Source organism: Lotus japonicus, chromosome 2 (assembly GCF_012489685.1).
Source record: "Lotus japonicus ecotype B-129 chromosome 2, LjGifu_v1.2".
In the NCBI taxonomy this organism is placed as follows: Eukaryota; Viridiplantae; Streptophyta; class Magnoliopsida; order Fabales; family Fabaceae; genus Lotus; species Lotus japonicus.
In genome coordinates this window covers 79,704,438-79,776,526 of record NC_080042.1, presented here as the reverse complement: position 1 = coordinate 79,776,526, position 72,089 = coordinate 79,704,438, and the positions used below count along the sequence as shown (strand labels likewise).

The following is a 72,089-nucleotide window of genomic DNA, read 5'->3' as shown; positions in this document are numbered from 1 at the left end:
CTCTTTCTTTGCTATCTTCATCTTCTTGAGCCAACATGCTTCCGATGGTTCCATCCGTGACAGAGATGTACAGCTTCATTGGCTTTCCTCTTATAGGTGGTGCCATTATAGGTGGGCTAGACAAGTACGCTTTGAGTTCATCGAACGCTTTTTGATGCTCTGCTTCCCAGCGGAACGCATCTTCCTTTTTAAGTCGAAGAAGTGGGGAAAATGACTTGGTCTTCTCACTGAGGTTAGCAATGAATCTCCTTAGGAAGTTAATCTTTCCCAATAGTGATTGCAGTTGTTTCTTGCTGGTTGGTGGACTAGTGTCGAGAATGGCTTTAGCTTTGTTCTTGTTGATCTCGATGCCCTTTTTATGCACCACAAAACCCAAAAAATCACCTGCAATAACACCAAAGGCACATTTAAGGGGATTCATCTTCAAGCCATATTTTCTCATCCTCTCAAAGGATTTCCTTAGATGCAACAAATGGTCATCCCTTGATGGGGATTTCACCACAATGTCATCAATATAAACCTGCATGAAGGTTTCTATAAAATCATGAAAAATGGTATTCATTACCCTTTGGTAGGTCGCGCCAGCGTTTTTCAACCCAAATGGCATGACCACCCACTCGTATGTCCCCAAGGCACCAGGACATCGAAAAGCTGTTTTCGACACGTCCTCTTCTGCTATGAAGATTTGGTTGTAGCCTGAGTAACCGTCCAACAAGCTTAAGTATTCGTGACCAGCAGCTGAATCCACCATCATCTCAGCAATAGGCATGTGATACTCGTCTTTTGGAGTGGCAGCGTTAAGATCTCGGAAATCTATGCAAACTCTCATCTTTCCATTCTTCTTGATTACTGGAACCACGTTGGCTAACCAGTCCACATATCGAGCTGTTCTGATAAATTTACACCTGAGGAGTCTTTCGATTTCTTCCTTGATTTTCACCAACACATCTGGATGGAACCTCCTGGGCAATTGCTTGACTGGTTTCTTGTCTTCTTTGATGGGTAACTTCAATTCCACCACTTCTCGACTGAGGCCAGGCATTTCATCGTAATCCCAAGCGAAACAGTCTTTGAATTCCTTGAGTAATTTCACCATCCTGTCTTTTAGCTCCGGGTCAATGAGAGCACTGATGTACGTTGGCCTCTTTTCTAAGCCATCACCTAGGTCCACTTCTTCTAAAGGGTCTTGCGCTTCCATTTTCTTGGAAACATCGACCACTGGCTTCTCGAAGCCCAATGGGCCGTCATCATAGATGCAATCTAGCCTCAGATTGCAAAGGTCCTCGAATCCGCATTCCTCGGCACTCTGCTCGTTTTCTTCTATGCACGTGTCATCCTTATTTGTTGTTGCCTCCTCCTGGGGTGTCAATTCGACGGGCAGGATTGAGACACTAGCTTCATCTATAGCCATTTCTTTGGCCATCCTCTCGGCCTCCAAGGTTGTTCTTATTTTGTTTTCGGCTGCGTAAGCCGAAATTCGAGCCATGCTCGAATTAATCATCTTTATCATTGGCTTGCCACCCAACAGTGGCATCTTTCTCTTCATCACTGTGCCATCCACTCATGGCATCAGGTTTGCATGCTTCATTGAGGTTTAGGCCCCGGATGGGATCCAACGTTACTGAGTACTCTGAGTAGGGGTTGAAGTATTGGCTAGCCACTGTGTCTAAAGGAGCAATTGTGGCTAAACTCTTCTCGAAATTCTTCTTACCAACGTAGCTTGTTTCTGCTAAATAGTAGCTTTGATCTGCTTGTACATTTTCGACAACTCCATCAGCTTTCCAAATGGATATACGTTGGTGTAAGGTCGAAGGCACTGCCCCCACGCCATGAATCCATTCTCTTCCCAGCAGCAAATTGTAATTGGCCTTTGAAGGGACCACAATGAACAATGTGGAACGGGCTACTGTTCCTACGGTTATGTTCAACATAATTGCCCCTAGGGAAGAACCTGTCTTTCCTTCATAATCAGAAAGCACCATGTCATGTGAGATTAGATCCGCTTCAGTTTTACCTAACTTCTTGAGCATAAATCCGGGCATGAGGTTGATTGCAGCTCCCCCGTCGACAAGGACTTTGTTAACACCCTTCTCCTCGACTCTGGCCCAAACAAATAGCGGTTTCAAATGGCTCTTCATTTGCTCGGTTGGCCTTTGGAAGATAGCTCTTTCATCTTCGACAGATCCTCTCTGCATCACATAATAACACAAAGGATTGTCATCTGGTTCGTCGTCGACATAGTAGTCTTCCTCGCTTTCAGTGACCTCTGAGATTCTATCGAATTCTGCAGGTAGGATGGACACGATGCAGATGATGTTAAGCTCTTCTCCATCACTGTCGTCGAAATCTTCGAGCATGTCTTCATCCTCATCTTCGACAACATCCTTCCCTTTTTCCTTAGCTGGATTTGGTGGTACGGTTGTTCCTTGTTTGATGGCGTGGTCCAGCTGGTTGATAATCGACGCCACACTAGGTTCATTGCGAGAGTTGTCTTCTGGCTTTATGTCCCATAGTGAACGGAACTTGCCACCTCTTTCCCTCTCAGCTTTCCTTTTCCTCAAAAAACGCCTGAACTGAGTCCTGGTCATTTGTTCAGGAGCATAGTAGTTCCCAGAGCCATAGGAGTAGCTTCGTGACACACGGGAATTGTTGATGTAAGAGGATCCCTGGCCTAAGTCGATTTTCTGCCACTTAGGGTATGGTTTTGGCCTTGGAGGCGCTGGCCCGAACCATTGGTTTCTTGGCAATCCAGCATTGGGGAGGTAAGTTTTGTCTTTATTGCTTGCTTTCTGGCCTTTATGGCCATCGAGTTCCTGGTCTCTCTCGACCCACTCCTCGTGAGGGTACTTCAGTCTCCTGGATACAGGAGCCTTCCTCTGATAATGCCTTTTCATTTCTGAATCTTGATAGGCCTTGGCTGCGGATTTGTCGAAAACAGCGCTGCATCGAGGGCACAGCATAACTTCTTTCTCGCCATTTTTGCTGCGGGATAGAAACTCGACAAGGGTTTCTCCAGCCTTGGGGTAAACCTCTTCCAAGTTCACTTCTTTCTCAACCTCTGGTTCTTCGACAGCTATGTTTTCTTCTCTTACTTCTCCCAGCGTCAAACCCAGACTCAGCTTTTCGGAAATGTCGACCATGCCAATGTAGAAGGGCTCTACATAGTTGGCCTCAGCTATCTGCAGTGGATCAGAGTCGATCTTCATTTGACCTTTGGCTTTTTCATCATACTTGAGTCTTCCTGAGTCCAATGCTCCCTGCACAAGGTCCCTGAAACGAACACATTGTGAGGTCCAATGACCAAAAAAGTTGTGATATTTGCAATATTTCTTCCCTTTCCTTTGTTCAGGAGAAGGAAGTTTTTGGTCTTTAGGGACCACAAGCAAACCATCAGACACAAGTATATCATAGATTGCATCGCATTTGGCCACATCAAAAGTATAAGTTTTCACAGCAGGAATCGTGTTCTTGGGGTTTTCCTCCCCAAGTTTGTTTTCACGTGGTTTCAATGCTTTACAAACATAAGGATCCCCTGGCTGAAGTTCAGCCAGATTGACGTCATTCAAATCGACGTCCGCCGGGACTTCTCGATAGACACATGGACTCTGACCTACTGAATCCGCATCTATGTACGCTACCTTCTCCTTCTTTGGCCACTTAGTAGTCTTGGCCCTTTCCTCTGACTTTTCGGCCTTTAGCAATTCGATGTGCCTCACTCTATCTGCGAGTAAAGACATATCTCGAATATACTGAGTGTCGATTTTCTTTCTAATGGAATATTCTAGACCACCAGCGGCTAAGACAACTAGCTCGTGTTCAGGGACATGGGTGAAACATCGGGATTTAAGCATCCTAAACCTGTTTAGGTAATCATCAATAGACTCTGCTGGCTTTCTTTTAACACTAGCCAGATCCTTCAAACTTAGTTTGCACTCTCCCCTAAAGAACTGTTCATGGAAAATTCTTTCCAACTGAGCTCATGTATGGACTGACCTAGGAGCGAGGGTGGTGAACCAGGTAAATGCATTTTTGGTTAAAGAACTCGGGAAGTACTTCATTTTTAAATTTTCATTGATGGCTAAGTCTCCTGCTTCGATTTGGTACCTGGCTATGTGTTCTACCGTGGACTCTCCTGAATCCCCCGAGAACTTAGTGAATTTGGGGACCTTCCAGCCTCGAGGAAGTTCTGATTCGAGAACCTCCTCTGTAAAGGCTGACACAAAATGGGGTCTATTCGCGAAACCCACGTTGAAACCATGTTGGTTCAACAATTGCTCCACCACAGCAGCAACATTTTGTTGCCCCCCAGCGTTCTGGTGTCGAATTCTTTCTAGCACACCATCAGCGTGTTCTTCCCTGTTTACCATATACACATTTTGCAATGGTGGCTGCACTGCCTCGTACAAAGGGTTTGCCCTCATCTCTTGGTGTTGCGGCGCCTGATAGCGCACCGGGGCAGGGACATGGTTAGGCAACGGGATTTGGTTAATCCCTGGTGCCGGTTGGATTTCGACTGGTGCCCCCAGGGCTGTCGCCAAACGATCCATCTGTCGTGCCAAATGCTGATTATTGGCATTATTATTTTGGAGCACAGGGTTGATTAGCTCACCTATCTGTCGAGATAGCATGTTAACCATTTCATGGTTACTATCATCTACTTGCTGCCTAATGGCTTGAAGTGAACCATTATTCATACCTGTAGACAAATAAATTTGTGAACTAGATCCAGGAATAAGGGGACTAACTCGACTTCCCAAGTTTAACATTGTTCCATTTGCCCCAAAAGGGGGTATGCTGAATGGGGGAACATTTTCAGGGAACGTCGAATACGTGCCTTGTATGCCTTGCATCATAGATGTAGGCATACCATAAGGCATGTCCCTCGTAATCGTTGGAACAATTTGTGCCTGTACTGATGTAGATACAGGCATTTCTGCAACTGCAGAAATTGCCACGTTCTGGGTTGGCATACTGGTGCCATGCCCCATTCCAGTAGAAACTTCTTCATTATTGTTACCGCTACTTCCCCCAGGGCTACTCTGATTACCCACGTTAGATCCTTGAGGAGAGGTTCTTCCTCGATTACTTGCCATACTCAAAGTCTTACCACTTCTCAGGTGCATATAAATCACAATCAAGACAAGTAGCAAATACCAAATAGCATGCAATAAACCCAAACACACAAAATGCTTCTGTAAAACTTAGTTTTCACAAAAACGGTCCCACTGGGCGTGCCAATTTGTTTACACGGATTTTTGGTAAACAAATATCCTCTTAGTTCGACTAAAGGAAGTTTAGATTCGGGGTCCTTTTGAGAAAACGCTTTGCCAAAGTGTAGTGTGTGAACGAGTGTATTCTCGACAACAATAAACAACTCAAACGAAACTGGACTTTATTGAATATGAGTCGATTACAAAACAGTCAAGCAAACTAAAATAGCATGAAAGCAAATTTCGACAAAACAAGCTACACACAAGAACTGGAAATCAACAAACTGAAATGCAGGGAAACTAAAGCGTTGGTTCTGCAACATACTCCTCCATCATCACGTTCTGCTCTCGAAGTCTCATTGATGCGGACGTTTAGAGCTTTTGGTGAATTTTCAGAGTTTTTAGTTGGGAACCCCTTCTTCTGCTGCTGCTTCCTCTATTTATATTGTTCTTTCTGCCCATGTTCTTGGCGGTTTTCCTTGGATGCACGATGGCTTCGTGGGTTTTGAATTTTGGCGCCATACCCCACGTTTAGCCGATGGTCTTCGCGCACGTGACTCTATTGCCACGTGGATGGTTCTGAGTCGTGGGCAACCGTTGCTATTCGTGGCATCGTGGGTGTACGCACGTGCTTGTAGTTGCTTGTTATTCGGTAACTGCCTCTTCCATTAAGATGATCGAGATTTCTTCATCTTCTGAGTGTGTCGAGTTATGGCTTTTACTAACTTGTCTTTGAGGGACATCGTGTGCTGAGTTGCCGGCTTCGCCCAACCCTTTCTGTCGAGAAACCACTTTTGCACCATGGTGTCGAGAATTATAGTACTTGTAATTTTGGCTTAACACTTAGACCATGTGCAATGGTGATGTTGAGAGGGTAGTTGAGAGTTGAATGAGTGGTGTAGTGGTGTTGAGTGTTGTGTTGAAGTTGATGAGAGATGAGAGAGGTGTTGAGTTTTCTCAACATAGTTGAATCTGAAAAGGGAGGAGAGAGAAAGTGGCAGCAAATGATGGTGAGAACGCGTGACACGTTTTGATTGGTCGCTAGGATAGAGAGAAAGTGACTTGGAATAAAAATATGTAATAAAAAAGTGGTGGGGTAGGGTGTTGATGGAAAAACCATTGGAGTAGGTAAAAGTTGAATGAGTGTTGAATTGGAGAGAGAAGATGATGTTGAGTGTTAGGAAAAGAAAAAGTGGTGTTGAGTGTTGAAAACCATTGTAAATGGTCTTAGATTCCTTACTAGTGAGGGTTTGATGATAGTCATACACTGGACATGATTAACTGGAAGAAATATTAAGAATGTTTTTTTTTTTGTCAATGGATCAGCATTCTCACGGTTGCTAGAAAAAGAAAGATCCTTTCGGCCTTTCAAAAAAAAAGATCGAACCTATTGAATGCCCTCATGTGCTTTGGGCTTCGACCCAAAAACAAATAAAATGAAAGACGCGTGACATCTTTTGATTTCATATCTATCTCTGTAAAAAAAAAAAGCAAATATAATTACTAGAATATTTTATTCTGTGTACATAAAATTTTACTTCTTGTGCATTTACAATGTCAAATGGTTTTGTAATGTCATTTAATATTATGTCATCATCTTCTTTAATAACATAGTTTATAATGAAAATATAATGCAAAAAAAAAAAAAAAGAAATTTATATCTCTTGCTCGGATGTTCATCCACCCTATTAGATAGTTTACCTTCTCATCATACTATGTTTTCAGGCTTTATATTTGCTTACTTCCTAATGTAAGAACTTTGCAATACAAATCGTACTTATATCTTGACATTCCATTGTAATCCATTTGGATGCTTGCTTTAAGACTCTTTGTCTCAAATACTTCAGATAAACACGGTCAGGGTCAGTGACGGATCTAGGACCCGGAGTCAGGGGGTTCAAATTTTTTAAATCAACACATCGGTAAAAATATAATTAAAAAAACTTTAACATGTTTTATACATCAGAAATTATACAAGTCATAGTTGTGCAAATAGGTGAATTTTTTATGCAAATAGGTGCAAAACTTGGTTTACTAGTATAATTTAAAATTTTCAGGGGGTTCAAAAAAATATTATATAGGGTAAATAATTATTATAGCTAGGGGGGTTATGTGCAATTTTTTTTTTCCAGGGGGTTCAATTGAACCCCCTCACTCTAAGCTACATCCGCCACTGGTCAGGGTGATATAACAACAATTCGTCAATCATGAAAAATCTATTGAGTCTTAGAAATGAACTCCTTCCTTAGAGGTATTCTTCTTCACTTTCTTTCCTTTAATCTCGTCAGAGCTAGCTTCAACTTTTTAAATCATCATTCTTTCGGTTCCCTCGACCTTTTCTTTTCCTTTTTGGATTGACCAACTTGGGAAAAGATCCTATGCCAGGTTCCAAGATGTTGAAATTAAACATGATTGATTTTAGAATTAACCTTGATGTTGTTAGCTACTATGGACGTAGGCGAATTGGGTTCATCATCCCCAACAGGGACAAGAGGTTAAATGCAGAGATTCTGGAGGCGATTTTGAATGATTAAATTGGTACCCTCGGATCGATCCTCATCAATGTCGATGATCATCTTGGTTTGATCCGCAGTGTGTTGCTCTCCTTGAAGGTCTCACCAGTTTTGAACATAGAGAATTTTACTCTTTAGATTTTGAACGTCCAAACCAATTTGATCTGATTAGAAAGAAAGAATAACCAAACGCGAAGAAAAGACATACTCAATGTAAAACACAAAGCCTTTAGAAAAGAGAGAGATGTGATAAACACTTACTAAGCATATGACCTAACTTACCAAAAGGTGTTTGAATGAGATTTTGACAAGGGAAGTTCAAATTCTTTTCCGCACTAAGTCGATAATCAAATTGAAATACTTGTGCTCTTTAGGGCTAACGGGCTAAGGGCATCATCCAAGATAATTAGATCGTCTACCACCAAGTTGAAATGTTCGGCGTTCCACCCCAACGAGAAGATGTTAAAACCATTGTATTGTTTCCAAAATGACAACATAAGGTTTAAGAACTCATAACCAAGTGAGCGTCGTGTTGGCCAACTAGGACGACCAAAGCAAGATTTATCTCGTGTAACATCCAACTGAGTGAACGAAGTCGGTATGATCATTAAACATTCAAAGGCTGCCCAAATATAGTCATCATCTCAGAAGTCTTCTACGAAGGTTTCATTAAGACCAATCGCTTCAGTTACATGTCACACTGTGCTCTATAACTACATGTCTGATTATTTAGTTGCAAAAACACATTGTTCTTCTAAAACCTGAGTTTTTTTCTTCTCTATTTGCTTATACACTGACTTGAACGTCAAAGTGCCTTTACAAATACCTCTTTCCGTTGGGTATCACAACTTTACCATGCATGAAGTTCAATCCGAACCGTGCACCATCACCAAAAATGGAGGGAATCTTCTTGCTCATATTCAAGAAGAACACAAACATATACGTCTAGGTATTGTTACCTTAACTTACCTTCTTAAAATTGACTCAGAGACCTACTTGCAACTTTAATTAAACTATTCCGAATCCTCTTAGACCCAACTCATCAGTACAGTGCGCAGCATTACAAAGTCGCCAGCCGGCAACTGCACTCAAAAGCAAAAGGAAAGGCTATCAATCTTAGCATAAGCGACCTTCAGAAATTTTGGGCACTTTAGTACTTATAATATACTTATATGACAAGGGGCAAGGGTCACTTAAGAAACAAAATATAATTATATAGCGGCAACTCAGAATTAGCCAATATATATTGCACTGTTGGGATCGCATTAAAGCCAAGAAGCTAATGTGAACCATGTTGAAGGCCTCCTCTAGCAACCTCCTGCAAATTGCAATGGCTAATTTTGACCCTGGAGTGGTGGGTATGCTGGCCATATGAAAATCATAGAAAATAGCTAACTGGGACTTTTTTGTTTGTTAAGAGTAGTGAATGAATTTATACTATAAAGGCAGCCAAAGTATAGTCGCTGGCTAATTTCCTAATATAGAATCCTTCATATATTTTTCCGTTTTCTCTATAAATTTTGCCGACTCTGCTTGAGTGTTAGATGAAGACGAATTAAGAGTAAGCGGCTCAACCCAACCAAACCAATGAAACAGCGGAAAAAGTGGTATTGATCTTGGGCCTAAATTGATGAGAAAAAGGGGGCCATAAAGTTTCAATCCAATTGAAACCACATCATGAAAAATTCAGTAGTTATAGGGCTTCCCATGGCACGTGGAAAGTGGTAGAGAGCATTTATAAGCACTGCGATGATGATTACTAGGAAATCCTCCAAGTTTAAACATAAATTAACTTGAACTCACAGTACAACTTGGAAATTATGGATTACAAGGGACCCAAAACTTGATTGCAAATCAAATCCAACTTAGACACTTGAGCATTTTCCGTTGAATGTCCATTGTCCAATTGAAAGTGGTGGACAGTAATGATAGTTTTTTATTATGATTTATGAAGGCAATAACAAGAATCAAACTTGGTTTTTAGCAAAACTAGAGTTCACTTTTCCAATTTTTCTTAATGTAGGTCTTCTGTTCATCTTAGACTCTAATTTTAATTTTTTTTGCCACCCCCTTGACTAGGTTAATTAAACAGTTTAGTTGTATCATAACAATGGCCATAAAGAAAAGTTCAAAAAGAAAAAAAAATTAGGTGGTTACAACTTACAGCAGTAGTAAATAAACAGTAATTTAAGATTCTAATTAAAAGGGGGGAAATGGAGAGCTATTTTGTTTTCTTGCTTAAAGAAGAGGCAAACCAAAGCTTGAATGGATAGCTGGTATGAATGCCATCATGTTTGTATTAGCATTCAAATATTCCGAAAACACTTATCCTACCACAAAAACTACTAGCAATAGTTTCTTACAAAATGAATTCTTATTCCAACGTGAAAATCTACCGTATCACAAAAATGCATCTATACACGAGAAAATGACGCGAAATAACATTAAACAAAATGTAAGAAAAGTTGCTTTTAACCACTGTAATTTTAGCTCACTGTAATTTTTTACCTTGTATTTAAACGTGTATGCACTATGTGAATATATGAGAAGGAGATCACCACCAAAATTCATCAACGGTAGTCTTGTAGGAGCCGGCTAGAGAAAGAGAAATGACTCTTGAATGTTAGTTCAAGCTATTGACTGCTACTTTTTCTAACTATATAAAATACAGAGCTTCAACTCTTGGTGATGAGGGGATAACTTTCAAAACAAAAAGTTGAAATGACTCCTTGAAATATGAAAGGAGGGGGCATGGTAGGGATTAATTAACAGCTAAGTTAAACCTTTATGGCTACATACAGGGGCTAAGGTTTGTTGTTTTTTATATCTCAAATCAAAATCATGGCTTTGAAAGAGGAATAATGTCATATAATTTTCACAATTTCTCTACACATCTTATGTTTAAAACAGAAAGTGTAAATGTGCCTACAATGTTGGAAATCAAAGCTGGTGTTTAGTATTTCTTTTATTTAATAAGGGGAGTATTAATTATTAAACAGATTCATTAAGAGGATATAAAATTGTTGTTGAGAGAAAGGTGGGGATAGAGTCTCAGTAAGTGGATCCATTGAGGCAATGAAAGCCTCCAATTATCAAAAGTAATGCATAAATGGAAAAAGCTAAGGGTGGGAACCCATGTTTTAAAGTTAATGTTGACAATTTGACATTCATGTCCTTTGATGAATCATGAAACAAAACTTCAATTAGATATCTTTTCTATGGCAAATTGGCATGATTCACTACTCCATTTTCAATTGCGTAAAATGTCTTTATGAGCAAATATAATATTTAGTCCGGTGTCTGTATCCGGTCGAAAACTGAAGTAAGCAAGGACAAGATAGAAATCTCAAATTGAATATAAAGTATAAACATATAAACTGAGTACATATTAAGGGGTAGAAAAATAGTTGATCTCATCAAATTAGGTCAGGGGTCTTATTCCCATGCAAACCAGTAGAAGGAAAAAAAGGTAAAAAAAATCAGTTAGCTAGGTTAGGTATGTCCTGTTACTGTTAAATTCGGATTCCTGCAGTCAGGGATACCTTGCTTTCGTTCAATCACGTAATCTGAACAGTCCAGTCAAGATCGGTCGATTCATATACTTTCTTAAGATCTAACGGTAGATATAAATCTAAAATCAGAGCCAAATGATCTTTGATCGAACAACTAAATTGCCACATGACATGAATGTAGGAACTCGCTGATGGTAGCCAATCGATTTCCAAGGCAATTAGGTTAAGGTAAACATAGAGCAAATCAAATAAATGTTTTCATCTGTTTAATTATTTTAATGGACACTTTGCTGTCTTCTTTCATGAGTTCCTACATTGCAACTTTTGATGACTTTTTAAATGAAAAGTAAGAAGCATTTGGATCATGAAAAAGATTAAACCACTTTCTTAGTTCTCATCCAACAACTATTTAAAACAATGGTCAGAGACTAACTTCCCCACTAGTTTTCTTTCTTTTCATCCCCTTTGGAATCTCCTCTGAACCAATCCATCAAATCCAGAATCTGGTAACCATGAAGCTCTGCTGGCAGATTTCCATCCATGGTTCTTAAATAAGCATGAAGAGAAGTGTGAAAGTGTGCTGTCACCTCTCACACTCCTCCACTTCCAACAGTTTGTTTGGGCTTTAGCTTTTGGCTTCTGTGATCACCATGGAGGTATGCTCAAACATTCTCTCTGAGTAGCAGAAGAAGCAGATGAGCATTCTCCAAAAGGAGCAGAGACTTTGGCTACAGCCTGGCAAGCCGGCAAGTCACAAAAAGGCAATGGACTCCATTAGGGGTTCGAATGGCTAAATCTCACTCTAAACTATAGTTCTTTATTTTAGAATGTAATAAACATAAAGATGGTCTTCTCTTGAGAAGTTACCAACTTGTGCTGTTCCAAATCACTCAATTTGCAGCTTACTAGAATCTGTTTCTGGCTTCAGTTTCTGCAGATGAGTAGGTAAGTAGACTCTTATCATTCCTGTCCCTTCTCTTCTTGTGTCTGTTATCTTGTTTGTGTTTTGTGTTATGACCTTATGAATAAGAAAAGAATAGTATGATTCTAGTTTCTCAAAGCTTAGGATTGTATTGTTTAGAAAAGCTTCAGAATTCTTATTTGAATGTTGATTGAGCAATTAATTTTCATGCCTCTTGACCCTTCACCAATTCATCCCTCTCCTAAAGCATGAATTCTCTTTTGAATGTTGATTGAGCATTCAAAGTTGTTCAGGGGACTCAATGTTAAACTAGTTTATGCTCTTCATACAAAACGCATTCCAAAAACCGAATGTTTCATGTCAGCAAAAGTAAAATGGAATTATAAAACTAGGAATTACCTACCATTAATGCTTAGTAATTTTCAAGGTTTGTGTTGTTCATGTTAAAAGTACATTTACAGATATCAACTGTTGGATCTGAGTGTTCATAATGGATCATGTCTCCTTAAGAATTAATTACTCAGACTGAGGTCTATAACCAAGGCCACTTTTCTGGTTTCTTCTCCTTTGAATTCAGTGTTGAATCTAACAACCAAATAGTTTGTGTGTAATCGCCATAGCAAGCATGTTAATTTTGTGTATGTCTAGATTTTCATTAAACTCAACATTGCCTTATGTTTGAGATAAAATGACAGTCTTAGTTCTCCGTTGATGCGTTGGTGTTGACGCAATGGGATGTGTGTTTTCACGTCTGCATTATGCAAATGCAAACCAAACAGTCATTTTCAGAGGCTTCATATGTAATGGGGATGTTAGGGTACTGAACTTAGTAGCAGCTCTATTTTAATTGTGTTTCTACTCATTTATTGGCTTAGCAAGGAATATCAACCATTGATAAAAAAAAAGGTGTCAACCACTCAATCTCGTGTTAACACCCTAATCTGCACGTTTCCAATGCCCATTGCAATGGCAAGAAAATGCAGACTCAAAAGTTAAAACAGAAAATAGCCACTTTATAAAGTTAGCCAATTAGAGAGCCCTTTTGCTTTAAAAGAGCATATTCTGTTTTCTATCATCTATCTTCCCATCACAAGAAATCACTAATTGCCAAGTTTGATCCTTCACTTTCTGTAACTAATCCAAGGCTAAGAACTAAATTATGCTCATGATAAACAAATTCTACAGCTTTCGTGGTATTCATTGTGACAACTGTACTTAGAAGTAGATAATAAATACACACAATACACAATACTAACAACACCCTTTGTGATGGACCCCCAAACTGGGAAACAAAGGAATATACATGTATATAAAGAATTGGAAAAGGGGGTATGGAACCATTTTCAGGAGTCTTGCTCAGCTTTTCCAATTGCCTTTACCATGTTTTAACAGAGAAGCATAGAGTAGTTGATTCCAAGTGTCAGGTACTCCAGGCAAGCACCAATGACTACAATCTTGGTGTAGCTCTGCAGAAGCGCGTTCTGCAGCAGTCTTGTATTCCATTCTGTATATAGAAGGATGTCCATCTTTCCTGTAATCTGTCATCCTACTTATGTTCATATATATTACAGGGGTTTTCATCTTTGGGATGACATGGTCTAAAGCCCTCATTTTCGAGGGGTATTTCCTTAAGTGAGTTCCATTCATTATTGGCTCGGTTTCTTTGTGGCACTGTCCTCCTGAATTCCATTGCCCACCCCTGAAAGCAAGTTAGACAGTATTAAAATCTATTTATAATATATTAACAGTACATTTGGTTTCAAGTTTGATACTACTAGAACTGAGACGTGAGTTTAGGCGCTGCCACTTTATCTCTATTTTAGCCATATATATCAATTTTTATCATCTGAACAATATGAGTTGTTACTATTCAACTCTTGCAGTCCATCTAGACCCATACTCAACATTCTAATCCAATATTTATTCCATATTACACCATTACTCTATCTCTGATTCAGACCCACTCATCTACAGGAACTAACCCTTCTAACTCCAAAGACAACTTTTAATATAGAATTAAATTAGTTAAAAACAATTTTTAATCTTCAATAATACTCCAGTTACATCTTTTTTTCCTATTTTCCCTTTAAATCTTGGACTCGGACATTTATCACTTACATTATAAGTGACCTCATGGTCAATAATATTCTACAAAATTTGGTTTTTATTGAGCACAATGGCATGATCCATATAGCCGACCTCACTTAGGGGGGGGATAAAGCTTTCGTTATTGTTGTTGTTTATTATTTAACAAAACAAAACTTCTGTCATAGACTAAATTTATTAAAGCAATGCTTATTCTTCAATAATACTCCAATTACATTTTTTGCACTTTTCCTTTTAAGTCTTGAATAGCATCATTTTGTAGTTTTTATTATATAAGAACGGCAACCATAGCAAAAGGAGCAGTTGAAGCAAAATGGTGAAATGAGTTCATGAATTTTAGTTTTGTATTCCCCCACTGTTATGCTTTGCTGGGCTTTCTTTTTAGATTGGCTAACAAATAATTATATGATAGGGTAGTAAAATTAAAACTCATTTTGGCTTATCAAACTTCTGGAAGAAAATTATGCTATTTAAAAACCAAATGAAGATGAAGGAAAATTGGTCTTCTAATTGTCATGTTTAAGACAAGCGCACAACAAGTTTAAGTCTACTTTATAAAGGCATGCCAAATTGATAGGAATCAGCACATCACTAATGTATACAATTGATACGTTCAAAAAAATATGTATACAATTGATATCCCCACTTAGGAAAATTTAAATAACCATTATGGGGTTTGCATTGACCACTGCTTGTGGCTGAGTCAAATTGTAACTGGTTAATTTTATTGATAGCTGATAATACTAATTACGTAGATAATTTGATTGGTAAGAGGTTAACATGTACGGGTACCTACTATTCTGTGAATATGAATCAGTGTATTGCTATTTGCTAATAGATAATCTGGACAACGGTATAAAAAGTTAAAAACTACAAATACAGTCTCCACATTTAATGTTGTTATAGAATAAACATGGATTAAGTTGGTAGACTCCTAAAAATGGTATAATTTTTCTGAAAGAATCTGGTAGAATATTAAACAAATCATCACAATAACATATATAAAGCAGTTAAAGAAGTTTCATGCAGGACTAAATGTAAAAGTAACTAAAGACTAAAGAGGCTTATAAAAAAAACTAAAGACTAAAGAGGATTGCTGTGACTAGGTTTTCAACCTTTGAGATTACATAAATTATCCACCTCTTGTATACTGTGTAAGTGTAAACTACTAAGGTCTTTCTAATTAAATTTCTTTATACTAGAAGTATAAACTGATCTCGTGCAAGTTCAAATTTAAAAGTATATTATCATCTGGTTCTACAATCTCAAGCTTCAAACAGAAGACATTTTAATTGATATATACATAAATATATTTCCAATAGGGTGAGTGATGTGAGTGAATTTGGGAAAGAGAGTGGTGGTCAATAGCAGAGAGATAGGGATTTGGGCAGTTTGCATGTCTAGTTTTAACTGTTACATAAATTTTCAGCCATAAAGTTAATTCAACATATTTTAGAGTCAATGTAAAGGAAGAAATGAGTAGCAAGTCCAGACTATCAAACTTTGGAAGCTATGTAAAAGACTAATACCTGAAATGGGTAACTGAGTATCCTCTGAAGAAAACCTGAGTTCGATTGGCATTGATATTGTCGTCAATCCACTTAGCCCAAGTGGTCAATGCCCTAGTAAATGCATCCAGAACTTTGAGTCTTGGGTAGACATGGTTGCCTTCTTGATAATAGTCTTCTCTGTAACAGTACCAGATGACAGCAAAATAAAAAACTTACTTCCAAATGCTTATAACTTATTAAGGATAAAAAACATTAAAAAGCAGAACCATTCTGACAAATATCGTGAAAATTTAAGAAGAACCATTCTGACAATGGATTTCAAGAACACTTTGAAGCACCATTCTGACAATGGATTTCAAGAACACTTTGAAGCACGGAACCATAGATAATTTAAAAGCAGTGTTTATATATTAGACAGACTGAACTTACCCCTTCGATGTTTTCTCATGGGTCCACCAGTGGCCTGTATTGAAGACTATTATATCAGCATCATGATACATGGAAGTTGTCTGATCCATCAAATCCAACCTTAAGGTCTCAAATGACCCATTTTTGCCTTTGAAAGTTGACTCTCGAACAATAAACGGTGAGCTAACAAAATCCACAGAACAATTATAATCCTACAAATATAACCCAAAACAAAACATCAATGAGTAACATTACAAGGTTTATACTAGGCAAAATCTCACAGATGTACCAGAAACTTGCCTCAAACATAAAAGCATAGACACCTTTCTTCTTAAATTCTGTTCTCCCTGAAATTTCATAGACACGTTTTTTGTCCCTAATGCTTTGCCATAGAATACACACCATGGACTCCCACATGTTCCTGTTCAGTGAATCCCCCACAAAAACCAGCTTCTGTCCTCGCAACTTTTCCAGAAAATCAGTTGCATTCAAACTGAGGTCACATCAATATTAATCAACCATTCAACATACAAGGAATGCGTTTATTTATTCAATGGTTTAAAATAACTGACATGACTGTAAACCAAAACTACATTGTGGTTCTTCCAAATGCACCCCACTCACATTTTAGCCCCATAATTAACATAATGTATGACTCAGTTCTTAAATTAATCAAACTTGGATAACTTAATCAATCCTTTTGCTATCTTTAATAGGGAGTAATGTGAAGTGAGTTCGTAGTTTAAGGGCTGAATCACACACATCATTTCAATGAAGTACATTTCAAGGGATCAAACTACCATTATACTCAATTTGACACCTAAAATTGTTCACCTGTCCTTTCTTCCCTTTATAAAAACCCCAATATAGGAAATGAATCTCCTTTTCCCTTCTACCCCTTCTTCACTATACCTTTTCTTTTGGTGCGGTGAAAAATTTAAGGGAAGGAAGGTAGCCTACAGTGATATCCTATTCCCTTCCCTTTCCACTCTATCCCTTTGTCTCTGAAACTTACAAGCATTTACAATAAGGAGGACCAAGCAATAATTTACTCTTATATTCTGCAGAAATTTAGTTCACCAGCAAGATTCCCTTTGAATTTATTGTCACAACTCACACCAATCAAACTGAAACTCCATGAAAATTAGCAATCCTACTGATTCATTGTAATTCCTTACTCACATAAAAACATAGAAAACTTGCTTTGACTTTTTTACTTTGTCCTATTCTGAATTAAAAATATTTCTCAGTTCATAGTGTAAACTAGTAATCAATAATCATACCTTGGAATGTCACACCCATTTGGCTTCCATTTCCAATTCACATATTCACTGTCAGGCCTCCCATTAAGATGACAATCAAAATCCCTATCCACATAAGGACAAGAACCCAATGGGTAGTATGGCTTTGAATCATCATCTCTAACCCAACTTCCATCAAATATGTCACAATTTCCGAGGAAACCATCCTGCATTTTCTTCATCAACTCCCCTTCATTCTTTCCCTCCACAGCATTTCCATCCAACGACGAATTTCCCATATTGTTGTTTTCCTTCTGTAACCCTCCTTCCATAGTTTTCTGCATCACCGTGTCGGTGTTCACTTCAACCGACACGCTTAAATTCGCAGCAATTTCTCTTTTCCCACCGAGCAAGGCTCCTCCATCTTTAGCCACCCCATTAGGATCCGAGAAATTCTCTTTTCCAGCGACCAATGCACCTGTTTCCGGTGGAAACCCTTGTTCTTCAGCATGCAAGCTTGCATTTCCACGATGGTTATTCAGATTCCCGAGATGGGTTTTCTCCAAAGCCTCCACTGACACATTCACTTCACTTTTTCTCTGCAGAGAACTCACGGAAGCGTTGCTCGAAGGGGAGGTGGAAAAGGGGAAATGCCAGGAAGAAGAGGAAGAGTTTTGATCAGATCCTTGGAGAAGGACTTGGACATTGGGAACCTTGAAGGAAGGATTGAGGAAGAGAAGAGTGAGGAAGAGGAGAGAAGCACCAATGCCTAAACTGAAACCGGACAAGACCTTTCTCCTCTGAGAGAGAAATGGCTCTGAGAATGGTAGTTTCTTGTTGGAGTCCATGGAGAAGAAATGGAACAAAGCCAATGCATAGAAGAAGAACCGTGTTTGGAAGAAGAGAAAGAAACACAAGAACGTGGTTTCAGAGATGAGTGGCAGTGGCAGTGGCAATGGCAGAGAGTGAGTGGAGAGTGGGAACAAGAACAATGCACCTGTGTATTGTAGGGTTGTGACACTGCATAATTGATAATACTATGAGTCGGTTTTTTTTTTCCTAGGACGAATCTTAAAGTGATCGAAAGTAAATGGTAAAAATGGTCAAGATCTAGTTCTAGCTTTTAGGATAATCTTTCAAATTACAAAATTGAAACGAACCACCTTATTAAAATTGTAACTGATTAGCATTTCCATACGTTAAACTCAACAGTGAACAGCCATTAACTTAGCATTCTTTCTAAAATTTAAATATCAATGGTATGTATTCATATTCAATTCTCATTAAACTCAAGGTGTCAAAATATTACTTCATCAACAAGTCGTATATTCAAACTTTCATACCCCTTGAAATGAAATAAATGCAAGTTTTTTGCAACCAGTACTTTTTTAGTTCGACAGTTTTCCAGCCACAACTTTCTTTACCTGTGCATATCTCACCCTAAATTTATAAGTAAAAAATATATATATGCGATTCAGAAAGAAATTATAGTACATATTTATCTTTATGGATGAGTGCACATATGAAATCACGTTATTCAAAAATTACACATGATTATGGGTTAAGATCATAGATCTGTGTTTTTAATAGTGAGATCAAACACCCATTACGGCTAAGATTGTACATATTTAGTATCCTTGTCGGTTTATAGTATTAATCAAATGATCAGTTACTAACAAACTATATTTTTTTGAACTCACTAACAAACTATATTTAAATGTATAACATCTACGCATCATTCCACTAAAAAAACATCTACGCATACATGTAATATTTATTTACTAAATAATAATTTAATCATTGATGCAGCAGCTCAATGAGTACAAATGTAGAGGTTGAGGGTAGTTTGGTCAAAGCGTAAAAAGGCCAAAAGGCCATGAGTTAACGGAGGCCCAAAAAGAGAAGGAAAAAAAGTTAGAAATCCCACCGACACATACTTGTCTGAGGCGTCCCTCCTCTTAAAAAGGTGTCAACTTTCATGGAAGAGCATATGTTGGTGCCAGTTCATTGACATTTGTAATGGTGACACTGTGACACGTGACCAATTCATGAAAGCAGCAAATGATTCTACTGTCTCGAGTTAAACATCAAATTGATTTATGAACGTGTTGGATGTTGGCATGTAGAGATTAATTTAGTTGACATTTTACGCGATCAAAAATCGTGATCACAGTGTTATTGTATTCTTCTAAAGATGAATTGAAGGACGTCCAACATTTTTTAGGGATCAATTTGATTATTCACTTTTTAAGGGGTCTCTATTATGCAGAAATTATTTTTAAAGATATCTACATAGTGGTTAAATGTCATTTATTAATTTCATTATTTTCTATAACTAACCCACCAAATCAGATTCGCGATGAAATTCGCAGTGAATTAATATGGTCTAAATCTAATGCACTGAATCATGACATAACTTAAGGGTTGAGCCTATATTTATGCAATGTGGCATATCTATATTTTGAATGGGATTTGTAAGATTAAGATATTTGTTAGGTTCTCTCTTCGTTAACTTATTAGGTCTTCTAGTTCTAGGTCCTTGTTTGAATGTAGAATAGAACAAAAAGTTACCTAATCCTTATTTCTTGGTCATTTGCTATAATTAACCATGTATAGGGCTAACGAATTGGTCAACACATGACTTGTATGGCTTTCTCTTATATACCCTATAGGCAATGACAACCACAACATACCTATAAGGGACCCATTAGTAGTACCCAAAAATTACATGTTTGTTTAGTGTAGTATTAAAATTAACAGTGAATTCCAATCAGTAAAAAGTGTCTGTGTAATTTAATTCCCCGACCTATAAGCAAACCTTATTCCCATTCATTTTTCTCTCTTGGCCAAGTCTTTATCCTAGGCTTAGGCCTGAAAGATAGGGATACAATTTTTCTTTCAAAGCAATAAAACTTAACTACCAACTTGATAGGCCATAATCCATTCAAACATTATTATATGGGCTTGTCTCTAGCTAAAACGATAGTTCTATTATTGAATGACTTAGAAATATCATTCAATGAGCACATCACACCTAGAGTTGAAACTAACATACTTGTACCAAGACTTAATGATAACTGCAGCCAACCACTCATGTTTTATTATTAACTATTTACTCTAATTTATCTTCTCATCCCATGCTTCCAAGTATTCTTCCTTTGCAACTACCATCATCAAGTCCTCATCAATATCCATTCTCCAAATTTCTTCTTGAAATTACTATACAAGTGCCCAAGGAAAAGTTAAGCTATAGTACTTCTAACATCTCTTCAAATGTAGGTATCTATACTAGAAAATTAGACAAAATTGCTTAATGGAAAAGACCTGTCTTTGGGTTGTGACATCACCAGTACCCTCAAGCATAAGATTGAGAAACCACCTCTAACTATATTTTGTTTTAGTTTCAATAATAGTAAAAGCAAGTGGTAAGTACTGAAAATTAAGATATCTTCTCACTGCTATCAACTGTTATGCCCCATATTAGTTTTAAGTTCACATCCATACTCCTATGAATAGTCTAAACTCCAAGAATTTCCCCTTGCATCCATACTCCTATCAATGTTTACAACATAAAGTCCATTTAACATGGTGCACTATATAACTCAAATACACTAGCCCAGGTTTAAACACCTGAAAATTCATTCAGTTACTTGTAAACCCAATATTACAGGTCACCACTATCAAAACCAATTCACAATTTCCAGATAAAGGGCATATACCCTAAAATAACATTTTCATTAAACTCTAAACGATACATGTCAATCATATTGGAGCAAGATAATGAATATTATTTTAAAGCAAGTACTTGATTATCCATGATGCTCAGCTCAAGAATTCCAACACTGAATTTGTTCATAGGCTAGAGTGAACAATTCTGCAGATGAAGTCTAGCCAATGTACATCTGAGTCCTACACTTGGTGAAATCACCTGAGATTACATGATCACTTAGACTTCTTTCCTTGTTTTTTCTTGATAACTTCATCAACATACATTATGCCCTTCCCTTTGTAAACTTCAGGTGGCTTACAGTTCCGAACAGTAGCTGCAAACTGGTGCACCCTTTGCTTGTCTATTCCAGTGCAGCAAACTACATTGTTTTTGAAACAGAAAACACGAACTGCAGGAGGCACAGTTAATTCCACCTCATGACTATAACCCAATTTGAGAAGCAACAGCCGCCCTGCAGCTTCAGCCCTCGCTTTGTACCCAACACCCACAATCTTAAGAAAGCGAAAATATTTGGCCTCCATCAATTCCAAAGCAAATCGGTTGCCTAAAATTATGGAAAACTAAAAGAAGTTCAGATAAATTGAACCAAACCAGGAGAAAGAAAATACAAAATAGCAAGGGTCTGCATCCTATCTTCCATAGATAATAGTATAAAAACATCGACTACAATTTGTGACTAAGCCATTGCAGACAGGATTAGGTGCTGCCGTGCTGCATTTTAGTGCTTGTCTTAAGCCGTATAATTATCTTTCACAAAGATTTGGTCCTATTCTGAGAAGAATGGCCGCGCGAAAAATCCATAAATAAAGAGAATGACCCTTGTATGCCTAAGTTGAGACAGAGCTAAGGCTTGTTAATAGCGCGCTATAGCGTAGCGCCATGGGGGTTCACTGCTACTCCACTATTCACCGCTATAGCGCCACAATAGCGCTCGAAATAACATTTTTTGGGCTTGCCGCTACGCTACACTATCCGCCATTAACAACCCTGAGCTAAACTATGTCCAATTGTCCATAGTTGAAATTCAAACAACATCTCCCTCTGAGTTACCATTCCTACTTACACTCTTCAATGCGGTGGTTCTACGAGATTCTATTACTATCAATTAGGTTAATAAGAAGCAGAAAAATCTACAAACAATCTAGTAAAACATGAACTGCATCGAGGAAAATTGTTGGCCCTCCTTAGTCTACTACATTATGCTAACAAAATCTCATTCGCTACTAAAGATTGACAACCTTTTCACATCGCTAAACAGACAAGAACATAGAAGAGAAACAGCAGTCTTAAACAGAGTGAAATGTGAAGAGATAAAAACTGTTCATACCTGAACGGAGGTCGGAGGAGCACTGAACGGTGGGTACGACGGCGAACGAATGGGACGGCCGCGCGGAGAACGGCGGAGCTCCTAGCAGATCAGGACTACGGGGAGTGCGGTAGACGGCGGATGAGGGAGAAGATCGATCACGGAGTGTGGGTCTTGGAGGAGGAGCAGCTAAGATAAGTGAATATAACCTAATTTCATTTTGAGTGAGTGACAATGTGAAAGAGTATGATTGATTTTCTTAATTCACTAACGAAAAAAAAATAGGCTTAATTGCAACTTTGGTCCCCGACGTTTACCAATACCATGATTTTGGTCCCCCGCCTAATTTAATTACATGGATGGTCCCCGACGTTGTAGGTCGTGTGCAACGTTAGTCCTACCGTTTATTTCTTAATGGAGGAGACTTACGTGAACGATATTTAGTACAATTCTTTTATGTGGGGATATAATCTTAATAGTAAATCCTTGGTTCATAATTAGGTTTCATTCATAATTATAATTAGGATTTACTACAAGGATTTACCCAACCCTAAGTATTTTGTAACTCTAATTTTAGATTGGGTGGTTGGGTCAGGAAAACGTTTCACCGGCTAAGAAAATCAATCATACTCTTTCACATTGTCACTCACTCAAAATGAAATTAGGTTATATTCACTTATCTTAGCTGCTCCTCCTCCAAGACCCACACTCCGTGATCGATCTTCTCCCTCATCCGCCGTCTACCGCACTCCCCGTAGTCCTGATCTGCTAGGAGCTCCGCCGTTCTCCGCGCGGCCGTCCCATTCGTTCGCCGTCGTACCCACCGTTCAGTGCTCCTCCGACCTCCGTTCAGGTATGAACAGTTTTTATCTCTTCACATTTCACTCTGTTTAAGACTGCTGTTTCTCTTCTATGTTCTTGTCTGTTTAGCGATGTGAAAAGGTTGTCAATCTTTAGTAGCGAATGAGATTTTGTTAGCATAATGTAGTAGACTAAGGAGGGCCAACAATTTTCCTCGATGCAGTTCATGTTTTACTAGATTGTTTGTAGATTTTTCTGCTTCTTATTAACCTAATTGATAGTAATAGAATCTCGTAGAACCACCGCATTGAAGAGTGTAAGTAGGAATGGTAACTCAGAGGGAGATGTTGTTTGAATTTCAACTATGGACAATTGGACATAGTTTAGCTCAGGGTTGTTAATGGCGGATAGTGTAGCGTAGCGGCAAGCCCAAAAAATGTTATTTCGAGCGCTATTGTGGCGCTATAGCGGTGAATAGTGGAGTAGCAGTGAACCCCCATGGCGCTACGCTATAGCGCGCTATTAACAAGCCTTAGCTCTGTCTCAACTTAGGCATACAAGGGTCATTCTCTTTATTTATGGATTTTTCGCGCGGCCATTCTTCTCAGAATAGGACCAAATCTTTGTGAAAGATAATTATACGGCTTAAGACAAGCACTAAAATGCAGCACGGCAGCACCTAATCCTGTCTGCAATGGCTTAGTCACAAATTGTAGTCGATGTTTTTATACTATTATCTATGGAAGATAGGATGTTTTTACCTTGATCTAACCGTTCGAGAAGTTTCTCAGCAGCAAAGGTTTCACCGGCTTGACGCATAGACTTGAGGACGAGGTTAAACGATGCCGTATTAGGGACGACGTTGAAATCATCCATCTGAGCAAGGATGTCGAGCAACTCAGCCGCGGAGGCTCCGATCATGAGGTTGGCCCTGAGGTAGTGATTGTAGAGGTTAACATCAGGCATGTTAGGCTTCCCATTTTTGTCGAGAGACCTCACCCAAGCCTCGAACAGATCCTTCACCTCATCCCATTTCTGCGACGCCATGTATTCACCGAACAAGTTCTGAAGCTCGAGGGAGTCGTAGGATTCCGACAATGTGGTGCGGCCGGTGTAGCCGAGGGGGGCGATGGTGCTGGAGGAGGCGGAGGGGCGTGGATTGGGGTTCCGCCAATTCTCGCCGTAAAGAGGGCTGCCGGAGGCGGGATTGGGAGGGAGAGGGGAGGCGGCGGGGTTGGGGTTAGGGGTGGGTTCGGCGAGCTCGGGTTCTTGAGAGAGGAAGGGGAATGTGGCGATGGTACGGATGGCGGTGGGTTTGGAGAGAAGGAAGCGAGATCGATGGAGGATCGCCATTTGTGACATGGTGGAGAGTGTGTGAGAGAGTGAGTGTGAGGTTTGAACTGTGAATGGGTTTAACGCATCTAGGGTTTCTGTGCGTGCTTTGGATTCAGCCCGGGTAGGGAACGGGGATGGTGGTGAATCTGGTGAGTGATGAAATGAAATGGTAAGTTTGAGGTTTTTTTGTTTGGAGGGGAAATGGATTGGAAGTTGGGCTTTGATTATCAGGGAGAGGCCCAGTGAACTCTTTCTTGTTCAACATTTGGGTTGGGCCTGAAACGTTTTCCTGACCCAACCACCCAATCTAATAATAATAATAATTAGTACAATTCTTTTATGTGGGGATATAATCTTAATAGTAAATCCTTGGTTCATAATTAGGTTTCATTAGATATATTTATTGAAAATGATCGATGAAGATAGTAATTGGGGGATACATTTCGAACATGTGCATCACAATATTTTGTGAGGTTAAAACTCGCCTCATATCAGCACAAATATGTAAGTCAATTGCATATAATATAAGCGCTCATATTTGTTTCATACATAAATCAATTCCCTTATGTTGTTTGATTGGCTTGGATTTGTAACCTTAAACTAAACTCTCTTATATGACATATAAACTCTCATGGGAGGAGGGGGTATGAGGGTATCATCCGCGAAGAACGTGGATGCTGGCTCCATGGCTTCTTTTCATACGCGGAGAGCGGTAGTGCTTTAATGGCCGAAGCGCGTGCATTGAAGGAGGGTCTTCATCTAGCTTGGGAAAGAGGTTATAGGCATATGGTTTGTGAAATGGATTGTGTGAAGTTGATCTTGTTGTTGGAGGAAGAGGAGAGTAGGAGGTCTTGCCCAGTGTTTCATGAGATTGGAAGTCTATTGAGCATGGATTGGAATGTGGAGGTGGTCAAGATTGACAGGGATTGAAACACTATCGGAGATATTATTGTGAAGTGAGGTGCGCGCTCGCTAAGTTTGGGTGTTCACTACTTGGAGAGCCCTCTCCTGGAGGTGGCAACTTTCGTCACGAAGGACTCATTTTCTGTTGTTTAGTTGCTTGTTAGTTGTCTAGTTTTCCAAAGAAGAAGAAAAAAAAGGCGCCACCCCACTGACCCACTCCACTCCACCCTCTTGATTTCAGTTGAGCAAACAGAACCTAAATTTAACACCAGCAAGGCAGCAATGTACTTTACACAATGTGTTAACTGATATTTTGTAGGTTTAGTCCTCATCATACCTCACTTGCACTATTAACATAGCAGAAATTGTCAACTCAAGCCACTACACCCATCAATGGACCAGTTTTCTTTCTCTCTCTTTTTTGTAAGTTGCTCATTCCGAAGTCTGGCATGCCACAAGTCACATGGTGCTTGCAAAATGAATGATCACCACTCACCAAGAATTGTCCCAGAGGGTTAGCTCAAGTAGTAAGAGCTAGGGGACATGAGGGTGAGGAGGGAAAGGTCCAGGGTTCGAATCGTGAAAGAGAACTTTGAAGGAATTTTCTAACTTACTACCAACTAACCATTAACATTCGCCTAAAAAAAAAAACCACTCACCAAGAACCAGCCCAGGATTTTACCATTTTGAACTAAAAAAATTACTTCATAAGCTTTTCCTCATAATTAATTCTAACTTTAGCAGATATTGTAGAACCATTTCCAAACATGTTGATTGTTTATCCGTATGATCCAAACTAGAGTGAAATACACTGAAGATGGTAAAACTCGGTTAGGCTACATGTGATTGCTTAGTCACCTCTCACCAAGACAAATAAGAACAGGTAGAGTGCAACTACATGCAATTTTTACCTTCGATTCAGAAAAATTCTGAAGCAACTAAATCAACATTCCCACATAGAAGATACTTATACATGACTTTTCCTTTTCTTTTTACACACCTGTTGATACTAATGACAATGACATTTTTAACCACTTAAACTAAACCTTTTAAAAAGGGAGCTATAGTTGACAACCAAGATGCTTGTCACCTAGGGCCAGAAAGCTCCATGGCTTCTACTATGAGTGATGATTCTTCTATTAAATCTGCGTATCTTTGAGGCGGATTTTCACAAGACCGGAACCTTGGTGTTTCAATCCTCTGTGACTGTGAGGCCTCCCATCTCTCAGCTAAGCCATCCCCTTCCAACATCTTTAATACTTCAGACATTTTGGGGCGGGTTGTAGGATTAAACTGTGTACACAAGAGTGCAACCTGAACCATTTCTTCCAATTCAACAAGGTCAAAATTTCCCTTCAGCACTTTATCTGCCATTTGACTTAATCTTCCCTCTTGGTGGAGCTTCTTAACCTGAAAATTGTTTGATTCACATTATACAAAAGATTGGGGATTGAGGCGAAAGAGAACTTATTTTTTAAGCCTATTACCTAAAGCAAGAAATAAATAGCAGTTAAGTGGCAATATTTCTTAATCCCCAGTGCCATTTAAGAAGAAAACTACTTGAGTTAAATTTCTCTGAAGACAAGCTATGCCACATAAGAGAAAAATTATTCAGAGCGCCAACGAACCATTCAACCTAAGTTGATGGAATAAATATACTTCTAGAGCTAGTAAGAACTTCATATGCTAACTGAAAGCCTATAGCGAGTAAAAGCTTCTATAGCTAGTAAAAGCTTCATATGCTAACTGAAAAAGAAGCAAGATGTTAAGAAGAGTGGAAGTCTAGAAAAAGAGAGTACCCAATCTAGCATGACACCTTTCTGGTTTGTTTCTCGCCCAAAATCTAGAGCCTTATGACCTGTGATCAGCTCAAGCAGCAAGATTCCAAATCCAAACACGTCAGTCTTTTCCGATGATTGGCCGGTAGACAGGTACTCCGGAGCAATATGACCAACGGTGCCACGCACCGCAGTGGTCACATGGGAATCTCTGTGATCCAAAAGCTTAGCTAAACCAAAATCACCAACAACTGCTTCAAAGTCTTCATCTAGCAATATGTTGGCTGCTTTGACATCACGGTGGATAATTTTAGGGTCACATTGCTCGTGCAAATAAACCAACCCTCGTGCTGTACCTAAAGCTATTCTCTTCCGCCTTGTCCAATCTAAAGCTGGCCTACCATGAATATGATCTGGTACATAAACCCAAAACCAAAGCCAGAGTAAGGTACATTTTCAAATGGTCTTGAGGAACTTGAGTATAATTATCAATCTCAATCATAAGCCGATCAAGAAAATGTTTGCTTAGAAAAACACACACAAAACAAAGATACGGTAAAGGAGAACTAAAAACTGAAAAGAGAGACACCTTCATAGAAGAAATGAGCTTACCTTTTAATCTAGAGGCAACACTGCCATTAGACATATAGGGATAAACGAGGAGCCTTTCATTCTGAGTGCTACAAAACCCTTTAAGCCTCAGAAGATTCCGGTGGACAGCCAAACTTATCGTCTCGACTTCTGTTTGAAATTGGATCTCACCAGCTGCTGCACTATAGTCCTTCAACCTTTTAACAGCCACAACAGACCCATCATTCAAGCTCGCCTTGTAAACTATTCCAAAGCCACCTCTTCCCAGAATGTTCCTTGAGTTGAAATGGTCTGTCGCAGCTCGTAGTTCTTTGAATGAAAACCTTTTTAAGTGACCAACAAGGCGCACCTCTGGGTCGTAATGCTCTGCCAGATAACAGACTTTTACTGAGAAATCATAGAAAAGAGGATCCAAATAAAAGAAAAAAACATACCCACAACAACACTACTCCTGTATAAATTAAATACCAAACAAAGACATAAGGAAACGAGGACTTTAGAATTCATGTTGTGGGAACTCAACATATGCTTACAAGGCATGTAGGGAGTGAATCCATATCAGTGGTGTGCTCAGTGATAGCATGGCATGATAATGCAAACTTGATACTTGGATTAAGATTTTAAAAAACCACCAGCTACAATGTTAATTCTCAAATTCTACCCCTCCTATAGATTAAGTGTACTCCAAATTAAATTTTACATATAGGACTCCCATCCATTTTTTCAAGCAAAAACAAAACTGGGATAATTTAATTGCTCATGTTGAAAAAAAAAATCACTAGGAAAAAAGATCTCATATTCATACTTCATTTCATGCTTGATAAGTTTTACAGTTGCTTTAATGAGCTTAAAATCGTTGAAATTAATTAAAAATAGTCGAGGAATAATAAAATGAATTGCTTGAGTTAGAACTTAGAAGCATACATAGATCCATTGGAGGTGACTTAGACTAGTCTTAGGTGAAATTAGAACATGTCAATTAACTTTCACAATGTCAACCATGAAAAGAAACAAGCATTTGAACATGTGAGTTAAAAAAATGCAGCGATTTAAGGAAATAGAAGTATAGAAGGAAAGTAGGGAAATTTTTAGCATGGACTAACCATTAACATCAAAGAATATCTGTTTGTTGTGTCTATATCGCCACCAAGCAAGAAACCCAACTATAATCACAATGACAAAAGCAGCACCAAAACTTGCACCAAAAGCAAGTGCCACATGATAGCTTTTTTTACCAGAGTCTGATTGGGCTAGAAAGTCAAAATCATCACATCTAAGCATGTCAAACAATTGTTAGAAATGTGAAAATTGAAAGTAGAGGCAAAGATACATGTTATTAATACCTCTGAGTGCATCTGGTGGGAAGGAAAGTGGCTCTGGTAAAACAGTAGAACAATTGTTTGCTTTTGGACCACAAATTAATGGGTTACCCACAATCCTGAAGTGAAAAATTGAGCAAGAGATTAACCACACCACTTTGAAGTAAACTTGAATATGGAATTAAAGATTAGGAAACCCAAGATGAACTTACTTTAACGTTCTTGCCGATATTCGTGGCAAAGAACCATTCAGATTGTTGTAGGAGAGGTCCCTACATGTATTTTCAGTTCATAATAGTTAATATATCATTTTTTAAGAGAGAAAACAAAACTTTAAATCTTCCCTTGAGAGGTGTAAGAGAAATACAACAGGAAAAAGAAAAAGAGAAAGAAAAGAAAACAATGGAGCAAATAGATAACAAAGACATACACAAGGGTTAGACCTCCAATGTTGCTAAGAGACTGAGGGCAGGCTCCTGTAAGGCTGTTATTATTTAACCGCCTAGCATGCACATGAGACAATTTAAATAGAATGAGGAACACAATTTCATAACTCATAAGTCACCACTGAAGCAAGTAACAAACTCACAATAGCTGCAATGATTAACAATTTAACAATCTGCATGATGTATATGCTTTTGTAACTTACAAATAATTCAGGTTCTTGAGGTCTCCCAAAGAATTAGGTATGTCACCACTAAATGCATTATTGGAGAGATCAAGTGTCAGAAGCTTTTCTAGGCTTCCAATTGCTGCTGGAATCTGACCAGAAATGGAATTGTTCTGAAGATAACTGCATATTGGTACAATTATTTAAGCATCAATGTGGTTGGCCTGCACTTGGCTTATAACTCCTTGGGAAGTCTTCACTCTATGTAGTGGAACTATAAGAATAAAAGCACTGATGCAAAACCCATATATGAAGGATCTTTATAAAAGTTAACATAGACTTACACATATTGTAAGTTAGTAAGGTTTCCAATCCAAGGAGACAGTGTCCCAGACAAATTCTGACTAGGCAATCCCCTGCAAGTAAGAACTTCCTTTCAGTGAAAATCAAATTAGCAAAAGTGTTTTTGGTTCATTTTATATTCAAGACCTTTTGAAACTTGTTTGCCACCTTTAAAAACATATAAAATCTAAACAACTCACAATGCAGAAACAAAGCCATCTGGAGAACAAGTAATCATGCCCCAGCTGCATGGATCCACTGAATTAATATCCCAATTCTCCAGGACATTGTGAGGATCATTCAACTCATCCTTTATCTTTATCAGAGCTACAACTGTTCAAGGAATAAACAAAAAAGTGTAAGAACTTCCATATGAAAAATCTCTGCTGCTTTATGATAGGGAATTAGATAGTACTTCAATTCTCCAGGAAAAGAAAAAAGGAAAATATGTAAAAAAAGTAGCATCAAAATTAAGTTTCCTACTATTATGCCAACTAATTTCCAACATAACTAAATTTGCCAATATGCTCAATGACCATAAATTATCAATTTACAATGTTCCTCTTCATAAATTTCACAACAAATACAATAAAAAGAAAAGAAAAATTCCCAACAAGAATTAACCTTCAAAGTTTATGCCAGAAGGAGAAAGAGCAGCAGAAGATATCTCCATCAACACCAGAAGAAGCAAACCAAGGATCCAGAAAACTAAGCTACAACAATGTTCCATACTCTATTATCAGTTGAGTAACTTTGCCTCTCTTACAAAACCAGTAGCCAATGCTTAAAGCCAAAGGCACCATAATTAGCCTCAGGACTCATCATTATCACAGAGAAGGTCCAGTCTGTATCACCTTATCCAAAAAAGCCACTCTATGTAAGAATCAGATTCCCATACCAACTGTTACCAAAACAGTAACTTTTTCAAAGACCGAATTCAATGAGCATCAAATCAACAGAACCCAGATGCGAAAACTGCTTCTTCTTTAATCCCCACCACAGACAGAACCAACTTGAAGCCTGAAATTCTGAGATCCTTGAGAAAAGTGAGTGGTGAGTTTGGTGTCTACAGGGTTTGGACAATCACCACCAAATTCAATGTGAATATTATGTGATTGGTTTCTACTACACCATTATCTTTTGCAGTTGCAGGGAATGAAAAGGAGCTGAACATGGAACACGTTTACAACCAAAGAAAGAACGAAACAAAGGACAGAACAAAATGCCAAAGTGGACACAAATGTAGATGCACAAACACAAACAGTTAACAAAATTTCTTCAAAAATTATTGCCTTTTGTAAAAAGCAGCTCAAATAATTATAAAGTAGCTAAAAAAACATGGAGATTGAGAGTGATGGGATGTGTGGGATTGAGGAAAGAGAATAATGAGAATAGGATGAGCCTATGCAAAAGAAGAGTATTAATTTTTAGGCTTAATCCTCATATTACTCCCTGTCTTTGTGTCGCCGTCTAAACCAGGTCCCTGACCGGAAAAAATTGTGGATTAAATCCCTCTCTTTTAAAAACGTATGGAGTCAGTCCTCGCCGGAGCTCCGAGCTCCGACGAGTGATGAAATGGCACGCTGATTGGGTTAATGAAGCTGATGTGGCATTAAAAAAAAAATTACACAACCTAAAATTAAATTAAATTAAAAATAATAATAATACCAAGTAACCTAATTTGATTAATAAAAACAAATCCCCCAAAATTAGCCCCAATTCGGCAATTCCCCCCCCCCCCCCCCAAATTTCCAATCAACCCAGAACAAAACCTTTTTTAATCATCTTCATCATCCATTATTTTTCAATTATCTTCATCTTCATGAAGATCTTCAAGTTTTCTGAACCTGAATCTTTCATCTTCATCTTCATGTCTAATTACAATTCATATTTTTTTAACCAACCGGTGATTCCAGGATTAAGATATATTGCTTTGATTACATTAGTTGCAATTTATCATTTTTGTTTATCTAAATTACGGTGCCTCTTAATTTGGAATGGGAGTATTTCATTTACTTTACTGTCAAGTTCTACCTTTGATGCAATTGCATTGCCATATCATACTTCCCATGTATCTTTAATTTCAAAAAAAAAAGATTAAGATGGATGGAAATGAAGATGAGAAGAAAAATCCCATAACACAAAAGAAAAGAACCCAGAAGTGGAAAACCCAGATCTGTTCCCTACAACGACACTAAGGCAGACCCAAAACGAAATGCACCTCACAACCAGATCTGTTATACACCTAGGGAGAGCAAATGACAAAATCCCACAATAGAGACATGGCACATCAGGAAACAGACAGATAGAGCAGCACCAGTGCAGAAAATTCAAAACAGCCAACAAACGCACCAGAAGAAAAACAACATCACCTCCCGCCATCCACCAGATCCGGTCGGAGTCCCCCAGCCGCTGCATCGTCCCCTCCGAACTACGATTCTCTCGCCTCCTCATTTCCTGCGACATCAGCTCTGTATACCTCGTCGAGCGTTCGCGGCCAAGGTCATGGCTAGAAGGAGCTCGCGAGCAGAGGCAAGGAAGGTAGAGCCAAGACTGAGAGGGAAAGCCCTTGTCCAGTGCAGGAAACGAAAGCAGATGAAGGGAATTTCTTGTTGGTGGTGGCTATTGGGGTTTGTCGGGTTGGGGTGGTGAAGAAGAAGAGAGGATGAAGGAAATTGGGGAAGAAAGGTAAAGAGAAGAAGAAGAAAGGTGAGTGGATGGAACCCTAATTTGGGTTGATTTCATATTCTGGGTTAGTTTTAGGATTTAGGATTTTTTAAAATCAATAATTTTTAATTAATAAGTTTAATTGATTAATTTGAGGTAATTTAGGTTTTTAATTAAATTAATTTTTTTAATTTTATGATGTGTAATTTTAATTTTTAATTTTTTTTAATTCCACGTCAGCTTCATAAACCCAGTCAGCGTGCCATTTCATCACTCGCCGGAGCTTCGAGCTCCGGCGAGGACTGACTCCATACGTTTTTAAAAGAGAGGGATTTAATCCACAAATTTTTCCGGTAGGGGACCTGGTTCAGACGGCGACACAAAGACAGGGACTAATATGAGGATTAAGCCTAATTTTTATTTTTATTTTCATTTTATTTTCGTACATTTTCTTTTTATTTCTCTTATAATTTTTTCACATCGTCTATTATATTTCACATTTTCTTTCGTTTTTACATTGTATTATAATTATAAGATGGAGTTGGAATTGGGTTATTAACCAAACATTATTCAAGAGAAAATTTGGTTGCAGGCAGGTAAGCTTTTTTTGGCAGGTCACGTGGTTGGATTGTCTCCTCCTTTGTTTGTTTGCTCTTTGCTTGAAAATATAAACTTTTGGATTAAATATATTTTAAAAATTCTAGAGTGAATTGGATAATGTCCTTCAAACAAATTTATAAATTGTAGTTACATATTATACATCTTGTGGCGGTATAAACTATCACTAGCTCATTTTTGTCAGTGAGAGACCTCTCATTCTCACTAATGCAAAAAACATCTTTGTAATATGAATGGTATGATCTATCTTCACATATTTTATTAATGTTAATAAAATATGCACATATTATGTTATATCATTAACTAACAACTAAATCTATAGCTAATTAGTCATGACTAACCTTTAGCCCAGATCAACTAGCTAACTAATTAGAGCATGTTTAGAGAGTGGAAACCATTTGAAGCACTAGCAATGACTATTTGGGAGTTTCATGTTTGGATATTTTGTTGGCATTGATATAAACATGCTAGCATGTAATTCAAGACAATAAATGAATGAATTCTTTTTTTATAATTTGCAATAAAAATCTATTACATTTACTCAATGATATTCAAACACACATTAATTTATTTAAACATTTATTTTTGTTAGAATTAACTTTTACCCAATCATGCGCTAAATCCGAGTGACATTACTTCTCAGGTTAGAATGTGGATATCTAACATTCCTCTTCATAATAGTCTGAATCAGTAAAGCACTTTGATTTGGTGTCAATATTAGTAGAGAAGAACAGGCCTTTAGCTGCAACAGGATTACACAAACATGGAATTTTCGTAGTTGCAGCAAGGAACGGACCTGAAATTTTATAACTAGTATTGCCACAAAACTTTAAATTGAATAAAGTATGCAGATCAAGACAGGTGCAATGCAATGCAATTGGAAGGAACTGTGCGCAAATTTTGTTTGATATCTCTTGGCTTGGAATCTAAAAGATGCGCTCCTGACACTGACAGTGCCACCACACTCACACCATGTCTGCTAAGTTTTTTAAATTTACTGGTTTTATTTTTCATTTTTATGTTTTCTACTTTTAGGTATTTTAAAGATTTCATTTTATAACTTACTATTTTTAAGAAATATCATCATCGCAGTTATTTTTTTGAAAACGTGTTCAAGTTGAATTTGCATTTTCTCATCGGCTTGCCAATTCATTTCTTCTACACTTAAATCATCATGACTATTAGTATAACTAAGGAGAATTAACCAGTGGATGTAAAATCTAATAATTGCAATCGGGCTTATCCCCTAACAATATATTTTCCTTTTTTTCCCTCCATTTATTTATATAGAGATAAAGGGAATGTATATAGTAAAAAAATATTATTTTGTATTTGTACATAGGTATACATATATACAATACAATGGCATGCAGGACCCTATACCTAGGGCTGTAAAAAACTACTACCAACCGAAACTTGATCAACCCGACAATTGTCTATAGAAAACCAAGGTCGAACAACCTGTAACTACAAATTGATCAGTGATAGATCTAGTGTTTTAATATTTTTCATCCGATAAAGCTAATTATTTTAGCTCGAATCTGATCAAAATTGACTGGTTCTCATATATATATATATATATAGACACCTGCATTACACGTGCAGTAGCTAGAACAGAATTCAGTTTCACCCTTTAATAGTAGTACACTCTTGTTGCAAGCCAACCACAAAAGCCAGTCCTGTTTAGGCACACCCACAGCTAGTTGTGGTAGTTTAATCACTCGGATATAATCCTAACTCCTATATCTATATGTTAAGAAAAAATTGTAGTTAGTTCACTAACCTCGGAAACATTAATTTATAAATATATAGTTATTGTAATGCCCAAAATAAACATTAATTAGTGTAGTTTATAAACCTAACTCGAAGGGTATTTTTGTCGCATTGGGAAAGCTGAATATTCTTCTCGGATTAAACAATGTTCTACTTGACTGCTAATCTTTGCTTTAAACAAGTGCAGCAGCATCCTCAAGACTGACACCGTGACACGACTGTGAAACACAGACAACACCAATCAAACTTTTTTATTAAACTATTTATCATTAAAATAATTAAAAGTTTAGGTTTTATAACTTCTAAAAAAAATATTAGTGTAACTTTAATTGAAAACTTTGTAAAAAAATAAATAAATAACGGTAATACATCATACTCCCTCCGTTCTTAAATAACTGACATTATTTCTAGCTAATTTTTGTTCCTAATTATTTAGGAACGGAGGGAGTAGTTGTCAAAGTTTTTTTCTCTATAGTCATATACCTAAATTATTGTGGTAAGTAGAATTCATAAGTGTCACATTATGCAGTACAAAATTGTTTGATTTTTTTTATTAGAGTGAGAGAGTGTGTGTGAGTGAAAATGTTTAATGGAATGAGATAAAGGCCGGAAGATAAAGGGCTTAAAAAGAAGGTGGAGCGAATAAATCAATGATGTTTGGTGTTGGCTTAGAAATTAATGATGCTACTTTTCATGCGAATGGATCGTATTAAGCTAAAATTAGAGTCGATCACAATCAATACTAAGTGGGTTAGTGAATGTAGTGTCAGGGATCCGCTAATTGAAGGTTGACATACGCTACATTTTCTAGTAATTTTACCACTTGTCTAAACCTACACTAATGGCTCGTAAGTCGACTCTAAAATTAATTAAGTTCTTTACGCGTTATGTTGCCTTTATGTCGGTTGAGCAGATGCTAAAGAGATAAAATTAGCATTAGTGTCAACCAACACTACGTTTTACTCTAAGGTCATGTTTGACATGTCATTTCAACTAGTTTATAACTTATTTGACTAGCTTAAAACTTATTTGACTAGTTTTAAAGCTCTTCAAAAATGTTTGATGAATGAGCTTATTTTGGTAGCTTAAAGCTCTAAGCTATAAGCTATCTCAGGTAGCTTATAGCTTAAAGCTTATAGCTTATTAAATTTATTCTCATTTTTATCCTTATTATTTCATTAAAATTCCACCATTACTCTTATATATTTATAAAACATTAATCTTATTTTTCCCTCACACTTACGTATGCAGTTTCCGCCACCATTCCTGCCACACCGCTGTGCACCACAAGTATTATAAATATTATATTAATAAAAATAAGTAAAAATTAATATTATATTTTTAAGATAATAAATAACTTGGGTTAATACAAATATTTAAAGTGATAATAATTTTAATATTAATATTATATAGGTATTAATGTGAAAATAATGTAATGTTAAATATAAAAATAATTATACAAGTATGTCCTTTTATGTCATTTTATAATTTCAGCTTGTTTAACAGCTAGTTTTACCAAACACTTTTGTTTCAATCACGTAGCTTTTCAGCTTTCAGCTATCAGCTAGCTTATGAGCTTTCAGCTATCAGCTACTCCCTCTGTTTCTTATTAACTGTCCACTTTGAAGAAAAAATTTTATTCATATATATCTGTCCACTTAGAGTTTCAAGAGAGCATTAATTGATGTTTTTCCAGGAAATGCCCTTACAGAAACAATAAATGAAGAAAGATAAAATACATTTTAAAGGGTAATATAGGAAAACAAATAATATTTTTATGAAAATCAACATAATTAATTGCTTTCCTTAATTTGTGTGAATCTTCTCTTCCTGGACAGATAAATAGGAACGGAGGAAGTAGCTTATAAGCTTTCAGCTAGTTTTTCAGCTTTCAGCTAGCTTATCAGCTAAACATGTCAAACATAGCCTAAAATAAATGTTTCTCATAGTAAAACGAATATTTGTTTTTTTAAGATAGTTCTTCTTAATAAAAAATTGTTGAATTAAGAGAAAATACATTGGAGTATTTAATGCTATGTTTGACATGTTTAGCTGATAAGCTGGCTGATAGCTGAAAAGCTAGCTGGAAACTTATAAGCTAGCTGATAGCTGAAAGCTGAAAAAGCTACGTGATTGAAACAAAAGTATTTGGTGAAATTAGCTGTTAACCAAGCTGAAATTGTAAAACGACATAAAAGGACATATTTGTATAATTATTTTTATATTTAACATTACTTTATTTTCACATTAATACCTATATGATATTAATATTAAAATTATTATCACATTAAATATTTTTATTAACTCAAGTTATTTATCATCTTAATATAATATTTTTAATATTTGTAGTGCGCAGCGGTGTGGCGAGAATGATGGCGGGAACTGCATACGTAAGTGTGAGGGGAAAATTGGTTTAGTGTATTTATAAATATATAAGGGTAATGGTGGAATTTTAATAAAATAATAAGGATAAAAATGAGAATAAATTTAATAAGCTATAAGCTATCTCAGGTAACTTATAGCTTATAAGGTACTGAAATAAACTCATTCACCAAACACTTTTGAAGAGCTTTTAAGCTACTCAAATAAGTTATAAGCTAGCTGAAATGACATGTCAAACATAGCCTTAATAGATAATCAAACACGCTTATAAAAAAATGCAATATTTAAAAATGATTGGAGTATTAAAAGAGGATCTATTTGTTCAGTCGTGAAATTCCTGTAGACAATCCAAAATAATTTTAAGTATAGAGGCTCGTGCTGAAGTTGTAAAATATAATAATTTTATTATATTCACACTCATTTTCTCTTTTATTGTACTTTAAATATTTTCTTCTTATCATTTTTTTCCTTTTATTTTTTTGTGCTTCGGAAATAAATCATTTTTTCCCTTTATCATCATGCTACACATTATATTTCACATTTTTCACTTTATCATTGTGTGTAGGTGAATATTGGGTGGGAACATAACATTAATGAAAATGGAATGGATGCCTAAATGTCATAGCGTTCCAAAGGATAAAGATAACCAACTTTGGCATGGGTTCCCATTCCATGATGTATGATGTATCTTATCAGTTATCACTCACAAGAATTCAAAGATCTCTTTTCTTCGTTCGATTGCGATTCTTCTAACAACTAAACTCATGACTCTTTGTTGAACAGGGGAGACACATTTGATCACGATGCTTACCTAATTATGCATTTGACCTCCTTCAACTCATTTCATTCGTTTAAGGCTTCAAGACCACTCAACAATCCACCAACTGCTCCACGACCACACAACACACACTCTTTCATTTTTATTGTTAATTTTGGGATGTCGTTGTTCATAACGACCTAATCTCTCAACTACAAAAACGTATTCAATTTTTCTTTACCTACTTTCAATGTGCAATCATTTATATGAATTTAAATATATGCAGTGACAGTGTACATTATGTTCAAAAGAAAAGATAGTGTACATCTAATAATGTTTTTCTAACTAGTTTCTGAGATATAGACTTTTTTTTGTTCGATGAAAGATACAGTTTATATTTTTATGTTCCGGAAAAGAATTTCTAAAACATATACATTAAAATAAATTTCATTTTGAAAACTAATTCTTGAAGCATAAAAATAAATTACATTCTGAAAACAATTTTTTGACATATGATTTTTTCCTTTAAAAAAATTAGTTTTTTTTGAAATATAAAAAAATTAGTTTCTGAGCCTGATTGTGCATGGTATGTATCTATTTATTTTTTGGTGCATAGTGATTAGTGATATACTGATATGTATCTTTATGAGAGTTTTGAAAAAAATTAAATGAAAGGGTGATACAAAAAACAATATTTTTTTTTAGGCTTAAATGCACTTTTGGACCCCCAAGTTTATATTTTTTGTGATTGTTGACCATGATCTTATTTTTCTACGAGTGAAGACCCTAATCTTTCAAAATGTTGCACCGTTTACCCTTTCGTCCAAATCCGTCAAAAACTTGACGGAACCCACTTACCTGGCCTTCTGACGGAAGGGTAAACGGTGCAACGTTTTGAAAGATTAGGGTTTCCATTCAAACTAAAAATAAGATCAGGGTCAACAATCGCAAAAAATGTAAACTTGAGGGTCCAAAAGTGCATTTAAGCCATTTTTTTAAATCCCCCTTTATCCACGTGGAAGGTCATATCAGCGTGTTCCGTCAAGTTTTTGACGGATTTGGACGGAAGGGTAAACGGTGCAGCGTTTTGAAAGAATAGGGTTCTCATTCGTAGAAAAAAAAGATGAGGGTTGATAATCGCAAAAAATTAAAACATGAGGGTCCAAAAGTGCATTTAAGCCTTTTTTTTTTTTATCAATATGGATAGTGTTCAGTTTCAAAAAAAATTGTGGATTAAAAAAAAACTATCTACATTACCAACGTCGTTACAAGTTTTTTTATTTATTTATCAACCGTCCTTACCAAGTCCAAGGGCCTTCATCTACTTTGGGCCTTTGCGAGCAAACAATGGGCAGTGGACCACTTACACTACGCATTGACAACAAAATTGTTTTGATGAAAAAAAAAATAGCAGAAAAATTAAAATTATTTATTCAAATGCACTTCGTTCAACTTTTTTCTAATTTCACATGTTTAATCACAAAAACAAAACTGTCACTCTCATTTCTACTATATTATAAATTTTCTGTTTAACCTACCCTTGATGTAAACGAAAAAATAGTTCAAGGGGTTATGTTTTGTCCACTGAGAGAAGAAGTGAAAATGACCATCTTACTTTTTAATTAAGACGACAGTTTAAGAGCCAATGTAAATTCAAAAAATAAAATTAACATGCATGTTGAACTAAATGTCAAGAGTCAACCATCAGATGATTCTCCTAAAGCAATGTCTCATGTACAAATTTTGTAGATGGAAAAAAAAAACCTTTTGAAAGAATTAGCCCAACTATAATATGAATGTTCTTGATTTAAATAAGATATCTGCAAGTAAAAAAATATGTCAAGACAAGAGTTATAAAAAACCAATTATATCTTGACACGTGTAATTAGTTAGAATTTTTAAAGACATATGTAAAAATATGACTGAAATACCTAACCTAAAATAAGATGATTTTACTTAATATTTTCTTTGAGTGAGTTAAATAACTAGCTCATTCATTCAAATGCAATTTCCTTCATCTCTTTCCAATCTCATATGTTGAATCACAAACAAAAACGCCATCCTCATTTCTACTCTTTTAACACATGAATCCTTTCCATCGTTTTCACTTTTAATTCTATTATACATTTTATGTTTAACCTACCCTTTCATCCATTTCAGGAAGTAAACGTAAAAAAATAAAAAAGGTAGTTGGTTTTGTCAATTGAAGAAGTTCAAACGATAATCAAACGGAGTCATTTTTTAAGCCAATGTCAACACAAACAGAGAACAAATGAACACTAATGATCGGTTTGGTTTACAATAAAAAGCATAAACAGAAGAAAAAAAAATTAACACCTCTAATTCACAAAGAGCATTGCTTAATTCCACTGAAACCAAATTCCGATTCAAATATTCTGCTCAGACAGAAAAAAAACCTTGTTGAGGAAACACCAAACATGGTTATTCTCGCTCAAAACAAGGTAAAATCCGAAGCAAAACAAACAAGACTTAAATTTCAACGAGACAAAGAAAAATCAACTTCAATAATCAACACACAGGTTTGGTGTTGAATAAAATATCTCCACAACAGATTGCCGTAAAATTAATTTATCATCATGCAGCCAGCGAACTAAATGGTAGACGCCGACCCATGAGAACAATCAACTCGCCCATTTCATAATTCTTTTGTACGAAATGTTTGAATCCCAGAAACCATTGCGCTTTGCAGATCCTCCAAGCGCACTTCGCTGCCGCAAACCACCATCCTTGTGCCGCCATCCACAGCGGCGTTGCGCACACTCCTCCACTCACACCTACTCCCATTCACAACTTCACACATCACCAACTCCTCAATCTCCAACGTGTTCCGCAAGTAAACAAAATTCCCAACCCAAGTCACCTCCAACGAACCCAACTCATCAGAATCACCTTTGAACTTCTCCAACAGCTCCTCCGGCATCTCACCCACTTCCTCCATCATTCCCGAACCCAACCCCCCCTTAACCGCCCACAGCTTCACCGCTTTCACGTCCTCACCGTCCCCCACCACCCCCGCCACCATCAACCTCTTCCCTAACATCCCCGTAACGCAGTAACCAACACTCTGGTCAGGACAAAGATCATACGGCCCATCCCACTTCATCGAAACCGTGTCAAAACAAAACGTCATACCGGAGCTTTCCTCCGTCACAAGCACCGCCTCTCCGGCGACGGCGACCGAAAGCCACGTCGACCCCGACGAGCCCTTCAGCATAGCCGGCATGGACTGGCACATCACCCATGACTTAGTCTCCATGTCGTACATCTCCACCGCCAGAGGGTCATCCTCGAAGTCACACGCGCCGCCAGCTACCACCACGCGCTGTCCAACTCGCGCCACGATCGGGTCAGTACGCCACACGCGTGGGGCGGGAGCGTGGTGCCAGTCGAGATGCAGCGCGTCGATGGAGAAGGCGAATTCGGCGGGGGAGAGAGTGTAAAGCAGCGTGGAGTGAGATGACTATATAGGAAAATCAACATTTTCTATTGGTTTCAACTTGATAGTATTTTCATGGCAAATCCTCCTCATGTAGGATACTATATAATTAATAAATATATACTAAATATGTTTATTTTTCTCTAATTCCTCGTGGGAGCCCTATATGACTATATTCACAATCAAATTATAATGCTTATGTATATCTACTCTTAAATTATTTATAAAGTATGGGAAACATACTAAAATTAAATAAAAACATATACTCTATTGCTTCCAACTTGAAAGTATAGACTATATTTGTTAATTTGTTCTAACTCCAGTGTGACTAATATTTAAATCAAAACTTCATATTTTTTTATATATTTACTTTTAAACTTATGAAAAAAATGAAAAATTACATTAACTTTCATTTTTTGTTATTTTACTTGGAAATATATCAATGTAAATATTGTTCTTTCCCGTGAAATCCTTATTTTCAATGCTTTTATAAATCTACTCTTAAGATTATTTAAAAGACTGAAAAAAGTACTAAATTATATTAAAACGTTGTAAGTTTCAACTTGAAAGTATTTTAATGCAAAATGTTCCTTATGTAGGAGCTTTTTACTATATAATTAAGAAATATAAACTAAATATGTTTATTTTCTCTAATTCCACTTGGGAGCTTTCCTTCTAATGATCACTATTAGTTTAATTCAAAGTGTTTTTGACAAAAGAATTAGCTTTTTATGTTGAACTTTGTTTAGTAAAGAAAGCTAATTCTTTTGTCAAAAACACTCATTAACAACATACTAATTCAACACATAAAATACAAATAGGTTTAAGTAAGCAATTCAAATTCATAAAACATAATCTTTCACATCATCGCCAACTGCATAATAGCTTCCACCAAGGATTTTTCTTTTTTAGAGAACATGCCCAAAACTCAAGTCTTCAATTCTTTCAGTTCTTGCATTTCTCCAAATCATTTTCAACATTTGCAAGATATTATTCCCCAAGCATGTTTATGTGACTCGATCGTTCAATTTCTCTATTCTTGCCTTCTTTCATGCTAGAAAAATTCCCTTCTTTGCGCTTCTCAATTTACATTAAAACATAGTATCCTTATTAAGGACTTGTTGTGTCAATAGTAGACATGAGACTATGCTTCAGTACTGCAAAAAAGTATGCCACATTCCATTAAAAATGATATTGGGTTATGTAGTGATGAAAAGCCAAGCATAAATGTATACAAAAATTAGTTAGAACTGGCTGATATAAAAAGTGAAAATAAAAACATGAGAAAGATAGAAAAGTAACAAATTACTTTGTAACACATAGATTGTAGCAAATGACAAAACATATACTCATCTAGCTATACCCTCTTGGCATCATAAATTGTAGCACCTTTATTAAAATTATTCAATAATATAGCAGAAAACCAAGATAAGTGGACATTTATTCAGAGCTATACCTCCTTGTTCCTTCTTTCTGACTCTCTCTATGTACATAGTTTAATACATTTAAAACATAGGGTAGTTCGGAAAAAGTCACGTCTAAACCTCAAACTAATGTTTCGTATAATGGATTCTCTAATCTACAATATTCATCTAGAAACATGGCTCCATATAATCTCTTGATACAACCTGTTCAAAGATGCCATAGTTCATGGTAAGATAAATCACATTGCAAATAACTGACAAATAAACCCCTTAATTCAAAAGTATATATAAAAGCCATACCAGAAAATAGAGTTTCGCCAAAGAATGTTGAGAAAAATTGTCTGGGTAATAGCCACCACCAATGCCTACATACTTAACCTCTAAAACTTTTTTTTTTGAAAAAAGTTCTTTAGGGGGAAGCCACCAGATGTGATAAAATGTGGTCAATGGGTCAATGAGTAGTGTAAACTGTAAAGAGTCATGTGGATGAAGAAGCCACCACATGTGATTAATGACCCATCTGAAACTGCAAAATAAAAATAAAAATTATTGACCTGAAAGTAGGAGTAATGTTAGTTATTTCAAGTATATTAAATTCGATCAATTTCAATTACTATTAAGAAATGCAAAAGTTTAAAAGCAATTACGTTTAGGAATAGTATCAATATTTGACATAGATGACTATAAGATTTACTCATAAGTCAAAATTGAATAACTGGAGAAACCACAATTATTTACCCTGATTTGGAGTGCTTGGAGGAACACGAATTGGAGCTCTTTGTGGCTGTCTAACAGTAGACAATTTAGGTCTTTGAGAAGCCTCTGTTGAGGGTTTCTCCATGTTTACTCCGGATAGAATATTAGGAGAAATATTCTCATCTTCCAAAATAAAAAGGGAATTTAATATAAAAAAATAATTAAAAATATACAATTATACTAAAAGAACAATAGGACACATTATCAAATTATATAGAAGTATACCTTGATGCCACAATCTCATTGCTTGCATCCCCTTCTGACGTGATGCCCTGGCCTGTTGAAGAGAATAAGAGCCTCCAAAGGTTGTGCCTGCATATCAAATAAAAGAATCCAGATTATAATTTTGGTAGAATGAATAATGATTAGAAAACAAAAACTTAAAAAAAATGTAAGTGTCCAGATATGGTACGTTGATGCAAGTTAGATAATGGAGATCTTCATTAGAATTCAATGTAGTTGGGACGTGATGTATTTGTGATGATGAAGGAATCGTTTTTGGTTTCTTTGTATGCCGTGGACTGTGGAGTGGATGGATTCTGATCAATAATAACAGATTGATTTGAAATTGGCGTGGGGGAACTATGAAGAATAGGTAGTGTAGCATTAGGTGTATGCTCAACGACCACCGAAGCTAATCTCTTACTTCTTCTAGCAGCCAGACGCAATGCACGACTTTCCTTTGCACTAATGTTGTCCATGATTCAACTTTGCTGAAAAGGAACTAAAGTCAGGACATTTACACACTCATTTGAAATCAGGATATTGCCCATGCTCTATTTATGCTGTTTGAATCGTAATAATTCCAAAGGTTTCACATTCAAAAGTTTAAAAATAATTCCAAAGGTTTCATTTGAATTAATATACAATTTATTGTGTAGTCATGTTTATGGAGCTGCCATAGTGTAGTCATGTTTATGGAGCTGCCATAGTCATAAATTATTCTTGTAAGTTACATAGTCAATTTCAAATTTGATTTTATTTAAGATAAAGATGATTGAAACTTTTTTTCATGAAAGAATAATTAATGAATCTTATAATTGTCCTATAGTTTATTCGCTGGAAGTTATAAAGCCATGCACCAATTTAAGTTTCCATGTACATAATCAAGTAAACATTTAAGATTTAAAATTTATATCTTTAAGTAAACGTGTAACAATAAATTATTTTACTCCACTGTCTGTTTGAAAGCCGTGAAAGGTGTTATAATTGAATATTATTAGTATGCTTTTCTTAATAATCTGCACCATTTCCAAACACACATGTTATAAAAGAAATCCAACTCATCAATTTCAGAAGTTGAAAGAGTTAGGACTAAAAAGAAATAAAAAATCAGTAACGAAATAATGAGTGTAGTTATCAGCGTGAGATTTCTGAAATTGGATTTTAAATGCTTATTTAAAAATTGAGATAACTCACTTGATCATTGGCTAGTTTAAATTCTATTCAATCTGGTACAATGAATCCACAAATTGAGTATTAAACGTTAACATAATTCCAATGGCAATTTTCTTTGAAACATTCAAGGGAACTTATCACTCTTAAATTTGATTGGGTCATCATCAAGGTTGTTATTTTAAGTCAAAATAGCGGATTATATAAGCAGATAGAAATAAATTGATTGGTTAATTAATGGTCAGTGGGAAACAAATTCGAGAGGAATAATTAATAAGATGCATAAAACTGATTAAAAAAAATCAAAATATAAATAAATCAAGTGGCTTATTACCTATTACCTGACTACCCTCAACTTAATTCCAATTATCAAAAGTACCATTTTGAAGTTTCCATAAGTAGAAATAATTTTTTCTTTTTGATTTATTTAATTATAGAGAAAATTGGTGAAAGGTATCTTAGTGTGTGACATGTGTTAAAACTTTCCTTCTTATAGTTTCTCTTTTATATTGTATTTAGATGTGAAGGTGAATTTAGAAGAATTATAGTGTAAGTGTGCAACCAACAATAAGAAAACAAAGAAGATGAATTGAAGTGTATAGAAGATGAAGAACACAATACGGCGCTAAAACTTGCACATAAAGCTTATTTACAAATAAACAATTTTAACTTGTGGATCGGATAAAGTTTTTCTCGGTTTATGATAAACTTAATTAGCAATTGAAAATATCACATTTTCATTGCGTAATGGGAATCATTGAGATGGATTCTCTTTGCAGCTCATCTTCCAGCTTCTCTCGAGCAAAACCTTATAAATTCAATTTTATTAAAGTCTTAGATTGATTTAAAGTTAATTAATCATTTTAAATACACAATTATTTGACATTTAGTTTATAATAGCTGCACATGTAGCTCCGGGAGATGATGGAAATCATTTGATTAGTTTATAATCAACATTTAAAGGAAGACTTAACTTTGTCAACTAGTAACATGAACTCAGTCCGCAATGTTTCACTAATAAGCTTATTAAATTATATTGATGCATATATGCGCGATTTAAATGGGCCTATATATAACCCTGCGCTGCATATACTATACAAGGTTTAAAGTTTCAACTTGATACTATGAAAACTGAAAAACTTATTCAACGGTCTTAAAGCTTTTTAACTAAAAATTAATTCAATTAAGAACACACACCTATATCAATATATTAATTTTTGAGAGCGACGTTCATGTTCAAATAGTATAAAAATTTATAGTTGATATTTCAATTTTAAAAAATTTATCAACGTGGCATTTATTTCAATTTTAAAAATTTATCAACGTGGCATTTATTTCTTTAATAAGTTATTTTTATAATTTTCAACAAAATAAACATAAGAATACAATTGATAAAATAATAAAAATTTGGAAATAGTAATCATAATATATTTATCTTTTTTTTTTGAAAAGCATAATATATTTATCTTAGATACTTGAAATAATACATAAATGAGAATTTCTTTTTAAAGCGTGAATATTTAGGACTAAAAAAGTAAATGAATGCACCACCGGTACTTGAATCTCTATGCACGTGAGAGCTTTTAACAATGTTCATCATAACAACACTTACATCTCCCACCAGAATAGCAGTAACTCATTAGTAAGAATTACTCCCTTTAATAAAATTTTAAAGGATATGAACTGAATTATTAGCCAACAGCTCACCTTTTTTCGGGATAAAGAAATAAAATAATGAAATATAGTAGGAATTGATCTTTATATGTATAAAAAAGAAATGAAAATTAAAAAGTCCAATGTCGTTGGAGGCTCTATGATCATGCTGATGTTTTGGGTGAGATTTGAGAGCTTCTGAATAGGAATTGGCAGTGTAATATGAACTGGATCAACAGAGAGGGAAATGGTCCAGCTGATTGGCTTGCTCGCCATGGTGCTTACTCTACGGCCACAGGAGTCTCAAAACTAGCTGCTGCCCCTCCAGAGTTGGAGTATTTGCTTTTGAAGGATAAACTAATCATGCGCTATTCCCCTTATTTTCTTTCGTTTGTTTTGTCAGTTTTGTTAATTTTCCGGTGCACAAAAAATAAAAAAATTCTGTCCCGTGCTAAAAGCGAGAGGGACACAGTGATTGTGAATATAAAGTTTTAGTTAAGTTTGAAATTCATATGTATGTTTTTTTTTACGGGATATGTATGTTATCTTATAATCGATTTTTTTCTTCAAAATATATATTATATATTATTAAATTGAAGTTATATGATAAAGTATAGTAGTATATAGTGATTGTAGTTTTTATTTTTTGTAATTTTGTATAGTAGTATATAGTGATAAAGTATAGGAGTATACTACTATAATTGATATTTTCAATTTTCTGATGTATAAAAAAAATCGATATTTTCTGTACTACAAAATATATATTATCTATCAAATTGTTATCTTTATTATAACCTTTTTTGGCAAGTAATCTGCTAATAAATTTGACTCTTGATAGATATGCACCGCCTCTAGGGCCTAGGCAATTAATTTCCTCATGATGAAAGCAATCATATGTTGCTAGCTCGTTAAGTACTAGTACTAGTAGTAATTTCTAAGAGTGATTTTCTCTGGCATTCACACAAACCCACCTATAGAGAAAAGTCAATTATAATGTTCTCTCTCAAGATTAATAAAATAATGAAAAATTAAAAAATTGCAAGTATCACCTCAGCTTCATAAGTCTATAATTGACCCACGACCTTTGAGAAATAACGAAAGACTTCTTGCTTATGATTACTCATAAGTCATCAACACTACCAATTCCACTTGGTCTTTCTTTACCTCTGGAGTTTGGACGACCCACCAACAAATTGCACAGGGTTTCAGGTCCCATAACAATATTTAATATTTAATAAAGAAAGTTTTTTTTTTTTTACAAATGAGGGGCAGTCCCAGAACAAAAAGAAAGCTAACTAGCAACAAGCCCTATAAGAGGGAAATAGGGAGACAACATGTCTTTATGCAGCAGTGAGTGACACTCACCAAAAGACACATCAAAAGAATGCGTTCCAAAAAGGAGAGCTAAGCCCACCTTAGTAAGGTAGTCCACCAAAGAGTTAGCTTCCGTCGGAATGTTCTTGATCACAATTGATCTATGGTCTGAAATCTTCTGCTGAATATCCCAGGCAATTTCACCATATTATTGTGAAGATGAAGCATTAAAATCCTGCAGCAACTCAACCACTTGGTGAGAATCACTCTCAATATTTAATATTTAATAAAGAAAGTTTCATACTAATATACAGTCACAAAAGAATTATGAATTAGAAATTAGAAATTCAAATCTTAACTCTTGAAAATAGAAAATACTGCTTGATTAGTTTATTACCGCTTATATAGTGCACTAATTGTGAAATAAAGAAATAGTCTCACGTATACCACTTGTAAGATCTATACATAGGGGTGGAAATAGGTCGAGCCGAGCCAAGCTTTGTGTGGCTTAGGCCTGGCCTGCATTCTCTTTTGGTGGCCCAAGCCTGGCATGTGACCTATCAATAGGCCAAATTTTATGGCTTGGCTGGCCTTTTCTAAGGTCTGGTCTGACCTACAAGCCTTCTTAAAAGCCCAACTTAACAGACAATTTTATCAAAAGAAGGTCATTAGGCTGGCGGGCTAATAAGCATTTTATATGTCATTGCACGGCAGATCAACAGTGGTGACTGGCTGCAGCCTGCGTCCTGTACGACTGAGGATGTGCTATTCTGAATATGTCTGGAACGTTTCTAGTCTAGGTTAGGGCATGGACTTAGGGTTTTCTTTTATACTAAAGTATACATCAGTTTAAAAAAAAATTATATATAATTATATTATATTTATATTATTAATAACATAATATATAAGTAGGCCGGCCTATGTGGCCAAATAGGCTTTTTGAATTGTTTGGGCCTGACCTTTTTAGTTAAACAAGCCTTTTAAAAAGCCTAAGCCTGACCTTTTTAGTAAACGAGTCAAGTCGGGCCGAGCCTCAAACGAGCCGAGCCATAGGCCCCTGACGAGCCGCCTGGCCTATTTCCACCCCTATCTATACATTACCACAAAAAATTGTAACACACTATAAGTATGCCAAAATCTTTTTTTTTTTTTGAAAAGAAGTATGCCAAAATCCTAAAGTCTTTTTAAAGGGACTATACAAAGTAGGGTTGGCAATGGGCTCCGTGGGTGCGGGTTTGGCCATTCCCACAACCAAACCCAAACTTAACACCCAAACCCAAACCCAAACTCAAATTCAATATGGGTGCAAAAGTTAAACCCAAACCCCTGGATTTTGGGTTACCCGAACTCAAACCCAAAACCCAATGTGAGCATCGAACCGACAAAAAATCAAAAATATCAATCCGGAAACAACATGTACATAAGAGAACAACATGAACATAAGCTGATTAAACCCCATTATCATTCCAATACAAAGGAAAAAATATAGTTCATGAACTTAAGCCTACTTAGTAACTTTAAAAAAAACTCTACTTAGTAGCTTTAACAGTATATATATAAGGGTTGGTAATTACATGCATAAGACTTCGGGTTTGAGTGCGGGTTTAATCAATCTCACAGCCAAACCCAAACATGTATTAAAATTTGGGTGAAACCCAAACCCAAACCCAAACCCAAAGAAATCGAATTTCGCCCATAATTTCGGGTCGGGTTCGGGTTGGACCCCGCAGGTTTGGGTTTCCTGCCACCTCTAATACAAAGACGTACAAATGAATATAATAAAAGACTTGGACTTCTTTTTTTAAAATAAAATAAAGTAATTATTTATATCCTTCTTTTCTTTCTAGAAAGCATAGATTCGCGCCGAGGTTACTTGACCTGGAGTGGGGTAAACGGTAATGGGCCAGGTCCCATAACGCGTCTTGTTGAGGTGTGAAATGTGGGAAAAAAACAAATATTTCAGCTTCTACAAAAAAGGAATATATCGACAAAAACAAAAGAAATAAAAGCTTGTACAAAAAGGTTGTAAGATGTACGTAAGAGGAACTCAATTATTTTGCAACACATGCTACTAATGATAAATTCTCAACAACTACATATAACACTGTTAAGCTAAAATTACGAGCACTACGACTCTCGACATCACGGTGCAAAGGTGGGTTCTCGACAGAAAGGGTTATGGCGAAACCGGCAACTCAGCACACGGTGTCCCTCAAAGTCAAGTTAGTGAGAGCTATATCTCGACAAACTCAGCAGATGAAGGACTCTCGATCATCTTAATGGAAGAGGCAGTTACCGAGTAACAAGCAACTACAAGCACGTGCATATACCCACGATGCCACGAATAGCAACGGTCACCCACGACTCAGAGCCATCCACGTGGCAATAGAGTCGCGTGCACGAAGACCACCGGCTAAACGTGGGGTATGGCGCCAAAATTCAAAACCCACGAAGCCATCATGCATTCAAGAAAAACCGCCAAGAACGTGGGAAGAAAGAACACTATAAATAGAGGAAGCAGCAGCAGAAGAAGGGGTTCCCAACTCAAACTCTGAAAATTCACCAAAAGCTCCAAATGTCCGCATCAATGAGACTCAAGGAGCAAAACGTGATGATGGAGGAGTATGTTGCAGAACCAACGCTTTAGTTTTCTCGTGTTTAAGCTTATTTAATTCCCAGTTCCTTTATGCATTTTCTTGTCGAGATCCACATCTCTTGTAGTTTTTGTGTTATTTTATGTATGTGACTCCTTTGTAATTGACCCGTGTTTAATGAAATTCAGTTCTATCTAAACCAATTCGTTGTTGTCGAAAAACACTCACACACACACAACACTTTGGCAAAGCGTTTTCTCAAAAGGACCCTGAATCTAAACTTCCTTTAGTCGAACTAAGAGGATATTTGTTTACCAAAAATCCATGTAAACAAATTGGCACACCCAGTGAGACCGTTTTTGTGAAAACTAAGTTTTACAGAAGCGTTTTGTGTGTTTTGTTCGCTGCATGCTACTTGGTATTTGTTACTTGCCCTGGTTGTGATTTACGTTTTATATGCACCTGAGAAGTGGTAAGACTGTGAGTATGGCAAGTAATCGAGGAAGAACCTCCCCTCAAGGGTCTAACGTGGGTAATCAGAGTAGCCCGGGGGAAGTAGCGGTAACAATAATGAAGAAGTGTCTACTGGAATGGGGCATGGCACCAGTATGCCAACCCAGAACGTGGCAATCTCTGCAGTGGCAGAAATGCCTGTATCTACATCAGTACAGGCACAAATTGTTCCAACGGTTACGAGGGAAAACATGCCTTATGGTATGCCTACGTCTATGATGCAAGGCATACAAGGCACGTATTCGACGTTCCCTGAAAATGTTCCCCCATTCAGCATACCCCCTTTTGGGGCAAATGGAACAATGCTAAACTTGGGAAGTCGAGTTAGCCCTCCTATTCCTGGATCTAGTTCACAAATTTATTTGTCTACAGGTATGAATACTGGTTCACTTCAAGCCATTAGGCAGCAAGTAGATGATAGTAACCATGAAATGGTTAACATGTTATCGCGACAGATAGGTGAACTAATTAACCCTGTGCTCCAAAATAATAATGTAAATAATCAGCATTTGGCACGTCAGATGGATCGTTTGGCGACAGCCCTGGGGGCACCAGTCGAAATCCAACCGGCTCCAGGGGTTAATCAAATTCTGGTGCCTAACCATGTCCCCGCTCCTGTGCGCTATCAAGCGCCACAACACCAAGATATGGGGGCAAACCCTTTATTTAGGGGAAACGAGGCGGTGCAGCCACCGTTACAAAATTTGTATATGGTGAACAGGGAAGAACATGCAGATGGTGTGTTAGAACGAATTCGACACCAGAATGCTGGGGGGCAACAAAATGTTGCTGCTGTAGTGGAACAATTGTTAAACCAACATGGTTTCAACGTGGGTTTCGCGAATAGACCCTATTTTGTGTCAGCCTTTACAGAGGAGGTCCTCGAATCAGAACTTCCTCGAGGCTGGAAGGTCCCCAAATTCACTAAGTTCTCGGGGGATTCAGGAGAGTCCACTGTAGAGCACATAGCCAGGTACCAAATCGAAGCAGGGGATTTAGCCATCAATGAAAACTTGAAAATGAAGTACTTCCCGAGTTCTCTAACTAAGAATGCATTTACCTGGTTCACCACCCTCGCTCCTAGGTCAGTCCATACATGGGCCCAATTGGAAAGGATTTTCCATGAGCAGTTCTTTAGGGGAGAGTGCGAGGTGAGTTTGAAAGATCTGGCTAGTGTTAAAAGAAAGCCAGCAGAGTCAATTGATGATTACCTAAACAGGTTTATGCTTAAATCTCGATGTTTCACCCACGTCACGAGCTAGTTGTCTTAGCCGCTGGTGGTCTAGAGTATGCCATTAGAAAGAAAATCGACACTCAGTACATTCGATATATGTCTTTACTCGCGGACAGAGTGAGGCACATCGAATTGCTAAAAGCCGAAAAGTCTGAAGAAAGGGCCAAGACTACTAAGTGGCCAAAGAAGGAGAAGGTAGCATACATAGATGCTGATCCAGTATGCCAAAGTCCATGTGTCTATCGAGAAGTCCCTGCAGACGTTGACATAAATGATGTCAATCTGGCTGAACTCCAGCCAGGTGATCCTTATGTTTGTAAGGCATTGAAGCCGTATGAAAACAAACTCGGGGAGGAAAACCCCAAGAACACGATTCCTGCTGTGAAAACTTATACTTTTGATGTGACCAAATGTGATACAATCTATGATATACTCGTATCTGATGGTTTGCTTGTGGTCCCTAAAGACCAAAAACTTCCTTCTCCTGAGCAAAGGAAAGGGAAGAAATATTGCAAATATCACAACTTTTTTGGTCATTGGACCTCACAATGTGTTCGTTTCAGGGATCTTGTGCAAGGAGCATTGGATTCAGGAAGACTCAAGTACGATGAAAAAGCCAAAAGCCAAATGAAGATCGACTCCGATCCGCTGCAGGTAGCTGAAGCCAACTATGTGGAACCTTTCTACATTGGCATGGTCGACATTTCCGAGAAGCTAAACCTGGGTCTGACACTTGGGGAGGCGAAGGAGGAAAGCATGGCGATCGAAGACCCAGAGATCGAGAAAGAAGTGAGCCTAGAGGAAGTTTACCCCAAGGCCGGAGAAACTCTTGTTGAGTTTTTGTCCCGGAGCAAAGATGGCGAGAAAGAAGTCATGCTGTGCCCTCGATGCAGCGCCGTTTTCGACAAATCTGCAGCCAAAACCTACCAAGATTCAGAAATGAAAAGGCACTATCAGAAGAAAGCTCCTGTATCCAGGAGACTAAAGTACCCCCACGAGGAGTGGGTTGAGAGAGATCAAGAACTCGATGGCCATAAAGGCCAGAGAGCGAGCAATAAAGACAAGACCTACGTCCCCAATGCTGGGTTGCCAAAAAACCAATGGTTCAGGCCAGCGCCTCCAAGGCCAAAACAACACCAAAAGTGGCAGAAAATTGACTTGGGCCAGGGATCCTCTTACATCAACAATTCCCGTGTGTCGCGAAGCTACTCCTATGGCTCTGGGAACTACTATGCTCCTGAACAAATGACCAGGACTCAGTTCAGACGTTTTTTGAGGAAAAGGAAAGCTGAGAGGGAAAGAGGTGGCAAGTTTCGTTCACTATGGGACATAAAGCCAGAAGACAACTCTCGCAATGAACCTAGTGTGGCGTCGATTATCAATCAGCTAGACCACGCCATCAAACAGGGAACAGCTGCACCACCAAACCCAGCCAAAGAAAAGGGAAAAGATGTTGCCGAAGATGAGGATGAAGACATGCTCGAAGATTTCGACGACAGTGATGGAGAAGACCTTAACATCATCTGCATAGTGTCTATCTTACCTGCAGAATTCGATAGAATCTCAGAGGTCACTGAAAGCGAGGAAGACTACTATGTCGAAGATGAACCAGATGACAATCCTTTGTGCTATTATGTGATGCAGAGAGGATCTGTCGAGGATGAAAGAGCTATCTTCCAAAGGCCAACCGAGCAAATGAAGAGCCATTTGAAACCGTTATTTGTTTGGGCCAAAGTCGAGGAGAAGGGCGTTAACAAAGTCCTTGTCGACGGGGGAGCTGCAATCAACCTGATGCCCGGGTTTATGCTCAAGAGGTTAGGTAAAACTGAAGCAGATCTAATCCCACATGACATGGTGCTTTCTGATTATGAAGGAAAGACAGGTTCTTCCCTGGGGGCAATCATGTTAAACATAACCGTAGGAACAGTAGCCCGTTCCACATTGTTCATTGTGGTTCCTTCAAAGGCCAATTACAATTTGCTGCTGGGAAGAGAATGGATTCATGGCGTGGGGGCAGTGCCTTCGACTTTACACCAACGTATATCCATTTGGAAGGCTGATGGAGTTGTCGAAAATGTACAAGCAGATCAAAGCTACTATTTAGCAGAGACAGGCTACGTTGGTAAGAAGAATTTCGAGAAGAGTTTAGCCACAATTGCTCCTTTAGACACAGTGGCTAACCAATACTTCAACCCCTACTCAGAGTACTCAGTGACGTTGGATCCCATCCGGGGCCTAAACCTCAATGAAGCATGCAAACCTGATGCCACGAGTGGATGGCACAGTGATGAAGAAAAAGATGCCACTACTGGGTGGCAAACCAATGATAAAGATGATTAATTCGAGCATGGCTCGAATTTCGGCTTATGCAGCCGAAAACAAAATAAGAACGGCCTTGGAGGCCGAAAGGATGGCCAAAGAAATGGCTATTGATGAAGCTAGTGTCTCAATCCTGCCTGTCGAATTGACACCTCAGGAGGAGGCAACAACGAATAAGGATAACACGTGTTTGAAGGAAAACGAGCAGAATGTCGAGGAATTCAAAGATCTGTGTAACTTAAGGCTGGACTGCATCTATGATGATAGCCCATTGGGTTTCGAGAAGCCAACGATCGACATTTCCAAAAAGATGGAAGCTCAGGACCCTTTGGAAGAAGTGAACTTGGGTGATGGCTTAGAAAGAAGGCCAACATATATCAGTGCTCTTATTGACCCAGAGTTAAAGGATAGGATGGTGAAATTACTCAAAGAATTCAAAGATTGTTTCGCTTGGGATTACGATGAAATGCCTGGCCTTAGTCGAGAGTTGGTGGAGTTGAAGTTACCCATCAAAGAAGACAAGAAACCAGTAGAGGTTGAGGGTAGTTTGGTCAAAGCGTAAAAAGGCCAAAAGGCCATGAGTTAACGGAGGCCCAAAAAAGAGAAGGAAAAAAAGTTAGAAATCCCACCGACACATACTTGTCTGAGGCGTCCCTCCTCTTAAAAAGGTGTCAACTTTCATGGAAGAGCATATGTTGGTGCCAGTTCATTGACATTTGTAATGGTGACACTGTGACACGTGACCAATTCATGAAAGCAGCAAATGATTCTACTGTCTCGAGTTAAACATCAAATTGATTTATGAACGTGTTGGATGTTGGCATGTAGAGATTAATTTAGTTGACATTTTACGCGATCAAAAATCGTGATCACAGTGTTATTGTATTCTTCTAAAGATGAATTGAAGGACGTCCAACATTTTTTAGGGATCAATTTGATTATTCACTTTTTAAGGGGTCTCTATTATGCAGAAATTATTTTTAAAGATATCTACATAGTGGTTAAATGTCATTTATTAATTTCATTATTTTCTATAACTAACCCACCAAATCAGATTCGCGATGAAATTCGCAGTGAATTAATATGGTCTAAATCTAATGCACTGAATCATGACATAACTTAAGGGTTGAGCCTATATTTATGCAATGTGGCATATCTATATTTTGAATGGGATTTGTAAGATTAAGATATTTGTTAGGTTCTCTCTTCGTTAACTTATTAGGTCTTCTAGTTCTAGGTCCTTGTTTGAATGTAGAATAGAACAAAAAGTTACCTAATCCTTATTTCTTGGTCATTTGCTATAATTAACCATGTATAGGGCTAACGAATTGGTCAACACATGACTTGTATGGCTTTCTCTTATATACCCTATAGGCAATGACAACCACAACATACCTATAAGGGACCCATTAGTAGTACCCAAAAATTACATGTTTGTTTAGTGTAGTATTAAAATTAACAGTGAATTCCAATCAGTAAAAAGTGTCTGTGTAATTTAATTCCCCGACCTATAAGCAAACCTTATTCCCATTCATTTTTCTCTCTTGGCCAAGTCTTTATCCTAGGCTTAGGCCTGAAAGATAGGGATACAATTTTTCTTTCAAAGCAATAAAACTTAACTACCAACTTGATAGGCCATAATCCATTCAAACATTATTATATGGGCTTGTCTCTAGCTAAAACGATAGTTCTATTATTGAATGACTTAGAAATATCATTCAATGAGCACATCACACCTAGAGTTGAAACTAACATACTTGTACCAAGACTTAATGATAACTGCAGCCAACCACTCATGTTTTATTATTAACTATTTACTCTAATTTATCTTCTCATCCCATGCTTCCAAGTATTCTTCCTTTGCAACTACCATCATCAAGTCCTCATCAATATCCATTCTCCAAATTTCTTCTTGAAATTACTATACAAGTGCCCAAGGAAAAGTTAAGCTATAGTACTTCTAACATCTCTTCAAATGTAGGTATCTATACTAGAAAATTAGACAAAATTGCTTAATGGAAAAGACCTGTCTTTGGGTTGTGACATCACCAGTACCCTCAAGCATAAGATTGAGAAACCACCTCTAACTATATTTTGTTTTAGTTTCAATAATAGTAAAAGCAAGTGGTAAGTACTGAAAATTAAGATATCTTCTCACTGCTATCAACTGTTATGCCCCATATTAGTTTTAAGTTCACATCCATACTCCTATGAATAGTCTAAACTCCAAGAATTTCCCCTTGCATCCATACTCCTATCAATGTTTACAACATAAAGTCCATTTAACATGGTGCACTATATAACTCAAATACACTAGCCCAGGTTTAAACACCTGAAAATTCATTCAGTTACTTGTAAACCCAATATTACAGGTCACCACTATCAAAACCAATTCACAATTTCCAGATAAAGGGCATATACCCTAAAATAACATTTTCATTAAACTCTAAACGATACATGTCAATCATATTGGAGCAAGATAATGAATATTATTTTAAAGCAAGTACTTGATTATCCATGATGCTCAGCTCAAGAATTCCAACACTGAATTTGTTCATAGGCTAGAGTGAACAATTCTGCAGATGAAGTCTAGCCAATGTACATCTGAGTCCTACACTTGGTGAAATCACCTGAGATTACATGATCACTTAGACTTCTTTCCTTGTTTTTTCTTGATAACTTCATCAACATACATTATGCCCTTCCCTTTGTAAACTTCAGGTGGCTTACAGTTCCGAACAGTAGCTGCAAACTGGTGCACCCTTTGCTTGTCTATTCCAGTGCAGCAAACTACATTGTTTTTGAAACAGAAAACACGAACTGCAGGAGGCACAGTTAATTCCACCTCATGACTATAACCCAATTTGAGAAGCAACAGCCGCCCTGCAGCTTCAGCCCTCGCTTTGTACCCAACACCCACAATCTTAAGAAAGCGAAAATATTTGGCCTCCATCAATTCCAAAGCAAATCGGTTGCCTAAAATTATGGAAAACTAAAAGAAGTTCAGATAAATTGAACCAAACCAGGAGAAAGAAAATACAAAATAGCAAGGGTCTGCATCCTATCTTCCATAGATAATAGTATAAAAACATCGACTACAATTTGTGACTAAGCCATTGCAGACAGGATTAGGTGCTGCCGTGCTGCATTTTAGTGCTTGTCTTAAGCCGTATAATTATCTTTCACAAAGATTTGGTCCTATTCTGAGAAGAATGGCCGCGCGAAAAATCCATAAATAAAGAGAATGACCCTTGTATGCCTAAGTTGAGACAGAGCTAAGGCTTGTTAATAGCGCGCTATAGCGTAGCGCCATGGGGGTTCACTGCTACTCCACTATTCACCGCTATAGCGCCACAATAGCGCTCGAAATAACATTTTTTGGGCTTGCCGCTACGCTACACTATCCGCCATTAACAACCCTGAGCTAAACTATGTCCAATTGTCCATAGTTGAAATTCAAACAACATCTCCCTCTGAGTTACCATTCCTACTTACACTCTTCAATGCGGTGGTTCTACGAGATTCTATTACTATCAATTAGGTTAATAAGAAGCAGAAAAATCTACAAACAATCTAGTAAAACATGAACTGCATCGAGGAAAATTGTTGGCCCTCCTTAGTCTACTACATTATGCTAACAAAATCTCATTCGCTACTAAAGATTGACAACCTTTTCACATCGCTAAACAGACAAGAACATAGAAGAGAAACAGCAGTCTTAAACAGAGTGAAATGTGAAGAGATAAAAACTGTTCATACCTGAACGGAGGTCGGAGGAGCACTGAACGGTGGGTACGACGGCGAACGAATGGGACGGCCGCGCGGAGAACGGCGGAGCTCCTAGCAGATCAGGACTACGGGGAGTGCGGTAGACGGCGGATGAGGGAGAAGATCGATCACGGAGTGTGGGTCTTGGAGGAGGAGCAGCTAAGATAAGTGAATATAACCTAATTTCATTTTGAGTGAGTGACAATGTGAAAGAGTATGATTGATTTTCTTAATTCACTAACGAAAAAAAAATAGGCTTAATTGCAACTTTGGTCCCCGACGTTTACCAATACCATGATTTTGGTCCCCCGCCTAATTTAATTACATGGATGGTCCCCGACGTTGTAGGTCGTGTGCAACGTTAGTCCTACCGTTTATTTCTTAATGGAGGAGACTTACGTGAACGATATTTAGTACAATTCTTTTATGTGGGGATATAATCTTAATAGTAAATCCTTGGTTCATAATTAGGTTTCATTCATAATTATAATTAGGATTTACTACAAGGATTTACCCAACCCTAAGTATTTTGTAACTCTAATTTTAGATTGGGTGGTTGGGTCAGGAAAACGTTTCACCGGCTAAGAAAATCAATCATACTCTTTCACATTGTCACTCACTCAAAATGAAATTAGGTTATATTCACTTATCTTAGCTGCTCCTCCTCCAAGACCCACACTCCGTGATCGATCTTCTCCCTCATCCGCCGTCTACCGCACTCCCCGTAGTCCTGATCTGCTAGGAGCTCCGCCGTTCTCCGCGCGGCCGTCCCATTCGTTCGCCGTCGTACCCACCGTTCAGTGCTCCTCCGACCTCCGTTCAGGTATGAACAGTTTTTATCTCTTCACATTTCACTCTGTTTAAGACTGCTGTTTCTCTTCTATGTTCTTGTCTGTTTAGCGATGTGAAAAGGTTGTCAATCTTTAGTAGCGAATGAGATTTTGTTAGCATAATGTAGTAGACTAAGGAGGGCCAACAATTTTCCTCGATGCAGTTCATGTTTTACTAGATTGTTTGTAGATTTTTCTGCTTCTTATTAACCTAATTGATAGTAATAGAATCTCGTAGAACCACCGCATTGAAGAGTGTAAGTAGGAATGGTAACTCAGAGGGAGATGTTGTTTGAATTTCAACTATGGACAATTGGACATAGTTTAGCTCAGGGTTGTTAATGGCGGATAGTGTAGCGTAGCGGCAAGCCCAAAAAATGTTATTTCGAGCGCTATTGTGGCGCTATAGCGGTGAATAGTGGAGTAGCAGTGAACCCCCATGGCGCTACGCTATAGCGCGCTATTAACAAGCCTTAGCTCTGTCTCAACTTAGGCATACAAGGGTCATTCTCTTTATTTATGGATTTTTCGCGCGGCCATTCTTCTCAGAATAGGACCAAATCTTTGTGAAAGATAATTATACGGCTTAAGACAAGCACTAAAATGCAGCACGGCAGCACCTAATCCTGTCTGCAATGGCTTAGTCACAAATTGTAGTCGATGTTTTTATACTATTATCTATGGAAGATAGGATGTTTTTACCTTGATCTAACCGTTCGAGAAGTTTCTCAGCAGCAAAGGTTTCACCGGCTTGACGCATAGACTTGAGGACGAGGTTAAACGATGCCGTATTAGGGACGACGTTGAAATCATCCATCTGAGCAAGGATGTCGAGCAACTCAGCCGCGGAGGCTCCGATCATGAGGTTGGCCCTGAGGTAGTGATTGTAGAGGTTAACATCAGGCATGTTAGGCTTCCCATTTTTGTCGAGAGACCTCACCCAAGCCTCGAACAGATCCTTCACCTCATCCCATTTCTGCGACGCCATGTATTCACCGAACAAGTTCTGAAGCTCGAGGGAGTCGTAGGATTCCGACAATGTGGTGCGGCCGGTGTAGCCGAGGGGGGCGATGGTGCTGGAGGAGGCGGAGGGGCGTGGATTGGGGTTCCGCCAATTCTCGCCGTAAAGAGGGCTGCCGGAGGCGGGATTGGGAGGGAGAGGGGAGGCGGCGGGGTTGGGGTTAGGGGTGGGTTCGGCGAGCTCGGGTTCTTGAGAGAGGAAGGGGAATGTGGCGATGGTACGGATGGCGGTGGGTTTGGAGAGAAGGAAGCGAGATCGATGGAGGATCGCCATTTGTGACATGGTGGAGAGTGTGTGAGAGAGTGAGTGTGAGGTTTGAACTGTGAATGGGTTTAACGCATCTAGGGTTTCTGTGCGTGCTTTGGATTCAGCCCGGGTAGGGAACGGGGATGGTGGTGAATCTGGTGAGTGATGAAATGAAATGGTAAGTTTGAGGTTTTTTTGTTTGGAGGGGAAATGGATTGGAAGTTGGGCTTTGATTATCAGGGAGAGGCCCAGTGAACTCTTTCTTGTTCAACATTTGGGTTGGGCCTGAAACGTTTTCCTGACCCAACCACCCAATCTAATAATAATAATAATTAGTACAATTCTTTTATGTGGGGATATAATCTTAATAGTAAATCCTTGGTTCATAATTAGGTTTCATTAGATATATTTATTGAAAATGATCGATGAAGATAGTAATTGGGGGATACATTTCGAACATGTGCATCACAATATTTTGTGAGGTTAAAACTCGCCTCATATCAGCACAAATATGTAAGTCAATTGCATATAATATAAGCGCTCATATTTGTTTCATACATAAATCAATTCCCTTATGTTGTTTGATTGGCTTGGATTTGTAACCTTAAACTAAACTCTCTTATATGACATATAAACTCTCATGGGAGGAGGGGGTATGAGGGTATCATCCGCGAAGAACGTGGATGCTGGCTCCATGGCTTCTTTTCATACGCGGAGAGCGGTAGTGCTTTAATGGCCGAAGCGCGTGCATTGAAGGAGGGTCTTCATCTAGCTTGGGAAAGAGGTTATAGGCATATGGTTTGTGAAATGGATTGTGTGAAGTTGATCTTGTTGTTGGAGGAAGAGGAGAGTAGGAGGTCTTGCCCAGTGTTTCATGAGATTGGAAGTCTATTGAGCATGGATTGGAATGTGGAGGTGGTCAAGATTGACAGGGATTGAAACACTATCGGAGATATTATTGTGAAGTGAGGTGCGCGCTCGCTAAGTTTGGGTGTTCACTACTTGGAGAGCCCTCTCCTGGAGGTGGCAACTTTCGTCACGAAGGACTCATTTTCTGTTGTTTAGTTGCTTGTTAGTTGTCTAGTTTTCCAAAGAAGAAGAAAAAAAAGGCGCCACCCCACTGACCCACTCCACTCCACCCTCTTGATTTCAGTTGAGCAAACAGAACCTAAATTTAACACCAGCAAGGCAGCAATGTACTTTACACAATGTGTTAACTGATATTTTGTAGGTTTAGTCCTCATCATACCTCACTTGCACTATTAACATAGCAGAAATTGTCAACTCAAGCCACTACACCCATCAATGGACCAGTTTTCTTTCTCTCTCTTTTTTGTAAGTTGCTCATTCCGAAGTCTGGCATGCCACAAGTCACATGGTGCTTGCAAAATGAATGATCACCACTCACCAAGAATTGTCCCAGAGGGTTAGCTCAAGTAGTAAGAGCTAGGGGACATGAGGGTGAGGAGGGAAAGGTCCAGGGTTCGAATCGTGAAAGAGAACTTTGAAGGAATTTTCTAACTTACTACCAACTAACCATTAACATTCGCCTAAAAAAAAAACCACTCACCAAGAACCAGCCCAGGATTTTACCATTTTGAACTAAAAAAATTACTTCATAAGCTTTTCCTCATAATTAATTCTAACTTTAGCAGATATTGTAGAACCATTTCCAAACATGTTGATTGTTTATCCGTATGATCCAAACTAGAGTGAAATACACTGAAGATGGTAAAACTCGGTTAGGCTACATGTGATTGCTTAGTCACCTCTCACCAAGACAAATAAGAACAGGTAGAGTGCAACTACATGCAATTTTTACCTTCGATTCAGAAAAATTCTGAAGCAACTAAATCAACATTCCCACATAGAAGATACTTATACATGACTTTTCCTTTTCTTTTTACACACCTGTTGATACTAATGACAATGACATTTTTAACCACTTAAACTAAACCTTTTAAAAAGGGAGCTATAGTTGACAACCAAGATGCTTGTCACCTAGGGCCAGAAAGCTCCATGGCTTCTACTATGAGTGATGATTCTTCTATTAAATCTGCGTATCTTTGAGGCGGATTTTCACAAGACCGGAACCTTGGTGTTTCAATCCTCTGTGACTGTGAGGCCTCCCATCTCTCAGCTAAGCCATCCCCTTCCAACATCTTTAATACTTCAGACATTTTGGGGCGGGTTGTAGGATTAAACTGTGTACACAAGAGTGCAACCTGAACCATTTCTTCCAATTCAACAAGGTCAAAATTTCCCTTCAGCACTTTATCTGCCATTTGACTTAATCTTCCCTCTTGGTGGAGCTTCTTAACCTGAAAATTGTTTGATTCACATTATACAAAAGATTGGGGATTGAGGCGAAAGAGAACTTATTTTTTAAGCCTATTACCTAAAGCAAGAAATAAATAGCAGTTAAGTGGCAATATTTCTTAATCCCCAGTGCCATTTAAGAAGAAAACTACTTGAGTTAAATTTCTCTGAAGACAAGCTATGCCACATAAGAGAAAAATTATTCAGAGCGCCAACGAACCATTCAACCTAAGTTGATGGAATAAATATACTTCTAGAGCTAGTAAGAACTTCATATGCTAACTGAAAGCCTATAGCGAGTAAAAGCTTCTATAGCTAGTAAAAGCTTCATATGCTAACTGAAAAAGAAGCAAGATGTTAAGAAGAGTGGAAGTCTAGAAAAAGAGAGTACCCAATCTAGCATGACACCTTTCTGGTTTGTTTCTCGCCCAAAATCTAGAGCCTTATGACCTGTGATCAGCTAAAGCAGCAAGATTCCAAATCCAAACACGTCAGTCTTTTCCGATGATTGGCCGGTAGACAGGTACTCCGGAGCAATATGACCAACGGTGCCACGCACCGCAGTGGTCACATGGGAATCTCTGTGATCCAAAAGCTTAGCTAAACCAAAATCACCAACAACTGCTTCAAAGTCTTCATCTAGCAATATGTTGGCTGCTTTGACATCACGGTGGATAATTTTAGGGTCACATTGCTCGTGCAAATAAACCAACCCTCGTGCTGTACCTAAAGCTATTCTCTTCCGCCTTGTCCAATCTAAAGCTGGCCTACCATGAATATGATCTGGTACATAAACCCAAAACCAAAGCCAGAGTAAGGTACATTTTCAAATGGTCTTGAGGAACTTGAGTATAATTATCAATCTCAATCATAAGCCGATCAAGAAAATGTTTGCTTAGAAAAACACACACAAAACAAAGATACGGTAAAGGAGAACTAAAAACTGAAAAGAGAGACACCTTCATAGAAGAAATGAGCTTACCTTTTAATCTAGAGGCAACACTGCCATTAGACATATAGGGATAAACGAGGAGCCTTTCATTCTGAGTGCTACAAAACCCTTTAAGCCTCAGAAGATTCCGGTGGACAGCCAAACTTATCGTCTCGACTTCTGTTTGAAATTGGATCTCACCAGCTGCTGCACTATAGTCCTTCAACCTTTTAACAGCCACAACAGACCCATCATTCAAGCTCGCCTTGTAAACTATTCCAAAGCCACCTCTTCCCAGAATGTTCCTTGAGTTGAAATGGTCTGTCGCAGCTCGTAGTTCTTTGAATGAAAACCTTTTTAAGTGACCAACAAGGCGCACCTCTGGGTCGTAATGCTCTGCCAGATAACAGACTTTTACTGAGAAATCATAGAAAAGAGGATCCAAATAAAAGAAAAAAACATACCCACAACAACACTACTCCTGTATAAATTAAATACCAAACAAAGACATAAGGAAACGAGGACTTTAGAATTCATGTTGTGGGAACTCAACATATGCTTACAAGGCATGTAGGGAGTGAATCCATATCAGTGGTGTGCTCAGTGATAGCATGGCATGATAATGCAAACTTGATACTTGGATTAAGATTTTAAAAAACCACCAGCTACAATGTTAATTCTCAAATTCTACCCCTCCTATAGATTAAGTGTACTCCAATTTAAATTTTACATATAGGACTCCCATCCATTTTTTCAAGCAAAAACAAAACTGGGATAATTTAATTGCTCATGTTGAAAAAAAAAATCACTAGGAAAAAAGATCTCATATTCATACTTCATTTCATGCTTGATAAGTTTTACAGTTGCTTTAATGAGCTTAAAATCGTTGAAATTAATTAAAAATAGTCGAGGAATAATAAAATGAATTGCTTGAGTTAGAACTTAGAAGCATACATAGATCCATTGGAGGTGACTTAGACTAGTCTTAGGTGAAATTAGAACATGTCAATTAACTTTCACAATGTCAACCATGAAAAGAAACAAGCATTTGAACATGTGAGTTAAAAAAATGCAGCGATTTAAGGAAATAGAAGTATAGAAGGAAAGTAGGGAAATTTTTAGCATGGACTAACCATTAACATCAAAGAATATCTGTTTGTTGTGTCTATATCGCCACCAAGCAAGAAACCCAACTATAATCACAATGACAAAAGCAGCACCAAAACTTGCACCAAAAGCAAGTGCCACATGATAGCTTTTTTTACCAGAGTCTGATTGGGCTAGAAAGTCAAAATCATCACATCTAAGCATGTCAAACAATTGTTAGAAATGTGAAAATTGAAAGTAGAGGCAAAGATACATGTTATTAATACCTCTGAGTGCATCTGGTGGGAAGGAAAGTGGCTCTGGTAAAACAGTAGAACAATTGTTTGCTTTTGGACCACAAATTAATGGGTTACCCACAATCCTGAAGTGAAAAATTGAGCAAGAGATTAACCACACCACTTTGAAGTAAACTTGAATATGGAATTAAAGATTAGGAAACCCAAGATGAACTTACTTTAACGTTCTTGCCGATATTCGTGGCAAAGAACCATTCAGATTGTTGTAGGAGAGGTCCCTACATGTATTTTCAGTTCATAATAGTTAATATATCATTTTTTAAGAGAGAAAACAAAACTTTAAATCTTCCCTTGAGAGGTGTAAGAGAAATACAACAGGAAAAAGAAAAAGAGAAAGAAAAGAAAACAATGGAGCAAATAGATAACAAAGACATACACAAGGGTTAGACCTCCAATGTTGCTAAGAGACTGAGGGCAGGCTCCTGTAAGGCTGTTATTATTTAACCGCCTAGCATGCACATGAGACAATTTAAATAGAATGAGGAACACAATTTCATAACTCATAAGTCACCACTGAAGCAAGTAACAAACTCACAATAGCTGCAATGATTAACAATTTAACAATCTGCATGATGTATATGCTTTTGTAACTTACAAATAATTCAGGTTCTTGAGGTCTCCCAAAGAATTAGGTATGTCACCACTAAATGCATTATTGGAGAGATCAAGTGTCAGAAGCTTTTCTAGGCTTCCAATTGCTGCTGGAATCTGACCAGAAATGGAATTGTTCTGAAGATAACTGCATATTGGTACAATTATTTAAGCATCAATGTGGTTGGCCTGCACTTGGCTTATAACTCCTTGGGAAGTCTTCACTCTATGTAGTGGAACTATAAGAATAAAAGCACTGATGCAAAACCCATATATGAAGGATCTTTATAAAAGTTAACATAGACTTACACATATTGTAAGTTAGTAAGGTTTCCAATCCAAGGAGACAGTGTCCCAGACAAATTCTGACTAGGCAATCCCCTGCAAGTAAGAACTTCCTTTCAGTGAAAATCAAATTAGCAAAAGTGTTTTTGGTTCATTTTATATTCAAGACCTTTTGAAACTTGTTTGCCACCTTTAAAAACATATAAAATCTAAACAACTCACAATGCAGAAACAAAGCCATCTGGAGAACAAGTAATCATGCCCCAGCTGCATGGATCCACTGAATTAATATCCCAATTCTCCAGGACATTGTGAGGATCATTCAACTCATCCTTTATCTTTATCAGAGCTACAACTGTTCAAGGAATAAACAAAAAAGTGTAAGAACTTCCATATGAAAAATCTCTGCTGCTTTATGATAGGGAATTAGATAGTACTTCAATTCTCCAGGAAAAGAAAAAAGGAAAATATGTAAAAAAAGTAGCATCAAAATTAAGTTTCCTACTATCATGCCAACTAATTTCCAACATAACTAAATTTGCCAATATGCTCAATGACCATAAATTATCAATTTACAATGTTCCTCTTCATAAATTTCACAACAAATACAATAAAAAGAAAAGAAAAATTCCCAACAAGAATTAACCTTCAAAGTTTATGCCAGAAGGAGAAAGAGCAGCAGAAGATATCTCCATCAACACCAGAAGAAGCAAACCAAGGATCCAGAAAACTGAGCTACAACAATGTTCCATACTCTATTATCAGTTGAGTAACTTTGCCTCTCTTACAAAACCAGTAGCCAATGCTTAAAGCCAAAGGCACCATAATTAGCCTCAGGACTCATCATTATCACAGAGAAGGTCCAGTCTGTATCACCTTATCCAAAAAAGCCACTCTATGTAAGAATCAGATTCCCATACCAACTGTTACCAAAACAGTAACTTTTTCAAAGACCGAATTCAATGAGCATCAAATCAACAGAACCCAGATGCGAAAACTGCTTCTTCTTTAATCCCCACCACAGACAGAACCAACTTGAAGCCTGAAATTCTGAGATCCTTGAGAAAAGTGAGTGGTGAGTTTGGTGTCTACAGGGTTTGGACAATCACCACCAAATTCAATGTGAATATTATGTGATTGGTTTCTACTACACCATTATCTTTTGCAGTTGCAGGGAATGAAAAGGAGCTGAACATGGAACACGTTTACAACCAAAGAAAGAACGAAACAAAGGACAGAACAAAATGCCAAAGTGGACACAAATGTAGATGCACAAACACAAACAGTTAACAAAATTTCTTCAAAAATTATTGCCTTTTGTAAAAAGCAGCTCAAATAATTATAAAGTAGCTAAAAAAACATGGAGATTGAGAGTGATGGGATGTGTGGGATTGAGGAAAGAGAATAATGAGAATAGGATGAGCCTATGCAAAAGAAGAGTATTAATTTTTATTTTTATTTTCATTTTATTTTCGTACATTTTCTTTTTATTTCTCTTATAATTTTTTCACATCGTCTATTATATTTCACATTTTCTTTCGTTTTTACATTGTATTATAATTATAAGATGGAGTTGGAATTGGGTTATTAACCAAACATTATTCAAGAGAAAATTTGGTTGCAGGCAGGTAAGCTTTTTTTGGCAGGTCACGTGGTTGGATTGTCTCCTCCTTTGTTTGTTTGCTCTTTGCTTGAAAATATAAACTTTTGGATTAAATATATTTTAAAAATTCTAGAGTGAATTGGATAATGTCCTTCAAACAAATTTATAAATTATAGTTACATATTATACATCTTGTGGCGGTATAAACTATCACTAGCTCATTTTTGTCAGTGAGAGACCTCTCATTCTCACTAATGCAAAAAACATCTTTGTAATATGAATGGTATGATCTATCTTCACATATTTTATTAATGTTAATAAAATATGCACATATTATGTTATATCATTAACTAACAACTAAATCTATAGCTAATTAGTCATGACTAACCTTTAGCCCAGATCAACTAGCTAACTAATTAGAGCATGTTTAGAGAGTGGAAACCATTTGAAGCACTAGCAATGACTATTTGGGAGTTTCATGTTTGGATATTTTGTTGGCATTGATATAAACATGCTAGCATGTAATTCAAGACAATAAATGAATGAATTCTTTTTTTATAATTTGCAATAAAAATCTATTACATTTACTCAATGATATTCAAACACACATTAATTTATTTAAACATTTATTTTTGTTAGAATTAACTTTTACCCAATCATGCGCTAAATCCGAGTGACATTACTTCTCAGGTTAGAATGTGGATATCTAACATTCCTCTTCATAATAGTCTGAATCAGTAAAGCACTTTGATTTGGTGTCAATATTAGTAGAGAAGAACAGGCCTTTAGCTGCAACAGGATTACACAAACATGGAATTTTCGTAGTTGCAGCAAGGAACGGACCTGAAATTTTATAACTAGTATTGCCACAAAACTTTAAATTGAATAAAGTATGCAGATCAAGACAGGTGCAATGCAATGCAATTGGAAGGAACTGTGCGCAAATTTTGTTTGATATCTCTTGGCTTGGAATCTAAAAGATGCGCTCCTGACACTGACAGTGCCACCACACTCACACCATGTCTGCTAAGTTTTTTAAATTTACTGGTTTTATTTTTCATTTTTATGTTTTCTACTTTTAGGTATTTTAAAGATTTCATTTTATAACTTACTATTTTTAAGAAATATCATCATCGCAGTTATTTTTTTGAAAACGTGTTCAAGTTGAATTTGCATTTTCTCATCGGCTTGCCAATTCATTTCTTCTACACTTAAATCATCATGACTATTAGTATAACTAAGGAGAATTAACCAGTGGATGTAAAATCTAATAATTGCAATCGGGCTTATCCCCTAACAATATATTTTCCTTTTTTTCCCTCCATTTATTTATATAGAGATAAAGGGAATGTATATAGTAAAAAAATATTATTTTGTATTTGTACATAGGTATACATATATACAATACAATGGCATGCAGGACCCTATACCTAGGGCTGTAAAAAACTACTACCAACCGAAACTTGATCAACCCGACAATTGTCTATAGAAAACCAAGGTCGAACAACCTGTAACTACAAATTGATCAGTGATAGATCTAGTGTTTTAATATTTTTCATCCGATAAAGCTAATTATTTTAGCTCGAATCTGATCAAAATTGACTGGTTCTCATATATATATATATATATAGACACCTGCATTACACGTGCAGTAGCTAGAACAGAATTCAGTTTCACCCTTTAATAGTAGTACACTCTTGTTGCAAGCCAACCACAAAAGCCAGTCCTGTTTAGGCACACCCACAGCTAGTTGTGGTAGTTTAATCACTCGGATATAATCCTAACTCCTATATCTATATGTTAAGAAAAAATTGTAGTTAGTTCACTAACCTCGGAAACATTAATTTATAAATATATAGTTATTGTAATGCCCAAAATAAACATTAATTAGTGTAGTTTATAAACCTAACTCGAAGGGTATTTTTGTCGCATTGGGAAAGCTGAATATTCTTCTCGGATTAAACAATGTTCTACTTGACTGCTAATCTTTGCTTTAAACAAGTGCAGCAGCATCCTCAAGACTGACACCGTGACACGACTGTGAAACACAGACAACACCAATCAAACTTTTTTATTAAACTATTTATCATTAAAATAATTAAAAGTTTAAGTTTTATAACTTCTAAAAAAAATATTAGTGTAACTTTAATTGAAAACTTTGTAAAAAAATAAATAAATAACGGTAATACATCATACTCCCTCCGTTCTTAAATAACTGACATTATTTCTAGCTAATTTTTGTTCCTAATTATTTAGGAACGGAGGGAGTAGTTGTCAAAGTTTTTTTCTCTATAGTCATATACCTAAATTATTGTGGTAAGTAGAATTCATAAGTGTCACATTATGCAGTACAAAATTGTTTGATTTTTTTTATTAGAGTGAGAGAGTGTGTGTGAGTGAAAATGTTTAATGGAATGAGATAAAGGCCGGAAGATAAAGGGCTTAAAAAGAAGGTGGAGCGAATAAATCAATGATGTTTGGTGTTGGCTTAGAAATTAATGATGCTACTTTTCATGCGAATGGATCGTATTAAGCTAAAATTAGAGTCGATCACAATCAATACTAAGTGGGTTAGTGAATGTAGTGTCAGGGATCCGCTAATTGAAGGTTGACATACGCTACATTTTCTAGTAATTTTACCACTTGTCTAAACCTACACTAATGGCTCGTAAGTCGACTCTAAAATTAATTAAGTTCTTTACGCGTTATGTTGCCTTTATGTCGGTTGAGCAGATGCTAAAGAGATAAAATTAGCATTAGTGTCAACCAACACTACGTTTTACTCTAAGGTCATGTTTGACATGTCATTTCAACTAGTTTATAACTTATTTGACTAGCTTAAAACTTATTTGACTAGTTTTAAAGCTCTTCAAAAATGTTTGATGAATGAGCTTATTTTGGTAGCTTAAAGCTCTAAGCTATAAGCTATCTCAGGTAGCTTATAGCTTAAAGCTTATAGCTTATTAAATTTATTCTCATTTTTATCCTTATTATTTCATTAAAATTCCACCATTACTCTTATATATTTATAAAACATTAATCTTATTTTTCCCTCACACTTACGTATGCAGTTTCCGCCACCATTCCTGCCACACCGCTGTGCACCACAAGTATTATAAATATTATATTAATAAAAATAAGTAAAAATTAATATTATATTTTTAAGATAATAAATAACTTGGGTTAATACAAATATTTAAAGTGATAATAATTTTAATATTAATATTATATAGGTATTAATGTGAAAATAATGTAATGTTAAATATAAAAATAATTATACAAGTATGTCCTTTTATGTCATTTTATAATTTCAGCTTGTTTAACAGCTAGTTTTACCAAACACTTTTGTTTCAATCACGTAGCTTTTCAGCTTTCAGCTATCAGCTAGCTTATGAGCTTTCAGCTATCAGCTACTCCCTCTGTTTCTTATTAACTGTCCACTTTGAAGAAAAAATTTTATTCATATATATCTGTCCACTTAGAGTTTCAAGAGAGCATTAATTGATGTTTTTCCAAGAAATGCCCTTACAGAAATAATAAATGAAGAAAGATAAAATACATTTTAAAGGGTAATATAGGAAAACAAATAATATTTTTATGAAAATCAACATAATTAATTGCTTTCCTTAATTTGTGTGAATCTTCTCTTCCTGGACAGATAAATAGGAACGGAGGAAGTAGCTTATAAGCTTTCAGCTAGTTTTTCAGCTTTCAGCTAGCTTATCAGCTAAACATGTCAAACATAGCCTAAAATAAATGTTTCTCATAGTAAAACGAATATTTGTTTTTTTAAGATAGTTCTTCTTAATAAAAAATTGTTGAATTAAGAGAAAATACATTGGAGTATTTAATGCTATGTTTGACATGTTTAGCTGATAAGCTGGCTGATAGCTGAAAAGCTAGCTGGAAACTTATAAGCTAGCTGATAGCTGAAAGCTGAAAAAGCTACGTGATTGAAACAAAAGTATTTGGTGAAATTAGCTGTTAACCAAGCTGAAATTGTAAAACGACATAAAAGGACATATTTGTATAATTATTTTTATATTTAACATTACTTTATTTTCACATTAATACCTATATGATATTAATATTAAAATT

At 37.1% G+C, this 72,089-nt stretch overlaps 4 protein-coding genes and 2 pseudogenes across 8 annotated transcripts; all 6 read right to left on the bottom strand.

The window, feature by feature from the left end:
* Positions 1-13,292: 13,292 nt before the first annotated feature.
* On the bottom strand, positions 13,293-18,519 carry LOC130740033 (protein trichome birefringence-like 2). Its single transcript, XM_057592527.1, has 5 exons — positions 17,466-18,519; positions 16,483-16,675; positions 16,204-16,394; positions 15,793-15,951; positions 13,293-13,856 (listed from the first exon to the last, which is right to left on the bottom strand). Exons 1-5 carry the CDS (start codon positions 18,269-18,271, stop codon positions 13,514-13,516), a joined length of 1,692 nt encoding a protein of 563 aa, XP_057448510.1. The 5' UTR covers positions 18,272-18,519; the 3' UTR covers positions 13,293-13,513.
* A 2,601-nt stretch (positions 18,520-21,120) lies between these two features.
* Positions 21,121-24,756, bottom strand: LOC130740032 (pentatricopeptide repeat-containing protein At1g26460, mitochondrial-like). Its single transcript, XM_057592526.1, has 2 exons — positions 24,022-24,756; positions 21,121-21,697 (listed from the first exon to the last, which is right to left on the bottom strand). Exons 1-2 carry the CDS (start codon positions 24,620-24,622, stop codon positions 21,366-21,368), a joined length of 933 nt encoding a protein of 310 aa, XP_057448509.1. The 5' UTR covers positions 24,623-24,756; the 3' UTR covers positions 21,121-21,365.
* A 1,529-nt stretch (positions 24,757-26,285) lies between these two features.
* Positions 26,286-32,869, bottom strand: LOC130740031 (protein NSP-INTERACTING KINASE 3-like). Of its 5 annotated transcripts, none has more exons than XM_057592521.1 (12): positions 32,491-32,869; positions 30,763-31,304; positions 30,339-30,471; positions 30,141-30,212; positions 29,836-29,979; positions 29,617-29,688; positions 29,399-29,458; positions 29,211-29,305; positions 28,971-29,117; positions 27,889-28,233; positions 27,298-27,689; positions 26,286-26,908 (listed from the first exon to the last, which is right to left on the bottom strand). In XM_057592521.1, the coding sequence occupies exons 2-12, from the start codon at positions 30,866-30,868 to the stop codon at positions 26,585-26,587; spliced, it is 1,890 nt and encodes a 629-aa protein (XP_057448504.1). In that variant the 5' UTR covers positions 30,869-31,304; positions 32,491-32,869; the 3' UTR covers positions 26,286-26,584. The 5 variants fall into 5 exon arrangements, with proteins under 5 accessions (XP_057448504.1, XP_057448505.1, XP_057448506.1 ...); XM_057592522.1 differs by having other exon boundaries at positions 30,763-31,166; XM_057592523.1 differs by having other exon boundaries at positions 30,763-31,158.
* A 7,830-nt stretch (positions 32,870-40,699) lies between these two features.
* On the bottom strand, positions 40,700-41,885 carry LOC130737090 (F-box/kelch-repeat protein At1g23390-like; annotated as a pseudogene).
* A 15,508-nt stretch (positions 41,886-57,393) lies between these two features.
* LOC130740030 (pentatricopeptide repeat-containing protein At1g26460, mitochondrial-like) lies at positions 57,394-61,030 on the bottom strand. Its single transcript, XM_057592520.1, has 2 exons — positions 60,295-61,030; positions 57,394-57,970 (listed from the first exon to the last, which is right to left on the bottom strand). The coding sequence occupies exons 1-2, from the start codon at positions 60,893-60,895 to the stop codon at positions 57,639-57,641; spliced, it is 933 nt and encodes a 310-aa protein (XP_057448503.1). The 5' UTR covers positions 60,896-61,030; the 3' UTR covers positions 57,394-57,638.
* A 1,527-nt stretch (positions 61,031-62,557) lies between these two features.
* Positions 62,558-67,821, bottom strand: LOC130740029 (protein NSP-INTERACTING KINASE 3-like; annotated as a pseudogene).
* Positions 67,822-72,089: the final 4,268 nt, after the last annotated feature.

What these genes read in the sequence shown, in the direction of transcription:
- LOC130740033 (XM_057592527.1), bottom strand. Translation starts at nt 18,271, where the DNA reads ATGGACTCCAACAAGAAACTACCATTCTCAGAGCCATTTCTCTCTCAG. An exon ending in AATGGGTGTGACATTCCAAG is followed by an intron (nt 16,676 to 17,465) that starts GTATGATTATTG and finishes ATGTGACCTCAG; the next exon opens with TTTGAATGCAACTGATTTTC. An exon ending in TCTATGCTTTTATGTTTGAG is followed by an intron (nt 16,395 to 16,482) that starts GCAAGTTTCTGG and finishes TTATATTTGTAG; the next exon opens with GATTATAATTGTTCTGTGGA.
- LOC130740031 (XM_057592521.1), bottom strand. Translation starts at nt 30,868, where the DNA reads ATGGAACATTGTTGTAGCTTAGTTTTCTGGATCCTTGGTTTGCTTCTT. An exon ending in ATATCGGCAAGAACGTTAAA is followed by an intron (nt 29,306 to 29,398) that starts GTAAGTTCATCT and finishes TTTTCACTTCAG; the next exon opens with GATTGTGGGTAACCCATTAA. An exon ending in TGTTGCCTCTAGATTAAAAG is followed by an intron (nt 27,690 to 27,888) that starts GTAAGCTCATTT and finishes TTTATGTACCAG; the next exon opens with ATCATATTCATGGTAGGCCA.
- LOC130740032 (XM_057592526.1), bottom strand. Translation starts at nt 24,622, where the DNA reads ATGTCACAAATGGCGATCCTCCATCGATCTCGCTTCCTTCTCTCCAAA. An exon ending in TCTCGAACGGTTAGATCAAG is followed by an intron (nt 21,698 to 24,021) that starts GTAAAAACATCC and finishes CCATAATTTTAG; the next exon opens with GCAACCGATTTGCTTTGGAA.
- LOC130740030 (XM_057592520.1), bottom strand. Translation starts at nt 60,895, where the DNA reads ATGTCACAAATGGCGATCCTCCATCGATCTCGCTTCCTTCTCTCCAAA. An exon ending in TCTCGAACGGTTAGATCAAG is followed by an intron (nt 57,971 to 60,294) that starts GTAAAAACATCC and finishes CCATAATTTTAG; the next exon opens with GCAACCGATTTGCTTTGGAA.